Source organism: Rhinichthys klamathensis, unplaced genomic scaffold (genome assembly GCF_029890125.1).
Source record: "Rhinichthys klamathensis goyatoka isolate OS25496 unplaced genomic scaffold, OSU_Roscu_1.1 h1tg000280l_1, whole genome shotgun sequence".
NCBI classification, from domain to species: Eukaryota; Metazoa; Chordata; class Actinopteri; order Cypriniformes; family Leuciscidae; genus Rhinichthys; species Rhinichthys klamathensis.
In genome coordinates, this window is record NW_026606799.1 from 754,935 (window position 1) to 827,023 (window position 72,089).

Consider the following 72,089-nt stretch of genomic DNA (forward strand, 5'->3'; position numbering starts at 1 on the left):
TTACCTTTCTGTCAGTTTTAACCTGATAATATAACAATGATTAAGAATTATACTTGTGTATTGACCAAGCGGCAACCTCCCCGTCTCTCTCGTGAAACCAATACGGAAGTTAATTAAACTGCAATTCATCGACTGGCCGCTTGAGGCTGGGTGCAAAAGTGAGTCAAATCTGTATCTCCCCCATGTTAAAATGCCCAACTTTACAGCAGAATTTTTTTTTACAACTGTAAACATCCGTTTAAATTATTTTAAGGCTTAAAGTTCTGCATAATTAAGGGCGTTTGCCTCATTTCAGGGTTAACATACTCAGAGTTTTCACTTAATAACCTCCTTTCTAAAACAGGCCCCAGAGCAAGTGCCCATAACTATATCCCTCCACCCATTAGATCCATAGAGGTGGAGCTAGATTAGATCGTGAACGTCCAGAGAGGGGGGACTGGACGTCATTTTGCTCTGCAGTGAGAGAACCACTTCGTGGAGACGCTGGTACGCAAGCGGTGCTCCGCCCTCGGTGTCTCACTCAGGTGCGCGACTGTTCGTGTGTCGGAGGAGCATTGCGGAGCTGCAGGGAGAGCAGAGGGGATACAGTCATGTCAGACAGCGGGAATGCACAGTCACAGGACGGAGGATCCCACGGCGAGGATAGTACGAGCCGGGTGACGAGCCCAAGTGTGGGCAACAGAGTGACCGTGGTGCTCGGAGCGCAGTGGGGCGATGAAGGGAAAGGAAAGGTGGTGGACCTGCTGGCTCAGGACGCTGACATGGTCTGCAGATGTCAGGTTAGTTTATGAGCACTACTCAGTAACTTACTCACTCTGAATATGCGAATATATCTCCGGTGGGTTGTGTAGTTGTGATGCGCTGTGTAACTTACATCATCAACAAGCTTGTACGGAAATATTCATGGCATCAGTGAGCAGCCTGTGTAGTAGGGAAATGAATGTTCAGTGCTGTGAGTGTTCGTATAGCATGTGATTATAGGACTTGTTTGCTGGCCAATTCTTGGGAAGCAGTTAGCTGCTGTTTTATTATAGCGGAAATAGAAATTACAGCGCGCTTCCATTGTTATCGACTACGCTGTCTGTCTGCACGCGAGCGGCGTCAAATAAAATGCAGCGCTTCCTGCGTACTGTTTTAGCTACGCTAGCAGTGCACTATGTAGGGTGTTTGCTAATGTCACCTTGACTGAATTACCGGTATGTGATATCGAAGCGCTGTCTGCCCATTGGAGGCCTGAAATCTTAATAGATGTTATTTAGTAGGCTACATATTGGATTATCCGGGGTGTTCTGTACAGATGTAAACACAGACTCTGTTGTTCACATGAGCGCAGGACTCCTTTGAAGTCTATGACGTTCGAATGTGTGGTATTTATGCGTATTACAGTGAAACCATGGTGTTGTAATTGTTAATAATTAAAGTAATGGTTACTCAACATTAACCTCCAGCTATTTGATTTTCTGCCGTTGTCTCGTGTTATAAATGTTTACAGATTCCTGCAGCTCACTAATTCTTCAGACATGATGTTCTACAACTTTACCTGCCTTTAGCAACATTTAGCTATAGCCTACTTTCAATCATTAGAATAGATTTGTGTTTAAAAGTAACAATTAAATTGGGTTTATATACAAAATATAACATCAAACAACCACCTGTAAAACCACCTGTTCTCAGAAGTCAATAGCCTACTTCATATAGCCTACATTAAACAGAAATATTAATGGCATATTATACACATATGAAGGAAACATTTATTTGTGTTTAGAGAGGGAAGAGGTAAAAAATGTAACAGTAGACCTTTGCTTTTATCACTGTACTTTTAGTTTGTAAAAACACTTGACAGTTGTTTTTGGCCATCTGATGGTGTTGTTGACCCATATAACTCAATATACCTCAACTTCTCACTACTCAAGAATCAGTGACCTCTTAATACAAGGTTTCCATGGTCATAAAAAACATGGTGATAGAATTTTAAAATGGTTGTTCCATCAATTAAAAATATCTATTGTTAAGCAGTTGGTTCAGGTAATAAAGTAAAGTTTACATAGCATATTGCTCCATAATGTGTCAACACATCTCCCATTGCACGTCAGAAAGAAACAGGTGTCACTATAATAGCCTTATGAAATTTGGACACTGCTGTGCTCTCACTTAACCAGATATACACACACACACACTCACGTATACATCTGTTCTTTTATTTGATTTGATTTTTTTTTTTTAAATTTACGTACACTAGTTGATTTAAAAAATTTAGATTTGTGAAGAAAGCACTTTTAGGGACAACTGGGCAAATTGTTGTGGTATGCTTGCCCCAGTGGTTGTGTTGTGTTATGCTTGAGAGCACACAACTGCACTTTGGTAGCAGGCCGCTTTACAAATTGTTGTGGCAATTTGTGCCCCCCCCTGCCCCGCCCCACCCCGCCCCGCCCCTGTCGCTATGCTTGGAATTGATAACAGGCTCACATTGCAAGGATTCTCTCCTAAGAAGTTAGTATTCTGCCAAGGTTGTGACTGCATTTAAATAAGACACTCTATGGCGCACCATGCAAACCGTCATGTGTGTGCTGTGCAAACGAATGGAACAGAAATCAGATAGTGTTCGTCTTTTTATAAAAACACTGCACTCAGCAGTATGACTGGTTTTCCTTACGGGCAGATGCAATGGAAGAAAGGCCATCGTGCTGTTCCGTGTCACACCAATTTGGTATGTCGGTCCAGAAACTAGAGGATCAAATATGAAGCAGTCTGAACAGCCATTGCATGCTGTACCTCTTTTTGTGATATCCAGTTTATTTGCAGATTAAACTCTTTTCATGTAAGCCTAATTTGTGTGGTTAAATCTGTTTTAGAAGTACAATATTGGGAAAAACTAACAAATCAAGTTGTTTTTTGTGGCTCTCTTATTTATGGTTTTCCGGGCATGTGGGCTTGTCTTTCATAACTTTTACAGTATAATTAATTACAGATCTATGATGCCGCAACCAGCCGCTATCTTTAGCCCAGCCTGTTATACAGGAATGTACTGAAATCTTTGTGAGCTAGGCCTATAACTGTCTATAGAAGTGTTTATGAATATCCTTTAGTCAAGCTACACTTTTGGTATCACATTTCTTTCTTGATCAGCCACTGTAAGACCAAGTCTGATGAGAATGAACGGACCTCTCTTGCTCTGACAGATAAGATATATATCGATAAGATTTGCTGTATTGACTCTGTAATTGACACAATTTGTTTCAGACAATATATCAGCCACTTATTGTTTTAACTTCAGAGTCTTAAATTATTTTAAACATAAATCACAGGCATGTCTGAATCCTTGGGGTCTGCTCGATAATTCAGTCTCTGTGGAGATCTCTTGACTGCAGTGAGTGTTGTGGTGGTCAAGCATGTTAACTGTGTAATGTGCAGCTGTTTTTATCAGTGAGTCCAAGTATGCTGCCTGCTGATAATTATGCTGCCGATTTAAACCTAGTGTTAATCAATTAGGCCCTAAATACTTTTTTTTTTTACATACTCTAGTCTCTTGCTGATTTTTCTTGTTTGAACTACCAGAAATGAATCGGCTGATAAAAATGTAATCATACAATACTCTCTGTATACTCCCACACAAAACAAACCAAGCCAGATAGAACGCAACATTATAATCTCACCAGAGTCAACATACAAAACAATATTCAATCAAACTAGCCTAGTTTTTGGTTCTGTACTTTTTCAACTGCATTTTTAATGCTGATGGAACGCCTGGTGCACTGTGTCATTGTGGGTGATAAAGTGATAACTCTGCTAGTAATCCCTGTATTACTTACTCAACCCCTTGTTCCTCTTTAAACAGACATTGGAGCAGATCACTCATTCTAGCCACTTTTAGTCTGCTAGGTTTGGAATGGAACACTGGATGTCATCCAACAGCCTAAAAGACAGTCATGAGAGCAAATGTGACAAACATCATATGAAAGTAATTTTCCATGTTACTGACTCTGAGTTTTCTCTGAAAGAGAAACTATACTGTAAGTATTTTCCCTTGGAGCCACATCTTATAATACGGTGTTGTGTGGATACAAATTTGCTTTAAAGTCAACCTGAAATCAGAATTGATCCTATTTATTATCTTTATACAATGTGCACTGGTTTATTGTGCAGAATATTCCAAAGAAAAAAATAAAAATATATTTGCTGAGGTTACCAAACTGTATAGGGATCAGTTTTCACAATTCATTCTCTTCCCAATGGAGTCAAATCCCGGCCTACATGTTCTTTCCTCATTAAATTATATTCCACTTGGAAATTATGAAAACAAAATGGATTGCGAATGTTTGTTCACTCTAATTGCCTAAATAACTGTTAAACCTGTTTATTACACTTTTTACAATATAGAACAGATTAATCCTTTAGTACTATGCTGTGAGTATTTTGCTTACAGAAACACCACATTCCTTACATAAAGTGTCAGCATGCTGCTAATAACAATATGATGTATCGGTTCAATCTGTGCTTAAATCTCCCAGGCTGGGCCCTTTGATTTAAAAGCAAACTTGTAATAGGAGTCCATAATAGTAATGTTAAAGCAAGCAACGCTTTTGGTCACCATGGGTATGAGAACATCGTAAATGGATCTAAAAAAGGAGAGGCATCCACACACATGCACTACTAAACTGGTCAAACGAGACCTGCCCGGAAATAGCTCTGCACTGTTCCTTGCTGGATTAAAGACTGATTTATTGAGCACACTTTGTGGGTACTCCCTCAGACTTGGCATGAGGTCAGAGCTGATTGACGCCATGTTGAAAACCGACACATGTGAGGACTCTTGATGATTCTTAAGGATGGTAACAGCAGTTGGCGTTCCAAGGTTGCTTTGTAATCTATGGTTTCCCTGCTCTTTAGTCATGTGTCAAGTTCAACAAGGACGGAATCTAGTAATGACCATTCAAATGAAACCATTGAAACTCCGCAGAACTGGAATGTGTGTCTTAATTCCTTCTTGTATGTTGTCTAATGGAGCAGTAGAGCTATTCTCACATTAAATCCACACCTGACAACCAAAATCAGTGTTTACATGCTGAAATTTTCCATTCACAACTGCTTGTCTAAGCATGTCTGTACCATACCATAGGAATGCTTGATGTTAGCTATGGATAGTTCAACCAAAAGCTTGCTTTCTTTTGTGGTACAAAATAACTTTGAGGTACCAAAAAAAATATTGAAGTGCATTGATTTCCATTGTATGGACAAAACATTGAGGCATTTCTTAAAATATATTTTATGTTCTACAGAAGAAATAAAGTCATGATTGTGTCCTGGAATGACATGAGGGTTTGATTACAGAACTTAAATTTTAGGGGTGAACTATCCCAAATTTGTATCATTGTTTCTCAAGGATTGAACAGTCTTTGTGTTCTTCTCTCCTGTAGGGGGGCAACAATGCAGGACACACGGTTGTGGTTGATTCAGTGGAATATGATTTCCACCTTCTACCCAGCGGGATTATCAACCCTAAGGTCACTGCCTTCATTGGTGAGTATGTTAAATTACCCCCCTCTTTTTGTGTAGTGTGGCTTGTATGCAACCAGTACAGCATACAGATCTGTATTGGTGGTCCCTACTTTGAGGATGCCACCCTCTCCTGTTAGAGTGTCTGGATGCTGGCCAGCTTATCCAGACTAATATAGCTGAGTGCATTCAATGCAGTTTATTTGCAAAGATCCAATTTTGCTAATGGCCACCATTGTGTTCTGGCCTTCTGATTCATATGTCAGCGCTGTATATTAGTATGATCTATAGGAAATGCTTGATGTTCCTAGTACAAAGCACTTTACCACTTAATGCAAGCATACTCAGCTCGTACAGGTTTAATATTTCTTACCAGTATTCCTTACCTCTTGTTCCAGGTTTTAAGATTTCACACTGTACAATTTTAAAGCCTGCTAATGTTTTATTACATAAATTTTCTATATTATACAGTGTAATAACAAAACCAAGAGAGCAACATTACAACAATAATTGAATTAGGTAACAATTGTAGTGGCTAAAGGCTGAACGTTCATTTTTTAAAACACTAATTCGACACAGCCAGGAGACAGGTAAACTGTTCCACCTTTGTAAGGGTAAATGTTCTTATTTGCATATATACAAAGTTAATAATGTTCATTGGACAATAATTGCATGTCCATCTGTGGAAGTTTTGCCACTGAAACTGAACACAGCATGACACAAGAAACAAGTTTCTGTGCGTGAATATTAATGAGGTAAGTTGTCTGTTGCTTAACAACTCACTGTAACGTTCTTGCACCACATTATTTAACACTCCGGGGTTAAAATTGGCCTTTTTCCCAGGGTAAAGATGCTGTTAACTCAGGGTTAAGTGTAGTGTGAAAGCCCTGATATTGGACCGTGTGACTGACAGCTGGTCATTTGATTACAGGTAATGGTGTAGTCATTCACCTGCCTGGCCTATTCGAGGAGGCTGAGAAGAATTTGCGGAAAGGAAAAGGTTTGTGCTTATCTGTTTGTGCCCTTGTGCTTTATATTTGAGTTTCAGTGAGTACTGACAGGAGTCTAACAGTGATTTTGCCCGCAGGTCTGGAAGGCTGGGAGAAAAGGCTCATCATCTCTGATCGTGCACACATCGGTAGGCTGATGGCTCTCATGATATATTATAAACACTATCAGATCCCTGAATTACATTCAGAGCTACAGGCAAAATGTGGCTTTGTAGGGTTGTAAACAATTTGATTTGATTACAGTGTCATTATTACTAAATAATGTGATCATGCACTTTGGTCAAAATATGATTTGATTATTTTGTATTCATAGTTATTTTTAAATATGTGCTGAATACACTTGCACTACCATTCAAAAGTTTGTTTTTTGAAAGAATTCTCTTGTGTACAAAGCCCCTAAAGGGACATGGTGAGATGGGAGGGGAAAAAATGACAATGCTCTTGCATTCCCCCAAGAAACTTTGGGTCCCCTCACAAAATCTTTTGCTTTTCTCTGGGAAACGCTAACATTTGCGAGAAAACACAAAAGCATTGACTTATTATGCTCCCATCTCATTTCCCCCGCCCCACCACCATGTTCCTTTAGGGGCTCCATACTTATGTTCATTGGCTGCCTTTATTTGCTCAAAATACAGTGAAAACTGTAATATTGTGAAATTGATTGCAATTTAAAATAACGGTTTTCTATTTCAAATGTGCCTCAGTGACATCTTTTGTACCTTTTCTTCTGAGAGTGTACTTTGATGAATAGAAAATATCAATCTGAATGGTAGTGTATGTAAGCCAAATGAATGCGTTTATGGACATGAAGTACATTGGGGGTTTTGGATTTTGACATTTTTTTTACAACAACAAAAACGTTGTACTTGATCAAGAAATTTAAGATTACATTTTGAAAGCCACCATTTATCTCCACATTCAAAGTGTAACTGATGTCCATGAGATTGTCATAATATTTGTCTTCTTTACATATACAAACCATTTATAACACACTTTGCACTGTGCAATATTTCTGGGGGAAAAAAAAAGATGTAATGAAAGCCTAAAGCTAAACCCAAATCTTTAACACCGTTCTTTTGATGCCCTGCAAACACTGGCATTTCCTTCAGGAACTGCAAATCTAGCTAGCTATCTAAAATTCTCGAATTAATGCGTTGAAATTGTATTTGATTCTTCAATACATTTTTGTGTCCTGCTTTTTCTAATGTTTGTTATTTTGTTTTTAGTTTTTGGGATTTGAAGTGGGCAGATACCGCTCTCAAATGTCACATAATCAAAGAGTCCTTTACAACTTAATAGAATAGCATATCCAGTGAAATTAATGGTGTTTGAATTATTATGCCTTTAGTGTATTGTTGTAATTCAAGACTCTCAGCAGGAGCCGTTATAATGAAAGGACACTGGGATCCATTGTAGTCAACACAAGTGTTGTTATGGTGACCTGCTTTGGCATGTTGGGTTCAGAGCTCCGAGAGATGAGTTCCAGCACAGTAGTGCTCTGTCTCACTGTAATTTATACACTCTCCTGCCTCTAGTGTTTGATTTCCATCAAGCTGTGGATGGAGTCCAGGAACAGGAGAGGCAACAGCAAGCTGGCAAAAAGTAAAAACCCTGCTTTATGCACACGCATACAACACGCTAGCAACATGTTATGACAAGAGTTCATAACAAAAGAAAAACTGCTTTGAGATGTAGTAGAGGCTTTTCTAACTTCTCTGGTTGATCTTAGTTGCTGACTGGTTTATCTGTATTTTTGCATTTGTTTTATAATGGACAAATGAGATGTTCTAGACTTGGATAATACAGGCACGTTCCTATCTTAGAGGTTTTTTTTTATGTGAAATAAATGATATATAGTTATAAATAATTATGTCTTGCAAAGTTAAAAGAAAATATTTTTCAATCTTAATACCATCTAATATTTAATATTAAATATAATTTTGGCTAAATTTAAATCAATGTGATTAGTTAATGTGGATTTTCCCTGACAAACACAAGTTAACTTCAATCAAAGCTAAGTAAAGAAGCTGAATATTTCATAGTCCCTCTTACATTAAAACATGTAGACTTAAATTAAAATGTAGTGTAAATGATTATGTACATCAATAATAATTCACTCAGTGTCTTCTAATGCAAGAATCATAAGAAGAAAATATTCTCTTATTCTTACATTCAATTTGTTAACATGAAGAGAACCCTTTAGAAAAACTGTTACCTTTTGAAATAAAAATAAAGTAAAAACAGTAATATTGTGAAATTTTATGAGATTAGTAAGGTATTCCTGTGATGGCAAAGCTGGATTTTCAGCATCATTACTCCTGTTTTCAGTGTCACATGATGCTTCATAAATCACCCTAATATGCTGATTTTCTGCTCAAGAAACATTTCTTCTTATTATCAATGTTGAAAACTTTATCATTAATATATTAAAGTTGTAAAATTTGTGCTTAATATTTTTCTGGAAACCGTGATTGTTTTTTTTTTTTAGGATTATTTGATAAATAGAAAGTTCAAAAGAACATTTATTTGAAATAGAAATTTGTAAAAAAAAAAAAAAAAAAATTGATTTAGAAAACTGTCACTTTTTTTAATCAATTTAATGCATTCTTGTTGAATAAGAATATACATTTCTACCCCGAATATTTGAATTGTAATGTATGTAAATAAAATATACTCACTTTTATAAATATCAGTGTTTCTGTGGGTCCTAAAAAGTCTTAATTTGCCCTTACACAAAGTAAAGATCTTAAATCAGAGCAGAAAGTCTTAAATTCATAAATTTATGGCATTAAATGCTGCATGCATTGCAGAAATGTCATCTTTTCCTGTTTTCCAGTATAAATATTTTAACGTCAAAATGTTTTAAATCAAAATGCATTTACTTGAGATGCAAATGAAAAAGTCTTAAAGTTGAACAAAATTAAGTCATGCTTAAAACAAGAACAAATATCTTTCATTGTGTTGAAAACGAATGAATTTGAATTAAGTTGATTTTTTTTCTCAGCCCACTGGCAGATATTTGTTCTTGTTTTAATCTCAATTTAACATTAACATTAATTAAACTTCATTTCATTTTGATCAGTTTCACAGAAAACAAGACTTCATATTTTATTTAGCATATTAGTCATTTTGCATTTCAAGTAAATGTCTTGATTTAAGACTTTTTTTTTTGTAAAATGAATTAAAAAGAAATCGATATCTGATGGAAGTCGTATTTTCAAACTCTGAAGTGTTGCTAATACACCTCATTGTGTTTCTCCCTAGACACTTATACTTAGAGAACATATTGACGTATTGTGTTCCCTTCAATTTATCCCTTCATTTTTTTTTTTTTTGGTCTTAAAATGTCTTAAATTTACCTTCATAAAACCTGCAGAAACCCTGAATGTAACAGAGTGTCCCTGCTCTGTGTCTCAATCTACTTAGGGGTCCCTGAAAAGGTCGCAGACCCCTGTTTTAAAGCATTCGCATACACCCAACATGGAAAGAGAGTCTTATCTATCTAATGCACATGAATATCACTCATGAGTCTCACCTTGTTTTTGTTTCACCATCTAGTTTGGGAACAACTAAGAAGGGAATCGGCCCCGTGTATTCAGCAAAAGCAGCTCGCAGTGGCCTGAGGATATGTGACCTTCTGGCTGACTTTAAGGATTTCTCAGAGAGGTAAGGGTGTGCTCACCTGTCAACTGAACTTAACTCAACTATTTTACCCATTCATGTCACATTCCATAGATGGTGTTAAACCTCACCCACTGTAAAAACACTTAATCCAGTTCTTAATCCATACCAGAAACCACGCTACTAGCCTATCACAGTGTAAACTGAGCGGTCTCATGTCTCTTTTCACAGATTTAAAAATTTGGCCTCGCAGTATAAGTCTATGTACCCTTCACTGGAGATCGATGTGGATGGGGAACTTGCGAAACTCAAGGTGAGAAGCTTAGATGTCATACCAGTTCACACCAGTTCCATATCGGTTATGGCACTCTTTCTGACATTGACTTTTTTTTCCAGACATATGTAGATAGGATAAAGCACATGGTGAGAGATGGAGTCTTCTTCATGTATGAGGCGCTACATGGACCTCCAAAAAAGATCCTGGTGGAAGGTGCCAATGCTGCCTTGCTGGACATTGACTTTGGTGAGTAATGGATACACCGAAACACACAGCCATGTGTAACGTAAGATTATGCAATTTGCTAACCAGCTGATTCCCTGTTGTAAGATTCACTCCTTGTATTTTATTTTATATTATTTTAATAATTTATTATAATACATTTAACTTTGCTTATATTTATTCTTCACCATGTCAAACATTTTTTATTATAGTTCCTAATGTTTTTATCCTAATGTATGACATGTAGTTGTACAGTTACTTATAGTTAGTAGAATGTCTAAAGTGGACCATCGAAATAAAGTGTTACCCATTTCACTGACACACAGCATTGATGTGATGCTCTTTTTTTTAGGGACATATCCTTTCGTGACTTCCTCAAACTGCACTGTGGGAGGGGTGTGTACGGGTCTGGGCATGCCACCCCAGAACGTGGGTGAAGTCTATGGAGTAGTCAAAGCCTACACCACGAGAGTTGGGATTGGGGCTTTCCCTACTGAACAGAGCAACGTAAGCAGCTCTTTCATTTCTGGCAGTGTTCGGATACTTAATGAGCTCTCACTACTGTTCATATCCCCTTGCATTCAAGTGTTATGAGTGTTTTTCTGACTTTACTCGAGCACGATTCTTGTTTTAAAGTTTTAAACAGGAATAATGAGTCCGGAGGAACAGCAGTCAGTAATCTATAACGCTACATGACAATGAATATATTATGTATGAGAAATTTAGGTAACACTTTAGTTTGGGGACCAATTCTCGCCATTAATTAGTTGCTTATTAGCTTGCGTATTGACTGTTTATTAGTACTTATAAAGCACATATTAATGCATTATTCTGCATGACCATATTCTACTTCTTTTGTACCTACTTCATACCTAAACTTAACCCCTACAACAACTAACTTACTAACTATTAAGCAGTAAATAAGGAGTTCATTTAGGGCAAAAGCCGTAGTTAATAATGAATGTGTTCCCCAAACTAAAGTGTGACTGACATTTATGATATCCTGTTCCTTATTACATTTCATTACAATGACTTAATATGTGCTTATAAATAATAGCAGGGTTCACAAGGTCATGGACAACCCAGAAATATTAAGATTCTACAATGGAAATGAATAAAATCATAAAGCCATGGGATAGACATGGAAAAGTCTAAATGGTCTTGTTTTTAGTTACTTTTTCTCTCTAATTAAATATACGACTTTATATTATGTGTCTTTACTATGCACTTACATTGCAAAAAATTAACTGTTGGGTACAATGTATTTATTTTGCATTGCAAATCACTTTAGCTGCCATTGTGGTGGATTATGGGTGAGGTTAGGGACATGACTGGTGGTATGGTTAGGTTTAAGGGTGGGGTGAACAGTTTTGTAGACTTCATAATTCAAACTGTCAAATAATTCTGTCAATACAGTAGATCAATTTAGCATTTTAACATTTTTATTATTTTTGCATATAGCTTTTTGTGTATTTAGCAGAGACAGTGCACATTAATAAATAGGACTTTAAATACATTTTTCTTCTGTAGTCACTGAAAAGAATGTTACAGGGTCACCCTAAAAACAAAATCTGAAATTGAAATGACAAAATTATTAAAATGGGTAACAGCTTAAAATAAGGTTCCATTTGTTTACATTAGTTAACATAAACTAACATTGAAAGAAAACTTCTATAACATTTACTTAATCTCAGTTATTTTTAATTTCAACATTTACTAATACATTATTAAAATCAAATTTTATCTTTTAACATTATTTAATGGACCTAAGCTAACACGAACTAACAATGAACAGTTGTATTGTTATTAATTAATGCTAACAAAGATAATAAATACTGTAAAAAAAAAAATGTATTGCTCATTGTTAGTTAATATTAGTTAATGCAATAACTAGCGTTAACTAATGGAACCTATAAAAAGCTTGACCGTTTAACTTCTTTATTATACATTTTCAGATATCTGTACAGAGAAATACACAAAATAATTAAATGTTGCACTTTAGTCATACTGTACTTGTTCGTAGGAAACTGGAGAGCTCTTGCAGACGAGAGGCAAGGAAGTGGGCGTGACCACAGGTCGCAAAAGGAGATGTGGTTGGCTGGATCTGGTGCTTATCAAATATGCCCACATGATTAATGGCTTCACAGCGTGAGTGTTCAGTGATGTCTCCTTTGGTTTTTTTTTTTTTATTTGTGTTCTATAAAATATAGTTTTCTTATATGCATCTCTCCATGTGCCCTTCTAGCATAGCTCTCACCAAACTAGACATCTTAGATATGCTTCCTGAGATCAAAGTTTGTGTGGCATACAAATTAGATGGTGAAACCATCCCACATTTCCCAGGTAAGCAGCACATTTTTCACATCACATATAGATTTGATCAAATCTAGTGTAGTTAAATATCATACATTTTCCCCAGCAAACCAAGAAGTGCTACAGAAGGTTGAAGTGCAGTATGAGACTCTGCCAGGCTGGAATACAGACACGTCTGCTGTCCGGACCTTTGATGAGCTTCCAGAAAATGCAAAAAAATACGTCTGCTACATCGAAGATCAGTTGGGTGTGCCTGGTAAGACTTTTACCATCGCTAGGACACATTTCTCAGTACATGAGTCACTTTTTTTTAAACTCTTCACACATTCTCCTTACCAACCTTCAGCTTGGCACTGCAGTTAATTTCACATTCAAAATGCACTAAAACTTCTAAAACACTTGATATACAGTGTCTCAAATCAAGTAATTTTTCCATAACTCTAGCAAAGATTGTCACCCAACGAACACACTCACTGATCTAAGGGGGTTTTCACACCTGGCTCATTCGGAGCATTTGTTTCGGAACATGATGCGTTTTTCGGTTCGTTTAGGCATATTTGAACATAGCAATCGCGCTCGGTCTCAGCATTATTGCAAACGAACTCTGGAGCGGTTCACTTGTGGTGAGAAAGCAATCCGACCCAAAGGACCAACGAACCATAGCCTGGTTAAAACCAGACCATTCTCTTCTCAGTTGTAACTGAGTTATGGTCTGGCAAAGCGTCATAGACAAATCATTTCCAGAGGGGCGTCACCAACGGACGTCGCGGATAGACCTAAAACCAATCAGAGTGATGAAGGAGATGACGTATGCAGAGCGGCGGAGAAACATCTCCAAGTGTTGTTCTTTGGTCGGTTTTTAACAAAAAGGAAACGTTCAAATCGCTTAAAACAGACGCGATAGCTGATTCGAACGAGTGATGTTCGACGGCGGCATCCATCTTTGTAATGTAGGCTACAAAATCTGCTTCAAAATCCCAGCGCTGTCGTCATCGTGTAAAGCCCGCCCCATAGTTTCTGATTGGTCCCTCGATTTCGACGGATTGGAAATGGGTTTGAATGAGCTCTTAGCCAGACTAACTTTCAGAGCAAATCTAAATTTGCCGGAAGTTGTCTGGGTATTCCCAAGGGGGTAATCCATCGACCGGAAGTTGAAGCCGGCCGGGTGCCGCCATGTTGTAGCAGAACTTCACTTGCGTTAGCATTTCCATTGACTCCCATTCATTTTGGCGTCACTTTGACAGCGAATAACTTTACATCTGAGGCGTTTAAAGACTCCATTTGTCCATTATTTATTTCTAAAGAAACACGACAATGTATAAAGGGCTCCATTACCTTCTATGTTACATTATGGCCCCGTAGAAACAGATTTTGTAAAAATAGGCTAACGATTGCGTCATAACCACTCGACTCTCTGTCGCGCTGTACAGAAATTACCGTACAGACAGGAGGAGAAGCTCGCAGGCAATCGGGGGGACGTCCCGTCAAGGGAGAAGCCCATAGATAATGAGTCCATAAAAGCAACGGAATACTTACTCCTGCTCACTCACGCCAAAGAACTCTTTGCTCAAGTTCCCCGTCTCTGCAAGGTTAACGTTGGCAATTTTCACGCACAGCTACTAGAAGATTTGCGTCTGTCAGACAGGTTGCTCACGTCATCAAGCTTAGTTTGAGTCGGTTTGAGTCTGCGCGTCAGGAACGGAAGTGCTCAAAAATCGCTAAAAATGGGCTTCAACTGTCTCAACTGAGTTCCAATGAGATGGCTCTGTCCACTTCTTATACTGTCTATGGGTTTTCCCTGGCTAAACGAACCAGGCCGTATCACAATACATGATGGGATATATGTTGCATGAAAAGCAGCAATGTTTGTTTTTCTAATGCCTCTCAAAATGAATCGTGGGTTAACCTGGAGCAAAGACGATGTGAAATGCCTTATTGAAATTTGGTCGGCGAACATATTTCAGAACAACTGTCCAAAACACATACAAATACAGATGAAGCCTTGATTCTTGCTAAAAATGATAAAGTAATATAATGACAGCTAAAAAGAAAGCCACAGTCAACTGTCGTCTATCCATCCTGACTGATGACCGCTATGAGCCGAATCCTGGAACATAAGTGGGTCAAAGCTGACCAATGAGAGGAGAGTTTACTCGTACTTGACTCGTATTAACTAATTTTTGGTCCATGTTGCCTTGTGAAAGCAAACCGAACCAAGAAGAAATTGTAACAATTTTAATCCTTGTTTCGGAACAAAGTAAATGATCTACAGGTGTGAAAACGCCCTAAAACACTATCAACCAGTCAAGTCACCATTATATATAGTGCTTATACAAAACAGATTGATCAATAAAACAGATATAAAAAATAAAAATAATAATGATCACTGATGCAAATTTGGAATATACTATATTTTAGGATGGTTTTACTATAGAAATGTTGCACATTTTTGTCTTATTCAGTTTTGTATTATGTTAGGTTTTGATCTTTAGTTTAACTGTTTTGAAAAGAGAATGTAAACGTGAAAATTGGACTGTAGTTTTGCTGATGGTTCAATGTAATTGTAAAACAATTCATGTCATTTGAAAGATGTGGTCATTAAAAGCATTTTGTGCCAAAGCAATGATAAATAATCTACAGTTTAGCTCACATAGACTGCTGTTATGCTCTCTGTGTGAAGAATTTTGAAAAAGTCACCGAAGTATTAAAAAAAAGGGTTCTAGAAAAGTTTACACGACAGTTTTCCACTATAAACGACTTTTTTTGTGTGCTTTTTGGCCATTATACGTGGGGCCTGAAAAGGCAAACTTCTGAAAATGTGTTTCAAAGTGCATGTTTTTGAAAACTATACCGTTATCGTGTTCGTGTAAACTACAAAAACGTGAATTTGTGAAAACGATGACGTCACGCGCATGCGTATTACGCGTTCAGTCTATAGGTATGTGTGAGTACTTGACAACCAAAACAACAAAATGGCCTGGCTTGCATAATACAGCGTTTTAGAAGTTTTTGCAATCCGTGTGAACGGGGACCCTTTTGACAGCTTTGTTGTCTGTGTGTGAAACTTTTCAAAAAAGGAAAGGAACATTTTTCCCATTTTTAGCACAGTGTTATCATTTAAAAGTACTGTAAAGTATGAATGTGTACAATGCAATGCGGTTGTTTTACTGCAGTAATCCATATGACTTCCTCCATGTTTTCTTCAGTGAAGTGGATTGGTGTTGGGAAGTCAAGGGAATCAATGATCCAGCTCTTTTAAGAGGCTGCTTGGCCTGCATGTAGCACTGGCTGGATTATGCTCTGGACTCGGGGACTCGGTGCCGGAGACGGGAAGTTGCCTTACAGCCCGTTTAAATCGAATATTTCCCTATATTTTGGTATCATGCAAGATCTTGGCATCATGTAACTGTTTCTCATCTGTTCTCCTCTGGTATTTCGAGCTCTCGTAAGCTCAGTATCTCCATCTTAAGTTCATACGCTGTACATGTGCTACTACTTCAAACAGTCAGGCATCAGAAGTTGTTATATATACATTTTTCACACAGGTAAAACAAGTACTTAAACATATTTAATGTTTTTGCTTCTTTTATCATACAAAAATGGTTATGCGATGTGTATTACCACATTTTGTCCGAACTGTATGATTGACTTGTTCTAGTCAACTTCATTTGAACGTACAGTTTTTAAAAGACAGTTTAAATGTTTCTTTACCAGATGCATAAAAGTGAATCTTTGTGACTCATGTGATTTCACAATTCCGAAATTTGTAGTAGCAGTAGAAGTGAAATGTTTTATTGAGACGTTTTCGAATTTGAATCTGTTTTAATTTGCTCCAAAAATTAGTATATAATAACAAACAATATAATTATAATGTGCCTCAAGATACAGAAACATGCAAGAGTTTAAGCATACTATTATACAGGCTAGGCTCTTGATTCCATTGAATGTATGTAAACGTTTGCACAGTCCTCAGATGTTTATTGTTCAACTGTACAACTTTATGACACAAGCATATTAAAGCCACTTTAATGATCAGTACTGAGATATCGGGATACTGATGCCTTTTATTATGGATGGTCAAATTATAGACATTTAGGTGCATTCAGACGCCACCTCAGGACGTACAATTCTGTTTAGCCAGTAAAACGCACTGATGATTAAACTTCTTCTATGGTCGCTAGCTGCTGCAGGAGGTCATCTGGTTTTCTGACCTCCAGTAGTACATTTATAGAACCTTTAAATGTTAGAGGTGTTCCAAACAGTCGAATGTAAGAGTCACTAGAGCTTGTCTGTTTAAATATGACTGGGTTGTTTCATAAACCCAGATTTGCTTCTTTATTCTGTTTCGTCTCACCTTCAGTACTGCACCTTCCAATAAACAAGTAATATAGGATAAAGTGTGCCTTGTTAATACAGATGAACAATGAAACTTGAAAACTACTCCGATTGAGCTTTTATGGATTTTAATTCACTTCAATATTTTAGCTTTTCGAGGGCATTAGTGTCATTGCCATTTGCCAAAAGTGTACAAGCATCCAAAGAAGTATCTTAATGGATGCTGTGATATAAAGAGCCTTTGTAAATAACCCAGAATGATAACTCTTTCTTTTTCAGATTGATGATGGTTTGATCCTTTGCATTTTCTGTTGCTCACAGCTGCTGAATAAATGATATAACCGGTTTATTGTTCACTAGCGTCTATTTCACATCAGTTATCTTGTATTGTCACATTTCCTCTGAACAACCCAAATCTAGCCGGTGGGAGAATAGGACAGCTGAAACATTCAACAACTGTATGTTTGCAAATAAACATGTTTTTCTGTTTTTGAAACCCTTGAATTCTGTGTTGTATTGCTGCTGATTGGATTCTCATGTATGTATGTATGTATATACAGAACACAAAGCCATATTCTCTTGAATTTACTGTTACTGTACACTTTGCTGTTGATGGATACTGATGGGCGTGCATGTTCATCTAGTGGGATTTGCTCAAAAACTCACTCACTTTGTAATTTATCTTGGCAGACAATTGATGACACTTCAGTTAATAAAGTAATCTAGTCAGAAACATTTTCCTTTTTGTGTTTGCTTATTTTTTAGCGGTATTTTGTAGTATTGTAATCGATAACGAGTCGAGTCACCTTTATTTATATAGCACTTTATACAATAAAGATTGTTTCAAAGCAGCTTTGATAACAGGAAAATGACGCCTTTCAGCTGAGGAAGATATGTTGAGGTAGATTTGTAGGTGTTGCCATTTCCAGTGCCATGGAAATTTAAGGCTCAACGTCTCGCCACTAGAGGGAGACATTTACCTTGAAATAGGCGTTGAAAGGTGACAATTTTAGTCTTGTGCCAATCATCTGATTTTAACGAAAAACAGCTCTGTAATTACGTTTGACAATAACGTGTGATTTATAGAATTACTCTAAGAAGAAAATACTGTGTTCTTAGACTATTTCCTCCCTTTATTTTTTTAAGTGTTAATTGAAGGTGATCATATGCGAGGCCTAGTTGAGATTAAATTTAGCTGTAAGCTGTTTGTTGATTAAAACTTGAATTTAAACGTTTTTAGTAGCACAAAAAATTAGGTTGCACTGCACATTAGATATGGGAAAGTATATTTTTAGGTGCTCGTTTTTAGGTCATTTTATTTTGGTCACCACTTTTCCCTTTTCACCTTTTTAAAAAGGTCAAGCAATTTGTTTTCATAATTATCTCTTCATGTTAGTACTCTTTATTGGCTATTGCTTTAGAAAGGTCTGCTTGAAAAATAAAGCGTGCTGTATGGATAATTAAAGTAGGCTATCTTCAAGTTGTATGCGGAAGATATTGGATCAGAAATGTTTTGCTTTCACATCTAGATCTATATGTTAGAGGTATGTGTGTTGGCTTGTTTGGCTGGTGAAGGTGTCTGGATATAAATGTACACATATGTGCGATGTAGTAGGAGGTGACGACTGTGGTGAGAATTATGAGATCTCGTTCGTACTGTACAGTACACTCTGGAAAATGAAGGAGTCTTCCTGCACTCATTAGATATTCAGTGCACTCATTTCTATTAACCATATCAGCCTAACCGGATTATCGTTTAGATCTTATTTTTGATGCTGATTATTATATATTATGGGTGTTGAGTTTTGATATAATCATTTAAAAAATATTTCGATTTAGTGTTGTATCTTTTAATTTGATCATTATAGTGTTATTGTTAATATTTAGTCACAACGATGTCGCAAAAAATCCAGTATATTATTAAGTTAATATATGCATTATAATGTATTAAAATATTAAATAATGTATACTTTTTTGTATTTTATTTCCTTAAACAAATATGATGTTCAAAGAATGCCAGTGTGTAACAGAAAGAAAGAAAAAAATTCATTTTTTATTTGATTTGACTGATTTATTAACTGGCAACAACAAGAAGGCTTTCACACGAAACAATCTTTAAAAACTATTGTTAATTGTATTAAAAGGTTTTTTGTGTACAGAAAAAAACAGTATTTCTTGTAGTTTGCAGGGTCTTCACGCTAAGAAAATAATTGTTTGGTAACTTTACAATAAGGTTTCATTTGTTAAACATGAAATAACAATGAGGAATACATTTGTTACTGTATTTATTCATCTTTGTTAACGATAGTTAATAAAAAATACAGCCTTTCGTTGTTTATATGTATAAATATAACAAACATAAAAAATACAAGTAAATAAAAATACCTAAATAATTTCAAAACTATACATTGTGAAAAAAAAATATATATGTATATATATATATATATATATAAATCAATAGATAGGCCTATGTGCTATATTGTTTTATACAATATATAAAATATTAAAAATAGATAGATCAGAGAGTCTGTGTGTGTGTGTTTATGTGTGTTTTCATGAATTTAAATGTCTTTGTGGTTCTTCCTCTTGTCACAGCTGACTCATTACACAACACAGCTCTGAACCTTTCACCAAACACCGCACACAAACACACTGTCACACAAAGGGTTCCATTCTGGTCTGATGGTGTGTTGAGTGTGTGAAGAGAAGGTCAGGGGAGGGCCAGATCTGTGTGTGTGTCTGTGTATCAGTGCATTAGTGGCTTTGACACACTCATTAGAGCAGATGTGCTGCTGCTGCAGTGGCGGCTGCCACTTCCTCCTGGCTTGTGAAGACGGGCAGCTGTTGAGCAAAGGGCCAACGTCTGCCTGATCCCTGACCTCAGCTCCACCCCGGCGGGGGCAGGGCCAGGGGACCGCCAGATGGGGGCTGCCTGGCTGTGTGTGCAGGGGGGTGTTTATGAGTTTAGAGTACTGGCTTTTGCTTTTTGGGGGGAAACTTGTGGAGTTTGTGTTTGTATGTGGGGCATAAGGGCTGGGGGTTGGGTTATGGAGGGAGGTTATAGACGCAACACATGGCTCAGAAAAACAGTAGCCCGAGAGGGGTGTCAGAAGTGCTTCGGAAAAGTGGCGTGCAGCCGTTTGTTGACATCGTTTTAGTCAGGAAGTACTTTTTCTATTAGAATTATAGTGCTGTGCGGTTCAATAAAAGTGAACACATGTTTCATTGACAGCACTTGTGGCATAATGGCGATTGCTACAAAAATGATAACATCCTTTTCTTAAAAAAGCAAACAAAAATCTGGGTTTACATTAAAATAAACATTAAAATACTCACGTTTTCAATAGTTTTGTCAGATGACATAAACAATATTTACATTAACATGATTTTAATGTGAAAAAATCACGGTTACACTTTACAATAAGGTTTCATTTGTTAACATTAGTTAATGTATTATCTAACATGAACTAACACATTTGTTACTGTATTTGTTAATGTTAGATAATAAAAATCCAGCTGTTCATTGTTTCTTCATGTTCACATGCATTAACTAATCCTAACAAACACAACGTTTGTTTTTAATAATGTATTAGTAAATGTTGAAATTAGCATGAACTAAGTGCTGTAGAAGTGCAGTTCATTATTAGTTCATGTTAACTAATGTACAGTAGTTAACTAATGTTACTAATGAAACATTATTGTAAAGTTTTACCAGAATTGCTTAAACTGACACAAATAACTTTACAGCTCAAATAATACAGAAGTTTAAATAGAAGAACTAATTTTATAAAAATCATTTGCTTCACATTTCTGCATTCAAATCTTCAAAAAATTTGACCCCATTTAAGTGCCTCACCGTAACCTCAATTTTGCTTCAAAAAAAGAAACTACACTTTATTTGGTAACACTTTATTTGACAGTGTCCTCGTTACATAATACTTACCATAGTAATAACTGTAAATTATGCATAATTACACGCAACTAACCCTCAACCAAATCCTAATCCTACCCTAACCCTATAGTAAGTACATGTAGTTGCTTAATATTACTCAGTACTTTAATATATAATTACACTGTCATAATGGCACCTTAAAATAAAGTGTAACCCTTTATTTTAAGGTGATGTTGTTACAGTGTAATTACACAAATAAGTATCGAGTAATATTAATTAACTACATGTACTTAGTATAGGGTTAAGGTTTGGGTTAGAGCTTGGTTTTATGGTTAGTTACTTGTAATTATGCATAATTTACTGTTACTACTATAGTAAATACATGTAACGTGTAACTACTTTACCTTAAAATAAAGTGTTACAGTCGAAGCTTTTTTTGTAACACTTTTTAAAAGTGTTACAATTGAGCTTGACTCATATTGAACTCTGAATATTCCTTTACATTGTATCCATTGTTAAGGTACAAATGACTGTAACTTAATATTTGTTGGCAGACGAGCCACACATATGCACAATGGTGATCATTGCCGGAAAAGGCATCACTTTGAAGCCTCTTTAAGTTCATCCTCCACCCTGTGGTTGGACAGCAGTGGGAGTCAGTGGCCAGCTCTGCCTGGACATTTGCTTCTCCATGTCTCCAGAGCGGACAGGTGTTGGCGTCAGCAGCGTCCAGACTCGTTTCAGCAGCTGCTGCGCTTGTCCACACACACGCACGCCCTCTCGTACACACCTCCCCCAAATGACAGATGTAGACACACCACCCATCTAGCTTTATGGAGCCAGAGCTGTTTTGACTTTAAATATTTGCCCAGGAGGGATTGCCCTGTTTGGGTAAGGCTGCACGGCTGGGTGTAATAGGACGAGAACAACACGGACTGGCCAACAAAGAGCCTGTACAAACACATAAACCTCCTGGCAGAACTGGAAGTCTGGAGGAGTGTGAAGTCTTTAAGTTACGTTCAGATGTTCACCGATTGTTATACAGTGGCCCCAACATGTATTTGGACACTGTTGGATACATAAGTAGCACTTGAAAATGTCTGATGAATGTTATTGCATTAGAAACACAATAATAAAGCAAGTGGCAACTGCAAACAAATGATTCACTTTAAGATTATCTCTGAGCCATTTTGTAAGTAATGTTAACCAAATGTTGTCAAGGTGATTTTAGAAGTTGTATAAAGTCAGTTCACAGAGGTGTCCTACAGAGTATGAATGTGTCCCACTAACATTTGATAACCACAACATCTATCTATCTGAAAACCTTAGATCTTACAGTATACATGTCTGTCTGTCTGTCCGTCTGTCTGTCCGTCCATCTATCCATCCATCATCTATCATCATATCCATATCCACCATCCATCCATCCATCCATCCATCCATCCTTCCATCCATCATCTATCCATCGACCCATCCATCCATCCATCCATCCATCCATCCATCCATCCATCCATCATCTATCATCATATCCATATCCACCATCCATCCATCCATCCATCATCTATCATCATATCCATTTCCACCATCCATCCATCCATCCATCCATCATCTATCCATCCATCCATCCATCCATCCATCCATCCATCCATCCATCCATCCATCCATCCATCCATCCATCATCTATCCATCGACCCATCCATCCATCCATCCATCCATCCATCCATCCATCATCTATCATCATATCCATATCCACCATCCATCCATCCATCCATCCATCCATCATCTATCCATCCATCCATCCATCATCTATCCATCGACCCATCCATCCATCCTTCCATCCATCATCTATCCATCGACCCATCCATCCATCCATCATCTATCATCATATCCATATCCACCATCCATCCATCCATCCATCATCTATCATCATATCCATTTCCACCATCCATCCATCCATCCATCCATCCATCCATCCATCCATCATCTATCCATCCATCCATTAATCCATCATCTATCCATCGACCCATCCATCCATCCATCATCTATCCATCGACCCATCCATCCATCCATCCATCCATCCATCATCATATCCATATCCACCATCCATCCATCCATCCATCCATCATCTATCATCATATCCATATCCACCATCCATCCATCCATCCATCATCTATCATCATATCCATTTCCACCATCCATCCATCCATCATCTATCCATCCATCCATCCATCATCTATCCATCGACCCATCCATCCATCATCTATCCATCCATCCATCCATCCATCCATCATCTATCCATCGACCCATCCATCCATCCTTCCATCCATCATCTATCCATCGACCCATCCATCCATCCATCATCTATCATCATATCCATATCCACCATCCATCCATCCATCCATCCATCCATCCATCCATCATCTATCATCATATCCATTTCCACCATCCATCCATCCATCCATCATCTATCCATTGACCCATCCATCCATCCATCCATCCATCCATCATCTATCCATCGACCCATCCATCCATCCATCCATCATCTATCATCATATCCATATCCACCATCCATCCATCCATCCATCCATCCATCCATCCATCATCTATCATCATATCCATTTCCACCATCCATCCATCCATCCATCATCTATCCATTGACCCATCCATCCATCCATCCATCCATCCATCATCTATCCATCGACCCATCCATCCATCCATCCATCATCTATCATCATATCCATATCCACCATCCATCCATCCATCCATCCATCCATCATCTATCATCATATCCATTTCCACCATCCATCCATCCATCCATCATCTATCCATCCATCCATCCATCATCTATCCATCGACCCATCCATCCATCCATCCATCCATCATCTATCCATCGACCCATCCATCCATCCATCCATCCATCCATCATCTATCATCATATCCATTTCCACCATCCATCCATCCATCCATCCATCCATCCATCCATCATCTATCCATCCATCCATCCATCCATCCATCATCTATCCATCGACCCATCCATCCATCCATCATCTATCATCATATCCATATCCACCATCCATCCATCCATCATCTATCCATCCATCCATCCATCCATCCATCATCTATCCATCGACCCATCCATCCATCCTTCCATCCATCATCTATCCATCGACCCATCCATCCATCCATCATCTATCATCATATCCATATCCACCATCCATCCATCCATCCATCATCTATCATCATATCCATTTCCACCATTCATCCATCCATCCATCCATCCATCATCTATCCATCCATCCATCCATCCATCCATCATCTATCCATCGACCCATCCATCCATCCATCATCTATCCATCGAACCATCCATCCATCCATCCATCATCATATCCATATCCACCATCCATCCATCCATCCATCCATCATCTATCATCATATCCATATCCACCATCCATCCATCCATCCATCATCTATCATCATATCCATTTCCACCATCCATCCATCCATCATCTATCCATCCATCCATCCATCCATCATCTATCCATCGACCCATCCATCCATCATCTATCCATCCATCCATCCATCCATCCATCATCTATCCATCGACCCATCCATCCATCCTTCCATCCATCATCTATCCATCGACCCATCCATCCATCCATCCATCATCTATCATCATATCCATATCCACCATCCATCCATCCATCCATCCATCCATCATCTATCATCATATCCATTTCCACCATCCATCCATCCATCCATCCATCATCTATCCATTGACCCATCCATCCATCCATCCATCCATCATCTATCCATCGACCCATCCATCCATCCATCCATCCATCATCTATCATCATATCCATATCCACCATCCATCCATCCATCCATCCATCATCTATCATCATATCCATATCCACATCCATCCATCCATCCATCCATCCATCCATCCATCCATCCATCCATCCATCATCTATCCATCGACCCATCCATCCATCCTTCCATCCATCATCTATCCATCGACCCATCCATCCATCATCTATCATCATATCCATATCCACCATCCATCCATCCATCCATCCATCATCTATCATCATATCCATTTCCACCATCCATCCATCCATCCATCATCTATCCATCGACCCATCCATCCATCCATCCATCCATCCATCCATCCATCATCTATCCATCGACCCATCCATCCATCCATCCATCCATCATCTATCATCATATCCATATCCACCATCCATCCATCCATCCATCATCTGTCCATCCATCCATCCATCCATCCATCCATCATCTATCCATCGACCCATCCATCCATCCATCCATCATCTATCCATCGACCCATCCATCCATCCATCCATCCATCCATCCTTCCATCCATCATCTATCCATCGACCCATCCATCCATCCATCATCATATCCATATCCACCATCCATCCATCCATCCATCCATCATCTATCATCATATCCATTTCCACCATCCATCCATCCATCCATCCATCCATCCATCTATCCATCCATCCATCCATCCATCCATCCATTATCTATCCATCGACCCATCCATCCATCCATCCATCATCTATCCATTGACCCATCCATCCATCCATCCATCATCTATCATCATATATCCACCATCCATCCATCCATCCATCATCTATCCATCCATCCATCCATCCATCCATCATCTATCCATCGACCCATCCATCCATCCATCCATCCATCCATCATCTATCCATCGACCCATCCATCCATCGACCCATCCATCATCTATCCATCGACCCATCCATCCATCCATCCATCCATCCATCCATCCATCCATCCATCCATCCATCCATCATCTATCCATCGACCCATCCATAGACCCATCCATCCATCCATCCATCATCCATCCATCCATCCTCTATACATCGACACATCCATCCATCCATCCATCCATCCATCCATCCATCTGTTTTTAATATTTTATATATTATATTAAATAATATAGCACATATCTATTGATTTATAAATATATATTCTCAATATATAGTTTTTAAATTATTTATGTATTTATATTTATTTGTATTTTTTAATATTTTTTTACATTTGCATATAACATTATATAATGTGTGTGTGTATATTATTTTTTATATTTTGATTTGTTTATTATATATAGTTTTTTAAGTATATAGCCTAATATTTGTATGTTTTTTCTTTATATCAAATGTTTCGCCTGTTTGTTTGCATTTGATATTTTATAAAATGCAAATACTTCCATTTTTAAGTGTGATTTAACTAGACACTTTCTGTGGCCACTGAATATGAAAAAGTCCCTCTATCAGTAACGCTACTCACTTTTTGCAACTTTTAACAAGCTGGAAAAAAACTGATATCTAAAAAATGTTAAGAATGCTAAAGGAATGCTGTTCGATTTATTTGATGGCATTTGATAAAACCGAAGTGTGAGAAATTTCAAAGCTTGTGCCGAAAGAGAAAGGTAATCCAGCAAGATGCACCGCCTCAGAAGAAGCCTGGAAGAAAAGCACTTTGTCTCACCATCTGGGTCTGCACTCGCCCATCCCATTAGGACGGCGCATTAAAGAGCAGGTACAGTAATTGCAAGAGCCGGCCGACAGGAGGGCAACCTGCAATACTTTCCCTTGTCCAAAGAGAGAGGGAGGCAGAGGGAAAAACTTTCCTCACACAGCAGATTCATCTCGCAACAGCTTCTAAGGACTGCCAAACAGATGCCAGTACAATTGCTTGTCTTTTTTCCTCTTCCCCTGCAATCTAAGTATGGCGCCCATATGGCTGCAGCTGAAGGGAGTGATTGTTGGTATTGTTCATTTTGTCAGTGATCCTGGGAGATGCGGGAGCACTAATGATAATGCTGTGTGCAGATGTGTGTTGGGCGACTCTTTACTCGTTCACTGTCTGCGGCCCGCTTGATCTCAGGCTGGGACGGGGATGTACGCCACACAGATGCAGCTAATGACGTCGAGAAGAAGAGGCAGATGTTTTTGTTTGTGGGATGCTGTCCACAAATTTACACCAAGAATATGTGGGTAAAACAAAACTAGTCACTAGTCATTCAGAATGAGGAAGTCAAATACAGACATGAAGCTGAAATCAGAACCTTCTGGCTTTGATTTAATGAATTGTTAGTCAGTTCTGGCCCCCAGATTTTTAACCAAGTGGATTTTAATTGCAACATCTAAAAAAAAAGTGTCTTTATTAATTCAGTTGAATGATTATCGCAAGGGTAAAACGTATATAAAACACTGTGGAAGTGTTTTATCGCATGCAACTTTCACAAATAATTTGCTTTAAACGGAATATTCTGTCATTATCATCTCAGTAATGATTGCTTATGTCACCAAACATATGCTAGCAAACAGAAGAATGTTTGCCAGAGGAGGTGACCATATTATGTGGCAATTTTGCCAAGTAAGACATGTTCCTGAATCGACATATTTTGTTGATCCTGGAACAACATTCCTTTCTGAAAATTTAGTCCATAGCTTATCCCTAAAATCAGACACTGATGTAGAAGCACCTAACCCTGGTTGTAAGCCTAAACTTGACATAAACTGTAAACATAAACTCAAATCTGATTGGTTGATTGGAATATTGTTCCAGGATCAACAAACATGTTGATCCAGGAACATGTTGTACTTGATGAAATCACATTCACCGTGATGACAGTATGCCAACTAAAGTGATTTCAATTGCAACTGGCAGGTATATGTTAATAAAACAAAACAAATACTGTCATTATGATAGATATAATACTTCACAAATATATCATAAAACTGGTCTGTTTGTTTCAAAAAGGTTTTAGATCATTTATGCTAATTGTACAAGTGATGGCAAATTACAATTTGTTATGTGTGCAGAGAACTTTGAAAGACTGCGCCCTGAAAAGGACCTTTACATTTCTATTTAATAATTTTGAAGCAGTATTATTTCGTTATTATTAATATGCTATTATAGCATTTTTTTCAATTGGCTTTGTTGATTTCAATTTTAGTTTATATTTTAGTATTTTTTTTTGTGCTTTTGTCATGTTTTTTATATTTATTTAGTTTAGTTTATTTACTTATCTATTTAGCTTTAATTTATTTTTATTTCAGTTTTAGTAATTTTAGTACTTCAACTTAAAATAATTTGGTAACACTTTAGTTTAGGGTCCAATTCTCACTATTAATAACCATGCATATTACTATGATATTGGCTGTTTATTATAAAGCACATATTAATGCCTTATTCTTTATGACCATATTCTACATCCTTTCATCCTACCCAATACCTAAACTTAACAACTACCTTACAAACTGTTAATAAGCAGTAACTGGGAGTTTATTGAGGCAAAAATCATAGTTAATAGTGAGAATTGGACCCTAATCTAAAGTGTGACCATTCATTTGATCTCAGTTGCCCATTTCTAATTTTCATTTAACTTTAAGTTTTTACTTCAGTTTTATTTCAGTTAGCGAAATTTTTAACTACAATAAATGCAGTTTTAGTTCATGATAACAATAGCGTTTAGAAGACCTCTAAAGTTTTCTTTATGTCTTAAGTGAGCCAAAACTTCCACTTATGCCCCCTGCTAGGCGCCTGTAGTGTTTACTTGGTTGTACATTACATCTTGCTTGTCAAAGTTTACATACAGTGTCATCAGCAAGAGATCTGACACTCAGAAGCCATTCAGCAGCCGTGTCTCTCGTCACAAACGCCTCATAACCTGTGAACACAGAAGCAGCTACTGCAAGAACCCATGCTAAATGCAACGAATATAATAAAGAGGCCTTTTTGGAGGACGCATCAATGTTAAAAGTACCAGTATCGCATCCGTCCTCCTTCAGGATTTCTTTTCAGCTCCCTGCCAAGGTTGCTGTGCGGTGGTGGATAATGCAGCATTGTGAGAGGGAATGTGGCACGTTGGCTGTGCCAGGTCCCACAGGCTGAGCCCACGTTCCCTCTCCCTAACCCAGTTCAAGATGTGCGCATTAATCCTGCGAGTCGGCCTCGGGCCACTCTGGGTTGCTGCAGGTTGGTGGAGGCGACAGATGGGACCCGCGCTGCCGGACCTCGCAGTGAGTGGAGAGGTTGGCATCTCCGGCTGAAACGACAATGCTCCTCTTTGTACGCAAACTAGCTTATGATTCGGAAATGATGAGGCTTAAGAGGTTTCTGCACTCTTGATTCGTAATGTTTTATGTTGAACAGTGAGCAAAAGGTATTTCACATCATTTATGTTGGTTGATGTTAATTTACGCACACAATATGTTTCGCTCTAAGTTAATGTCAAAAATGTATTGATGCTAACATATACAACCTTATTGTAAGGTGCGACTGAGTGATTCTGTCTATGAATGTGAGGTCTGTATTGGCATGGCCATATCTGTAAGGTGTTGGAGTGTGATATTCTGCTCTAACAGCGTGTGTGATCTTCACGTGGAGTTCCTGCCACATGTGTAAAGAGTGTGTGAGCCCTGCTGAGTCACACGTTCGGGGCGGACAGGTGTTGGGTCTCTTTAGTGATGACTATTGCAGGCTCTGTGCTGCAGACACCACACACACACACCACTTAAAGCGTCTTTTGTAGAGCATTCATTGACCTTATTAAGGCATCCACACACTACAAGATAATCAGGCTGATTTTTGGGCCCAATTCTCCCCTTCCGACAAGTAAAGTCCTGATTATCTTGATGGTTCTACAGATTATCTTATCAGATTTCCCTGTGGTGTGATGTGTGTTGAGACTGACTGAATCTGCTCGGAAGAACATCAGGTCCGCAGTGATCTCAAAATATTTTCGATCAGAAATCTTGTTGTGTGGGGGGAACCCTGAGGACAAATGTGTACGCACTCTGTAGATTGTCACGTGGAACGAAATGATACCGATTCAGAAAGTGAGCGGACGGAAGACGGAAGCATAACACGACTTCATCCGAACTTTGCGAATTTTCTGTAAAAAGCAGTCCAAACACTATTATCGCAATTTCTTCTTGCCCGTCGTCCGCCATGTTTGTTTACTCTAAAGTCACGTTTGACCACGAGAGATTTTGCGAGATTTGTCGTGTTCACAGTCGAGGCTCTGGTTGTTTCGTGAATTGAATTTGTTAGTGTGTGGTGTGCTGTCTTGGTCACATCACGACACTTCACACATTATAGGAAGAAAACTGTTAAGTCTATGATTTTTTTATCGTCATGTTTGTGATCTCTCCCAAATCTGATAATATTTTTAAAATCTTTTGGCCTGGGCCAGATAAATAGTTCAGCCAAGAAGCTCATGTTCAGGGGTGTGTTTCCCAAAAGGATTGTTAGCCAATATGGTCCCTATTGGTAATGACAGAACTTGCGACCATAGTTGTTTTAAATTTCGGGGAACGCACCCCTGGTTTGGTGGTTTTAATGTAACATCTACAGCCAATCGATTTCACATATCCATTACTACTTCCCTTTATAACTACGACGCATCCAAACGAACACACTAACTCATGCTCACAATGCAAATTCTTATTCTAGCCCTCCACCTCCCCAGCACCACCTGCCTAGATCTGCTATGGGGCGTTTCCCTCTCTCGAGCAGCAGCGGCATGTTTCCATTCATTTTATGTTCTGAGGATTTAGCATAAGCAAGTCATACTTGCTCTGCATCAGCAGCAGAAACCATAGCTCCAGCAGCAGCGTAGCAGACACTATTATAATATTATAACAATTTAAAATAACTGTTGTCTATTTGAATATATTTTAAAATGTACTTATTCCTGTGATGTTAAAGCTGAATTTTCAGCATCATTACTCCAGTTTTCAGTGTCACATGATCCTTCAGAAATGATTTGGTGCTCAAGAAACATTTCTGATTATTTTCAATGTTGAAAACAGTTGAAACCATGATACATTTCTTTCATGATTTTTAAATGTCAACATTTTAAAAGTGTTTACTTTCACTTTTGATCAATTTAATGCAACCTTGCTCAATACAAGCATTCATTTCTTTAAAAAAACTTTTGAACAGCAGTGTATATATATATATATATATACTTTTTTTCCCTGCAAGATATGGACACCTTTGTTATAAACAGATGCATATATGCAGTGCCTATATGACCCCCATAAGGTCACAGCACTGCACCCAGGAAAAGTGCTGACTTGCTGCTGACTAAATCCTGCCAAGAAGCCCTATCAACATCCCACACCCTGCTGCCCACTTATCTACAGTGGGCAGAAGTGTGACCAACAGCTGGTTCAGAGAGAAAGAAACAGCCGACCAAACAAGTCACATTAAAAGGTTTTGCTATTCCTTCAACATAAATAGCAGTAAGACAGGGAAATGCAGGAGTCCTGGCTTATTTTTATATCATTTCTGATTGAAGTGCTAAATTGTATTGGCTAATATATGTTAGGAATAATGTAAAGTCAACCTGTAATTATTGCACAATAAGTCTCAGATGGTGCTGACTGTACAGTTTAGCACCAATTAAATGGACACGAAATATTGATTTGAGTAGAAATTATTATTTTTATTTGAGTAGAAAAAGCGAAAAAACGAAAGTAGAGAGACATGACAGAAACCCAACTATGTAGAAATCTGTGGTTTGGGATAGTGGTCAGTTACACAATGTCATTAGTGGTCACTAATCATAATACTATACCGTAAGTTTTTTTTTTTTTATGATACAAAATCTTTTTTTATTCTGCAAAGAGGCATTAAATTGACCAAAAGTGACAGTAAGGAAATGTATAATGATACAAAAGATATCCATTTTAAATAAATGCTGTTCTTTTGAACATTCTATTTATCAAAGGATCCTGATTTTTTTTTTTTTTTTTTACCATGGTTACCACAAAAATATTAAGCAGCCACTGCTTTCAAAATTGATGATAATAAGAAATATTTCCTGAGCAGCAAAGCAGAATGATTTCTGAAGGATGATCTTTTAAAATGTATTAAAATGGTTATTTTACATTGTAATAATATTTCACAATATTGTTTTTACTGTATTTTTGATCGCAGAAATGCTGCCTTGGTCAGCATAAGAGACTTCTTTTAAAACGGTTATTTGAACGGTAGTATATAATATAATATAATATAATATAATATAATATAATATAATATAATATAATATAATATAATATAATATAATATAATATAATATAATATTTTAGAATAAAGTTTTCAAAAACAATCACTAATTAATTGCAATTAATTGGACTTCTTCCATAGTACAAATATTAAGCAGTGAAGGAGTTGTAGTGTTTTACCAGGAAATTAACATGTCTCCTTCAAATCTTTCAGTGTCAGTTGAATTCTGGATTAGGAAATGTTCATATAAAAACTGCCACCCTTTAAGCTCTAAAATTGTGCACTCAATTCAGACAACCACTCCCTTTGCTATGGAAGAATCACACACAAAAGAGATGTTGTGTTTTATCAGTGCTCAAGAGAGCTCCACAGACCCCCCGAGTGTGCTTGTGAGGATGAAGTGGAGAACCTGGTCTGCGCCGCTCACTCCTCAACAGACAGCACCACAACTTACACACACACACACACACACACACACTGGCATTTAAGTTAGGGTTGCGTCTTCTTTTGTTGGGGGACGCAGGGTGCATGGCGCACCCCTCCCTAAAGCAAAAATATGCCCCCACGCAGACACCTCTCCCCCACCCCTGACAGGCTGTAGCACCACTGCATTGTCTGAAGGGCCAAGACAGGCCGCTTGTTGCTTGCCTTCTGTCTGTGCACAGGACGCTTGACAATGGCTGCCTTTTAAATGAGGCAGACAACTGAAAGAAAGAAGACGTCGTCCCTCCTGCCTGCTTTTCTCACCTTTTATCTGCTGAGCCCTTGTACTTTTTTTCCTCTTTTCCTTTCTCTTTCATGTAGGACTTAATGCTTCTTTCATTCGCTCAAATTCCTTACATCTTAACTGCTGGCCGCCACTGAATTTTCAGCACATTTTGACTCATTGAGAAGTGGAAATGTACCGAATTTTGGGTTATAAAATTATGGTGTGTACAAGCCTAAATGAAATGAAATATGATAATATTTAAGTCAAGAATATTATATATATATTAGTGCTGGGCAGCCTCCAAAATCAAAGTTTTTGTTTACATGATATGTGTGTGTAGTGTGTATAATTATTTTGTATATATAAATACACACACATGCATGTATATATTTAAGAAAAATGTGTTATTAATATATAAAATATTTATATTTACTGTATATATAATATAAATTGTGTATAAATATATATACAGTATATAAATGCAAATATTTCTACATGCATATGTGTGTATTTATATATACAAAATAATTATACTCCCATATTATGTACAGATAATAATAGTCATTTTTAAATGAACCTAATTTTGCCTTCAAATTATTTTAATATTTTCCTCTGGCTTAATCAAAACCTACACTCTTAAAAATAAAGGCTCCAAAAGAAGGTTTTCACATAGAAGAACCTTTCAGTGAACAGTTCTTAAAGAGTCTTTTTCCAATATAAAGAACATTTTGTGCAATGGAAAGATTGTTAAAGGTTCTTCAAAGAACCATTGATGCAAATATGATGCATTATAGAATATACATATTTTGTATAATATATATATATATATATATTTCTTTTTTTTTCTACCACAAAGTATTCATTATAGAAACATATCTGTTTGAGGTCAATTTGACATGAGCACAAAACACATTGTAGGGGAAAAAAAAAGTTTGAGAGAAATCAAAATAACTGGCATCTGTAGAGTATCATAGCATATGAAAATGAATTTCTTTCTTTTTTCCTTTGAGTGTCTAAACATAATGTAACATGTAGGGCAAAAGTGAAAACTCATTAAGAATCAATCTGGATACTTCACTGTTATATTTTTTTAATAAGCTATTAAAATGGCCAAACTGAACACAGGGGTTAATAACGTTCGATAATTTCAATAACTTGTCGAATGCAAACAAACAGAAAGGCCTCTTCCTGTCTGCGCCCCTCTAATGTACATTATATTTGGAGCTGGTCACAGAGAGTGGTGAAGCTCTCAGCAGCTACAGTATCTGCGTGGGCAGAACCAGTCATACCTCAGTGCAACGGCTGCCCTATCGATGCCATGCATGTGCGCCGCTCTCCCCCAGTACACTGGCACGCAGCTCCCTCCAACTTCTGTGCTGGAGCTACATATAGAAGACCCAAGCTGGTAATACACTCGTCACGTCGAGCCCACTACCCTTCGGCACAGCCAAATGTTTCCACAGCTGCCCCTTTGTCTCTGCTCCTTGAGTAAACAAAGGACAGATACAAATTAATGACCTAAATTCATAGTAAAAAAGCAAAGAGAGAAAACCATTATGCCTCGGAGAAGCATCAACTGTCCGTTCCAACCAGATGTTAGGTGCAGATTTGTGTGTGAATGTAGCCACAAATCAAATTTCATCTCTCAGAAAAACTAGTGAGAGTGTGGGCAATATTGTCTAGAAATAACCTTTATACACTGGAAAGAATTAAGAAACCATTAAGAAATTTACATAACATTTACATAAAACTGCATATTTCATTAACTGATATAATGTTATAGCAACTTACTGAAGTACTAAATTCTGTTTTGTACTTTTATAATACACTGACAATCACCAGGTAGTGAAAAATCCACATGATGAATCAAACTCTCTAGTAGCTTTTAATATTTTGAAGTTGCTCAATATACACATAAAACACCGTATCACTGTAATACACGACACTAAAATGTGATTTTAATAGAAATTCATTTTAACAACATTAGATGTGAAATAAAACCCTAATGTACTTAACTAATGAAAACCCAAGAGGGAGCATAGTTATTTTAGTGAAAACCCATCAAATGTGAAGTGTCACAGAGAACTCTGGGAATGTCAATTTAGAGTTTTTCACTGTAAATTATAAGATAACTTGCTCTTTTTCACTTCCAAAAACTGTAACTTTAAGGGAACTTGCCATTAACCAATTAACATGTTTTTACCAAAGCATTTTTACAGTCTTTTACTGTTAAAATGACAATCATTTTTTTAAGTCTACAATTTCATACTTCCACGATAATATGGATAATATGGGATCTTAAATCCAAAACGTGATCAAAAACTAAATCACGTACCAATTAGAAGGAGGTGGCGTGTGTATGAGGAAGGGGGGGCAGAGGCTTACAGCACGGGACCATCTGTGGCAGTGGCCTGTTGAGTAACGCTCGCTGACTTAAAAGTGGTCAGCCTTTAGTGCATCTGTAGGCCAGGTTTGCCGAACAGCGAGACATTAGATAAAGCTGATTTGTTTTCTGGAAAACTGTACTTGAGGAGCTTTGGAAGCAGCCTGTGACTGACTGAGTGTGTGTGTGTGTGAGGCAGGGGGAGGGGATGGTCTTCGTACAAGCTGCTGCACATTTTCCCAGGTCCAACCCACGCCTTCACTGGAGCACCAGCCAGACATTAAAGCAGCATATACACATGAGCCATGTAAGACCACATACACACACACACACACTCGGACAGTATACTCAATCTACAGACCTCACGCACTGGAAAACATGTTTCCACCCACACGAGCATCTACAGTAAATAAGATTATTGAACTGAATGCAAAAACACAAACACCGTCTCACCAATCTGCACATCGTCATTGCACTGGCAATCCCGCCAGAAGTTTCTGACAGAAAAATGGCACGGAGAGGTTAAGGTTCTTATAATTTATTGCAGTTTGCACACAATTTAAAAATTTCACCAACAGCACACCAAAAGTACAAAACTAAACAGCCTCATAATTTACTTCCCTTGAGAAAATGAAACATACTATGATTGTCAAAGCTAAATGTCTAAATCCATAAAAAGAACAATGTCAACATAGCAAAAAATCTCAGAAGGGAAGCAATTACATGTGAAGTCGAATCTTCTTCTTTTTTTTTTTATCCAGACAGCGATTGTCCTTGAATTCAACAGATATTTATTTTTCTTTCCCATTCTCATTAGCCACCAAGTTTGAATTTGACAGAGTTGTTCTTCACACTGGGTTCCCGGGTTTCAAGTAAACTAAAGGGGTGTCCAATTTATGGATATGCTTCATAGGCCATTTCACAGCTTCATTTCCATTGAACAAAAGTCAAAGAAAGACATCCAGTATTCCAGCAACAGTTTCCAGTTTTCAACCTCTGAGTATAAGCTGATAACAGTAGTTTAAGGCGGTCAAGTACAATAGAAGCAAACAAAAAACATAAAGAAAAAGAAAGCATAGAAAACAAATCAACCCCACAGTTGATTTTTTTTTTTTTCGGTCACATTTTAGAGTGCAAAAGGTAAAAGTACCACCGTGCAAAACGCTATGAGGAGCGTGCGCTGTTGGCAAAGCTCAACCTTTTCACTAGCCGTTACACCAGCCAAATATATGGAAGGACCGTTCCTGAGGCCTGCAAAGGCCCGTGTGCCGCACACTCCTGTCCCGCTCGAAACATGTGCGGCGCCCCCGGCCCTCTCTAACTAAAGTAGTTCAAGCATTTCAGCCCTGTGTAAGTGACTGATCTATGTCTACAGCGCTAACCCATATGTTTCTCATTTTTCTTTGCTTTGTATTTCTCTGGATTTGACAATGAAATTGTTTTTTTTGTTAAACAAACCAACCAACAAACAAACTAAATTAACAGAATTTTCACAATCTAAAAAAAAAAGAAACCTTAATATAATTTTGCAAATTAAAAATTGAAAGAAAACAAAATAAACCCTTTTTAGAATAAACATTTTTCAACAAAAAAAAAAAAATCACAAAATGCTGCAAAAGTTAACAATTTAACTTTTTTTAACAATCACAAATGTATAGATCTTTTCTTCAGTGTAACAAAGTCAATTCAATTAGGTTAATAATTAGGTGTATACATTTCATAAAGGCCTCTTTTGCACATCATTCTAATTTCATTAAGCTTCAAAAGGTGCAGCCAACCTTGCCAAACATCTTCAAGTGGCGAAAAAAAAAAGACTTATGCATTGAACACAAACACACGCACACAAACCACTCAGATCAGAGTGTGTCGAGCTTTATGCTGTTTAAAGATCCTTCAGCTTTCTCCAAATAGATGTGCGCTGCTGAGGACACCCATAAAGAAGAGCTGTACCATCAGCCACGCAAATGTGTCTTCATGGCAATCGAATCTGAAGCAAGTGCCAATTGAAAAGATAAATAAATAAATTACAAACAGAGCTGACATGATTCAAATGACAACAGCTAGTAAACAGGACACTGAGACAAACAGCAGTTGAGGACCCAGCACTGGGAAGAGCAGCGCATGAGGAGACGCTAGCAGGAGCAACGCTAGCCTTCTGAACAATAAACGTAGCGATTCAGCTTCTGCTGACACCTGGCCCCTCGTTAACCTCCGAATTCTACAGCGAGCCCAGACCGAATCGCTTCCCATGTGTAGATACTGCAGCCTAACGTCAGTGCATTTCCACAATCTTCACAGCCCAGAATAAACATCTCGCCAAAACCCCCGATTCATTCTCTAATGAGAGGAAAAAAAACTCAAATCTACCAAGGAATCAATGAGTTAATTAAAAAATACACTCTCTGATGCAAAACAACAACAAAACAAAAAAAGTTAAATAAAATTCATGCAATTTCTACAGCGGTAATATTAAAGGTACTTTTTTTTCTCAACAGACAGGTGCCCTGACTGTAATGAATCAGTCAATTACAGTGTACAGCAATACAGCAAGTCACATCTTTTTCAATATACAGGTCAGACATCATGCAACAACAGATTCCGTTTTAAAAACGAAAAGTCTTAATAAAACACTACAGAAATCTCTAGAAATGCAGCCGATGTAAAACCCAACTTCAGTAGCAAACGAGTGATGTAGAGAGACTGCAACTAAAATGTGAAAATGACTTCAAATCATATTAAGAAAAGATAGAGGAAATGCAGCAACTGATATGAAAAAGGAAACTGTACATTGCATGAGTGCCTTGTTTGTCTTCCATCAGTCAAGTTTCCTATAACGAGTCAAAAATGTACAAGAGCTTAAGTAACGCGAGCTTAGAGCTTCCTCGTGGGATTTAAAGGACTGACCTGCTCACACACTACGTGTGTACATGTGCGTATGTGCAAGAATACACATGCGCCGCAACCACAGTCACACATCAGGTATGTTATCTGCAAATTTTAGTAATGCACTATATATATATATATATATATATATATATATATATACATATACATGCAATATATATATATATATATATATATATATATATATATAGAGGCAAGTGTGTACAGGTAAATATATGACCATTGTACCCGTTTAGTGTGTCCTTAGTTTTAAAATCCTCCGTCTATTACCTGAAATCTTCATATGCTTTTCATGGCAGATGTTCCTTGAAATTTAGGAGCGTATACAAATACTGTAAATTATATACAGTTGAAAATCCCAATGAATAAATTTTCTGTCAAAGTTGGTTACTGAGACCAGCACCCATGTTTTATAAAAACCCAAGGAGAACAGGAAAAAAAAGAGACCCTAAACAAACCAGAAAATATAATAAAAGAAAAAAAATCAGTAGTAACATTTTCATGTGCTAGTAAAGTGCAATTCAACAAGATTTGCAATGTACATACAAGAAAAATGACTGATTCGGACCCTTCGGCCGTCACTCTGCCCCACTCTTACCTTCACCACTCTGCCCCAAAAAATGTCACTCAGATCTCTCTCATCAATTTAACAAGCAGTTCAAACAGTCTGCTATCATTTTAGCATTCATTTCCACAGTTCTTGAGAACTATCTTCCAGTGCCCAGTCTCTGACCGTGGGTAGATTGAGCGCCTCGCTCTTGACCGAGAGCGAGTTGACCAGTTCGCAGTGGAACTTGCGGATGTGTCGGTACAGGTCCCCTGACTGCGTGAAGCGCCGCTCGCACCACTTACAGGCGTGTGGCTTCTCGCGTGTGTGCACGACGGCGTGTCGACTCAGGTTGTGCGAGTATTGGAAGCTCTTGCCGCAAGTAGTGCATGTGTAGGGCTTCTCGCCCGAGTGTGTCCGCTCGTGGCGCTTTAACGTGTACATGCAGGAGAAGGTTTTGCCGCAGATGGAGCAGGTGGGGACGTTAACGTCACTGGCCGGCTTGGCCCGTACGCCTTCCTGCTCTCGAAAATGCGTGCTGAGGTGGATCTGCAGGATGTGCGGGCTGGGGAAGACCTTGTTGCATAAGGGGCACATAAAGATCTGAGTATGTGGGGCCCCCAGCATGCTGGAGACGTAAGGCAACAGGGCGCTTTCGACCCCTGCGACCTCCTGAGCTCGCTCACTGTCCCCTCCTAGGACGTCCGTGTCATCTCCTTTGTCGTCCCGCTCCAGCTCGCTGGCCAGTGAGGCCTCACGCAAGGCCGAAAGGTGAGCCTCCAGGCCCAGCCTCCGTTGCGCAACAAGGCTGATGTGAGTCCCGTTGGTGCTAGGCGGCTCCTTCACACCGCTGTGCTCCATCTCGTAGTCGCCGCTCACCAGCTCATCGTCGTCTGAGCCTGTGTCCTTCTCCACCTTGACTTGAACCAGGGCACTCTGAAGGCTGTCTGGGGTGACAGAGCTGCAGAAGTAATGGTTGCCTGACATGGTCTCCCCAGGACCCCCGCCCAGGCTGGACTTCACAGAGAGATCAAGCACACAATCTGTGTCTGCGGAGACTCTCCGAGACGCTGCAGAGCGACGGGACCGGGAGCCGGTGGAGCTGCTGGGGCTGCCGGCAGGGGATTTGCCAGTGTCGGGGCCGTGCGTTTCTGCTTCCCTGGGGCTGGTGGTGGGAGACGTGGTCCGGTCAGAAGGCAGTCTCATCCACATGCTCCCCGGCTCCTGAGGGCTGTCCCGTTTGTTCTCCATGTCCTCGTCATCACTCTGCAGCAGGTCAGCGGTGGCCGGCCGGCCCGTGCTTCCACCTTCCGAGAAGCTCTCCACCTTATCCGAGCAGCTGGATGCATCCTCCTCCCGCTTGGTGCTGTCGGCCTCAGTCGTGGCCTTCTGCTTGAGCTTCTTCTTGCACACCTTGACAATGTCGTACATGTGGAGGTAGCTGGCAGCAGCCAGCACATCCTCCACTGGAAGCGATTTAAACTGGAGCTTTCCCTCGTACATGAACTCAAGCAGGAGAGCGAAGGCCGGGGCCGTGACAATGTCGCTGTTCAGATGAACAATGTCCCTTTTGTCTAGCTGGTCCTTGTAAAAGAGGTGGAAGTACATGCTGCATGAAGCCAGCACTGCACGATGGGCTCGGAACTGGGCATCACCGACCAGCACAGTGGAGTCACAAAGGAATCCCTGATGTCTCTGCTCGCTCAGACACTGTAGCAAATGTCTGCTGTGGTCTGGAAACTCCATGCTGTCTTCATAACCTGCAAAAGACCACAGATGTTAGTGAGGCTCTCTAGAACAACAATTGTTTTGTCTGTACTCTGTGTGGAACTTCTCTTTCCCACCCGCTCCGTCCCTCTCTCTCGCTCCATGCACACAGACATACTCTCACACTCTAATTCTCTCTCCCTCCCTCCTCCCCTGTGGGAACACTGGAAAAATGTTCACCACAGTCTTGACATAAAAGGATTACAAAAAAGCACATGCAAAAAGTATAACATCACATTAAGCTAATTGTATTTTTCTCACTTGTGCACTTTAAAGTAAGCAGTGATGTGTTCACTATTAAACTTCAAACTAACCCCTTTAATTAAATGTTTAAAAGCACAACCTGGGAAATTAACACTAAAATGTAAATAAAATAAAAATGTTTATTGCAAGTTACATTAAAAGGAATATATCCGTGAGCATCCCATCAAAATCATTTGAGTTTAATCAGATGCCGTGATGTAAGAAGCTGAAGTCCTGATTCTACAGATGCCTGCGCGAGAGAATCTTTCCTGTTTTTACTCTCTGCGCTCCTGGAGCAGTTATTTATAATAACCCACTTTGGCCAGGATGCCAAGTATAGGTAACAGGCTTACAGGTACACAAACAGCTCTCCATCATGGGCATACTGCATAAGTATACTAAGTACCATGATCTCAAAGGTTGCGACAACTGAGGTAGCAGAACATCAGTATGACGTGCGTAATCAAAGACGGACATTGTGCAAATAAAATACGATAAAAAACAAGAAATATACACGGTGTTAAAAAATGTTATACACAAACTATTTAAAAATTTAAAAAAGGGCTAATTAAAAAAAAAAACATAAAAATATGAAATCACACCTGTTACCCGCGGAGATCGTTCCCATCTAAAAAAATGCACCAGCGTCATGTTCAACCAGCGGACTTAAATGAACTCATTTGAATCTTCATTTAAATCTGATTGGGATAGCAAGCCAAAGCCCCCCACCCCACCCCAAACAGCGTTCAGACCTTCATTAATGAGGGGCTTATAGGGGGACGGGGGGATAACAAACCTCTCGCCAACCCTCTCCTCCCCTTTTCCCCCTCCCCAAATCTTTGGAGAAATGGAACATCCTCCCCAAAGAGGCGGTCCACAGCAGATTTACAATACAATCACTTTAAGTGCCCCGTAGTCCACATCAATCCTAATCCTTAAGATGGCTAAAAATAAAGATTGCAGGACAGCTCACAAGGTAGCAGCGATCAAATTAGGAGACTGGGAGGACAGAGAGGGACGGAGAAGGAGGCTTATAAACATCTGATCCAGCTGACTGAGACCATATGGCAGCTGCTGCCCAGATAAAGAGATTAAGACTAGGAGGAGTGCGATTACAGCTGTCTAGCCAATTCAGGCAGCTCAAATCTGCAAGTTCTAAATTAGTCCTTACAAACAGAAAAAAAAGATAGAAAGAGATGAGCAAAAGCCTAAAGACGGGACATTTTGAAGAACGCATGTGATTATATAAAGTTGCAGATTTATCTCCCTAAAAGCATTTATGTCTTTTCGGTCGCTTTAGCGGATTATGAATTTTGCTCAATTGGACTGAAAATCTCGTTATTTAAAAGAAAAACAGATTTTGACAGATTAACAGCATATAAACACATAAGAGTCTCTTGTTTTAATTCAATAATACTATAATAAACTAACCTACCACTGTATGCCGTCACAACAGAGCAACAATTTGCCATTGAGAACAAAGTGGCTGAAAAGAAGACCTGTAAACAAACAGAATAATGAAACGCTTGCCTGGAAACCTCTTCATGGCAACAAAAAGTGTCACTTGTCCCCAGCCTGGTTACGCTACACCAGCTCAAAATCCTTTACTTCCCATTTCCCACACTCTGATAGCTGATGGCAGACGCGCAAAGAAAGACTTAACGAGAGCACCCTATTCAAAACACATCCCTGTTGCCCGGACCCCCCGGTACAGTACCTGCAGTACGCATCAACTTGATTAAGTCCACTGTTGTGGTAGCGCCGGCTGTAACTCCCTCCGCCGAATCAATGAAAGGGTAGAGACGCGAGAGAAAGAGAGAGAAAATCAAACTGTGAGGGACAGATGCAAAGTGGAGGAGATGTTGGAGGGGAATGCGATGCCTCCTCCTGCACACAGATCCGCACACACACTAACTCCCAGTCTGTGCGTTAGAAGAAAAGACTGGGGGATGGCAGCCTGTCAGCTGCTCTGACATCATGTTCAGATGGAAATGCTACCTCCAGCTGTGCTCCTTTTAGTGCCATATGCTACTCCTCTACACTCTTGCCACCAGCCTCTCCTTTATACAACTTTGTTTCTCTTTCCCCCCTTTAAAAACGGGAGGAAGGGAAGTGTTGTGAGGTGATTCTGTAGAAAACTAGCCAATTCCCCCCTTTAGTTGTAATCTCTCAGCAAAGAAGAACTTGGAACTGGGTCCGTCTGAAAGCTGACACTTTTTTCTAACCTAGTTTCCTGCACTGAGAATTTAAATACCCTCAAGTTTTTTTCCCCCTCTCCTCCCAGTAACCATAAACAAAGGCCAGCACAGCACATTTGCAACTGACAGATCCACGCAGCTGATATTGTTTTCGACTTCTTTATGGTTCACTGGCTGCGCCATTACCGTCATTCATTTTACTAACCCTTTGGACAACTGACAGAGGAGGGGGGGGGGAGAAATAAGAAACAATGGGAACAATCATACAGGCTTTATAAGTACGGTTCAAACAAAAGACACTGTATTCTGCATTAGGTTGTAGTACATACCTCCTTTCTTCTGAAGTATCTCACTTATAATTGTGTTAATTTTCAGAAACTTCTTTGGTACAAGCCAAACAACAGTTTCCTGTTTACCACTAAAATCAGCTAAACAAAGATACCAAACTACAATCTGAAGGTCTCTTCTGAAGGATGTCACACTCATGAATATGAACAGAATAGTTAGGGTTTTTTTAAAAACTCATTGACATGCAACAATATTTTTAAATGCATAAAACAGCACAAGAATGAAGAGTTTGCTGCATCTGTCACGAACATTACACTTGATCTCAGGGGCTTTTAAACAACTAATAGGAGCTTTTAATTCCATGGAAAATACGTACGATTAGCCTTGCTTATGAATAATGTTATTTTGGTTTACAAAGCAACTGGTCAGCATGAAGGGAAAAGAAAAAAACTAAGCCAACACACTGTTTTATGCTGTGCTATTTCAAAGTAAACTTGTTTTCAAACCTGGCAAGTTCTCCAGAAAGACGGAATTGTGCCAAGTTAGCCCTTCTTGAACTTAAAAGCTACGCTACAAAATAAATACACACTGAAATAAAATAAACTACGAGTCCACCTAGGTAGGAAATGGTATTATAGCAGGCTACTCCTACACAAACACACACAGCACTGCCGACGGTCTTTCTCTGGATCCTGACCCCGTACGTTCAGGAAAAGCTAGCTAGTGTGGCTAACAAATAAAAAGTAAGCATTCAACCTGCAGTGTTACAGTTTAGCGACAGGCCCCGATGCCACGCGCTCGAGCAACTCGTTCTACGCGTAAAGACCAACAGTCGCGTGAAAAAGATCGTTACTTTTCCCCATAACAATCCAGCCCGTGCCTCCAACCCCCCTTTCATCTCCTTAAAGAGCACCTAGTATCACAGGCACTTACAGACAACCAGGTCCAACGTCTTCCTGCTTCCTCCGTCTAATCCTCTCAGCGAGAAAAACAACTCGATTGACTTTCAACAGCTTTCCATAACAACCTGCAGTGGCAGGAAAGACAGAGCAGGCGAGCGGAGCGACGAGAGCTGCGGCAGCCAGATGTTTCCGAGCTGTTGCTACTCAACTCTCCTGTAAAGAGGAAGCGCTTGACTGGCAGCGCGCAAGCCAATGGAAGAGGCGAAAAGAAAAGCGAAGGCAAATTGGAAGCTGCCGCTGAGGGGGGAAGAGGGAGGGATGTTTCTTTCTCGGCGTAGGTTGACACCAGGCAACAGTGAGAAAGCAGAAAAAAAAGGCCGAGCGAGCGAGCGAACGGACGGACTGGTTCCTCGAGCAGACTGGCGCAGCGCGCGGATCGAGGGACATTGCGCAATGTTACGTGGGAACTGTAGTCACTGGCCGAGCAGCGGTGAAGAACAGGTGCACTGCAACTTCCTCCAGCGCTGCGGAGAAACGGCGAGAGAGAAAGAGAGAGAGAGTCACAGGGTTAGTGGACATTATAATATGGCCACTTAAAAATCTAGTGAGCTTAGAGTCTGATGAAACGCTAAAATTATTATATACAATAAAATGAAAAGTAACAGGTCCAAAATGTATCCATTACATTTGAGAAGGGCTTCCAAATATTTAGCGTACAAAATCGTTTTTCAAACGGATGAAGAAATATTAATGCTATTGTGATTATACTGTTATTATTGGTCAATGGTCATTATTATTAGTGTTATTATTATTTATTATTATTATTATTATTGGTGTTGTTGTCATCATCATCTGAAATACTACCAAGGGGTTTCCTTTGGTGGCAGCTTTAATTCCGAGATTAGTTTTTATAATAAATGTATTCATATTTCATCCGGAATTAGCTACACTATTGAAGTTACGAGAGCAATGGGACCATTCTAAAATCATATTTATTTATTCAATTACATGAATTTGGGTTAAATTAATGCAATATGCAGTATATACATACAGAAATTGTGCTGTCGTTATGATGATAACATTTTGTCCACAAACTGCAATTTCTTTCTTCGGTTGAATGAATGGGAACTGTTTAAATGGATTAGTTGATAAGTAATTACACTAAATAAAAACAAAGTTAGCAGTATAAAATTGTATAAAATGTGAAGAAAAGAAAATTACTCTATATTCAGCAATTAACTGAAAGGGATAGCTCACCAAAAAAATGAAAATTTTGTCACTACTTACCCGCAAGATGTTCCAAACCTGTATGAGTTTCTTTCTTCTGTTGAACACAAAAGAAGATATTTTGAAGAATGTTGGTAACCAGACAGTTGATGGAACCCGTTGACTTCCATAGTAGGAAAAAAAAAAAAGGCTACTATGGAAGTCAACGGGTGCTGTCAACTGCCTGGATACCAACGTTCTTTAAAATATCTTCTTTTGTGTTCAACAGAAGAAAGAAACTCATACAGGTTTGGAACAACATGATGATGAGTAAATGATGACAAAATTTTCCCTTTTTGGGTGAACCATCCCTTGAAGGCTAGAGATTCCTGTGCTTACACTCCATACAGGTAGGCCACAGTTTATGAGTGAGATCGTCAACAGGTAAACGTTTGCAATGCTAAGTACTGCATGTGCAATGGTCCACAGATGCGCTAAGTTCACTCAGGACCTTGTGAACACAGTCACGTGTTTGTCATATTTGGCTGCTGAACGCACCCGCCCATAATCATCCACGCTCCCACACTCATGCGTCCCAGTAAACTAATTGCCGTTACTAATACATTTCAAAACAAACCACTGTCCTACTGGTACTGGAATCTTGACATAATAACATTATAATGTAATGCAAATAATGGCCTCATTAAGCTGATGTGGCAAATGAGTCCAGGCATGTGATGTGTTGGTGTTTTCCATGCCGTCACCCAACAATCTATTCCTTGTTCTGTACAAGAGTGGATTATTATCATTCACAACAGATCACATCAATAATATGAAATATGAAATAAAAGGAAATGTTTTGCTTCCAAGTTTTCATTTCACTGAACTTTTCATTCATTTATGGTTCGGTCACTAAAAACACAAGTGTAATTTAGTTTTAGATTTTAAGTATTTAGTCAATATACTAATGTTTCAGTTTAGAACAAAAGATAACATTTGACCAAACAATCCCCACAATCCCCAAACTGTTTTTACACCAAAAAAAAAGTGTGCTTCACGTATAGTTCCAACTATTAGCATAACTGCTGTTAGTTCTCTGCTCCAGTATGATAATCAACAAGCCTTTTTGATCCTAAATGTTTTTTTGGAGATGACAGTCCCTTGAATACGGCTGTGCCATCAGCAAAGCACGGCTGATGTTTGAAATGATATTTACTGGAGTTCTCTCCATCTGTTCAGACTGAAGTCAAAGATGTGAGGCCTCGCTTCTGTGCAACTAAGAGCAATGTTCAGAAGAGAGATAGAGGACTAGTAAAAGTCATTTTATTTTACTATTACTATTAGAGTTATAGTTTTATCAATGAGTATTGTTACATGGATCTTTTACAGTAGTTGATGGTTTAAATTTGGCATAGCTCCCTCCAGATAAAGAAGGTTTTTTTTTTTGCCATACAACAGTTCTATGAAAACACAAAAGCAGAATTTGCAAGAGGTCTTTACTGTGTTTGTGTATTCTTATGCTTGAAAATTCAATGCATGCTTAACAAGAAAAAGTGCATAAACAAAATAAAACTATGTTCTGTAATCCTGTATATACAGGCTATAATGCTGGTAGAACCACTGAATACACATATGACAGTTTATTCTAATCAGGTACTTCTGCATTCCCACCTCTTGAGGTCACTGTGGAATCCATGTTTGTGGATGGCTAATGGATTCACTCAACTTGCACCAACATAACTAGCTAACGTTTCTTATGCATTCTTACATGCACAAGATTATAGATACAGTACTTCACACATTACGAGTATATGATATGTGTTAATCGTAAGTCAAATTGGAATATAAATAAGTCACATGCTCATCCAAATTATGAGGAATTTCATGTTGACATGAGCTATTAGACAGACATAAGCAGATGTTTATACAGTACTCTGACCTTTTTGATAGGATTAAACATGCAACAAAGCCTATGAACAATGTACAGCCACAAACGCAAATGCAAGCATTGAGTTAAGTCACCTCTCACAGCAGTTAAATTATGCATTGGATGATGGGACACAGTAATGTCATCCAAACCGTGAACCCATATGAATTCAATTTAAAGTAGAAGACAATGAAGCAATGAATGATAGACATCTTTATAATGTCACACACTTATAAAGGTCCTAGATCACATAATTTTCACAACTCACAACTTTTAAAACTCTTTTTTAAACTCTTTTGTCAACTGAAAGACATTTCATCAGCTGAACTATCAGTATGTTTAAACGTCTACAATCCATTGAACAGACTGTATTCTATCCCTCACAGCCTCGTTTTTATTCCTGTCAACAAATCAAATATGTCCCTGGCCCCTTACTAATACTGCTGGTTTTCTATCCTGACCTTAAACAAATGTATTGTCTTTGACACGTAGACGGCAAAAGTCTGGCTTCTGGTACTTAACATCTGGACTGGAGCACTTTCTCTGTTTCAAAGTACTTTATTGGGATGATTGTTTTATATATAATATTGTAAAGCATCAACACATTGGCTACACAAACACTGATGCCATGCTAAAATAAATATTAACAATATACAATTAAATATTTAACTAAATATTTGTAGTTTAACATTTCAATTTTTTTATAAGTAGGCCTATTGTTTTTACATTACATTTTACATTTACCATAATCTAAAATTATCTTTCATCTTTAAAGAATAATAATGAATCTATTTTTCATATTGTACATTATAATGTTGTGATGCCTAAATTTGTGTCACTTAAAATAACTGCATTAAGTTTTTTTAATGTTTTATTTTTATTTAGACTTTTTATATTCAAAATATTTAGAATTTTATTTTTATATAAGCCCAACAAATTATTCCTTGTTCTGCAAAAGAGTTATCCAGGACTATTATCATTCACAACAGATCACATCAATATAATATGAAATAAAATGAAATGTTTTGCTTCCAAGTTTTCATTTGACTGAACTTTTCTTTAAAGTATTTTGTTGTTACAGCACTAAAAAGTTGTTACAGAACTGTAAATAAACCATGCATAATTGAAATTTAAGTTATGTGAACTTGACAATTCCACATATTTCCTTATTTTTTAAATTATGCTTGAATTAAGTTCTAAGTTAAGTCAACAGATCACTTTTTACCGTTGCTGTGCATTCAGAGGGAGTTTTTCTCACGCAGTTACTAATTTCTCTTCTCAGAATGTACCCATGATAATAGCAGATGTTCGAGAGAGGCTTACGATGATAAAGAGCTGGACAGCAACAGCATCATTTGATCCATACCTAAGTACTATTCACAACAACACTTCATAGGTGTCCGACCTAGACTGGTAGAAGGTATGGTGATATGATAAAACCAGAGAAAGCGCCCAACTATCAACTGAGGACTTCTTTGATGACCTTCATCAAACTCAATCAAGAGAGGCCAACTTTAAAATAACTGCAAAATATGGGGGTCTTGTATCACAGTAAACCAATTCTAAGCACCAGATTCATAGAAACAAGTATGTACAAAATCAGAAAAGACAAGAAACCCGCTGAATCAACACAGCAACCAAATAACAGTAAGCATAATACAGGCAAGAACAGCATATATTATCTGAGGCAGTACAGAGTCTAAGAAAATGTTTCTTACAAATCGAGGTTTGGAAAGAGCAGAGTATAAATATACATACAAATATAAATATGAAATCTGCAGTGCTGACACAATGAAACATCAGCAGGGCAATGTCACCCTTACTTCACACCCAGCACAGACAGGCAACAGAGAGACAGGCTCCCAGGAGAGAGGACGAGCTGGAGAGATGCGGCCATATCATCAGATGGGCGATCACACAGTCTCGGGAGAACAGTAGGATTGTTTATCTGGATCTCAGTCTATTTCCTCCTCTCGGGACACTGCAGCAGCACGTCACCCAGTGCACACAGCAGCCTCACAATTATTATACCTCATAATAATTAGCATTTAATGAAGCACCCAGCCATATGGAGGAATCTGACTTTAACTGGTGAAGGCATGCTGATAAATGAAGGTTAATGCTGGGTGATAAATAACACAGCTGGAAAAATGACTAAATGGATTTGTGCTGAAATACATACGTATGTGGGGCAAAATTTATTATAATTTATAATGTATTTGTTATATCAGTCAACAATATATTATATAAATATATTATTATATTAATATATTAAAACAACACTTTTTTAAGCAACATGACACAAGGAAGGAAAGAAATTCATAAATACACAAACAATGTTTTAAGGACAAGCAAAATACTGTACTCATACACCCAATAATGATGTTGTATAAAAAGGTTTTTTTTTATATTAATGATTGTATTATTTATTTAACAAAAGCTTTATATCATATAAGCTTTGAAGTAAGAAAATTAGCAAATTACCAATTTTATCCTCAGAAATTGCAACAACATTCTGTATTAGTATCCATATCAGCAATATTGACATTCATAGTGGTGGCATCACCCACCCCTTGTAAAACATATGAAAACAAAAGCAATCATAATTCAGTATAATAATTGTAAGAAAAAATACCAATCCAGTATGCAAATATGACAATGACATCATGACAGCATTTTGAATTCGGAATATTTTGTGAGTCAATTAAAGATATTCCAAACATACAAACAAAATTTCTTAAATTATTAAGTTTACAACAACACTTTAGCGTGCCTAAGACTAACAATGTCTTGAAAACACAGTTTGAATGTTGACGGTTCAGGCTAAATAAAAAAAAAAAATCTAAATTAGTAAATTTGTATTAGCTTTGTGGCATCGATACATTATTGTCCTCTTAAAAATGTAAAAAATTGAACAGATTAAAAGTTTAGCAGATTACACATTTAAAATGTACAGTCTTTCAGTCTTTTCTCAAAAGCAGATAGCTTTTGAACTAAACCGATATCTGTCCAATCAAATGCAGGTATAGCAAATCATGTTCATGGTTGTGTCATACTAAGGCTCACTGGCTATTTAAAAAATATATATATTATGAATTAAAAAGAGAAGAAAACATGGTGAGATGAACCCTTCGATATAACTTCACATTTACATTTATGCATTTGCGAATGACTTATATCCAAAGTAATTCACATTACAGCAAAGATATCTTTCAATCAGTTTTAATAGGAAACAAGTCAATACTGCACTTGTCAAGAGAATTTATGTCTTCACATCGTATGATTAAGTCTAGTGAACATACCCTAAAAATCACTTCCTGCAGATCAGAGGACATGGTGACATTTTTAACAGAAGCTAAAAACAATAACATTTCAAGTAAATAATTCATGACCTACCTGTCTTACTTGCAGACCTCTTATTAGGCAAGATAACAGATGTTCCTTCCCTGAGCACACCCAAAGCCTCTGGAGGTGCTGCATCTGTTTGGGGGGAGGGCACATCCTCTAGGGTTCAGGCGTCAGGGGAAACTGCTGTGTGTTTAACTTGTTTATCCACAGATGGTGAAGATCAGGCCCAAAAAAAGAGGAAGCTTTAGTTTAATTTCACAATGCTTCTTCTTCTTCTTCTGTCTGTCAAGCAATTACATGAATTACATACACAAGTTGTGATTGTAATGCTCTTTGAATGGATCATTTGTGAAATCAGTGTTCCAAATATTACTGTAGGTCCAGGATATTAATGTGTTGTGTTATGATTTCAAGGTCTAATACACATTCACATCTGCTTGCCTAATCACATCTGCCTATAATTGAATCTGGAGCAGTGTGGGGTGCGATGTGCCATTGGTACTCCAGCACTTCCAACAACCCTGAAAAACTGTTATAATTCAAATGTTCAGTATAGCTGACTAACTACATTGTTATATTATAATGGTGACACCTTGCTGTAAGGCTTCGTCAACATTAGCTGATCCATAAGGTAACATGAGCAATATGTTTTTACAGTATTTTTCAACCTTTGTTACTGTAATAAAAAAAATCTTGTTATTCAACTTTAAATTCTAAAAATGTATTAATAGATGTAGAAATTAACAATTAAAAAGATGAATAAATGCTATAAGTATTGTTGTTGTTATTTTGATGTTAACTAATGTAGTTATGTGATAATAAATAATGATTACAACCGAAACCTTTATTGAAAAATGTATTGTATGTGCTGCACATTCCTGCTGATATTCAGAACAATAGCATGATTGCGAGTGTTATATTACTTTTATTCAACATTTAAATAAATTAGAAGTTGATACTGAGTTACTTACATTTAGTTTTGTAAGTTACTTTAAGTAGCTTTAGCCACCGAAAATAGTTCCAAAAAAGCCACAATAATGACTCAGCTTTTTTGAACAAATCGATTAAGCAAATGATTCAGTGACTCACTTTTTTTTGGACCTTAATAGGAAATTGGGACTTTTGAACAAATCGGTTGAATGAACGATTCAATTCTTGTCACTACCTACTGGTGTAACAATGTAACCTACTGGTGTAACAATGTAACCTGCAGAAGAAGTCACTGCAAAAAAAAAAAAAAAACACACAACTTACAGTATAATATATATATATATATATACACACAAAACAAGTGCTGCAATTCTTTTAACTTTATAGCATACGCAGTGGTCTTAAACCCCACATCATGACATGTTGCCCACCACACAGAGACCTGGTTTGGACTAAGCACTATTCCTATCTCCTTTTCCAGTCTTTCCTCAGGCCTGTAGGGGGATGTTTTCCTGGGGTAGGTGGAACACAGATGCGCGGCAGTCCTTGCATCGCTGGGAGAGGAGATGGCTGACTACCTTTTGGCTTGGAGGCACCATTAACCAATTTGCTATCCAGATGTCCATCAGTGAGCAGTGGCCAGCTTTGTGCCAGTATGAGCAGTCCAGACACATACATCTGGGCAAGACCATTCTATTCACAGTCTCAGACTCAACCCCCACACACAATCTGTTATTTTTCGTCTGTAAATCCAAAAGCATGCCTGGGTATGACTGAGGGATTTTTTTTTTTGCATGTGTATAAGTGTTGTATATAGTGTGAAATGTGTTTTTTATTTTAATTTCTTTGCTTTAGAAGTGTAGCAATCTACATAGAATGGAGAATCTTTGTAGCATATTTTTTGGTCTAAACAGAACATCTTTCCCAACCATATACTGTTTTCATATAAACGTTTTTGTTCCGTTCTTCGATTCTGATTGGCTGAGCAGCATTCCAGGAGCGCTTAAGGGGCAGTTACACTGCATCTTTCATTTCATTCGTACAAATGCAGAGGCTGTCTCAGTCGCATAATCCTTCCAGTGCCCTGGACATTGCTCCCTACAACAAAAAAGAAAATCCAGCGCAAAAAAAAGGAAGCATTGATAATACGTCACATTTGCTATTGCAGCTTTGCTGTTGTTGATAACCTTTTGTAACGTGAGTATGCGGTCATGGTGCCAGAAATGGAGTCATCAATGTGTAGTGAGCCAGGGTTCTTACCAGTGCCCGAATTCGTCATGATATGCAGGCTAACTATGTAGGGAGCCAACTTTCTTCATGACGGGAATCACTGAATCATTCACTCAACCAATTTGTTCAAAAAAAGTGACCGCATTTATTCAATCATTGAATCATTTATTTACCAAATTGTTAAAAAAAACTGTGATTCATTCAGGAACATAACCTCACTACTTTGTATGGCTCAGAGACATGCACTGGTTTATTTAGCTGTGGCTTTGTTTGGAACTATTTTCATTGCCGGAGCGTAAAATTGACAGTATTGTGTTTGTAAAGCAGTTAAGTCACTCAATATCAAATTCTTGTTTATTGAACTGTAAGCTAAGTCTTTTAGCTTCTTTAAATACAACAATTGATTATACATAGATTTACCCTGTTAATTGGTTTACTATAAATAGATTGGATGAAATAAATCACATCAACAGAAGCAAAGATGAACAATTTTCATATTGTCATTCAGACCCACAGTCCGCCTGATTGATGATACCTGTACGAACACTGTGTGTATGTCCCACAACCACAACCTCTGCCAGTGCGAACATTTGCCTTGTGGCACCAATTCCCAGGAATGCCTAACCTGTGCCAGCTGTTGGAGACAAGCTACCTGTGCCAACGGTGGCGGGAGCTGCCCACCACATCATCTGTTCCAGCGTTTCCATCTGTAGCATTTGTACGGATCCTCCTCTCTCTGCATCTGGACCCTCTAAAGAAAGCTTTCCAATAGTGCTGGCCTTGACTATGACTGCCAACCAGGCCAGATGTTCGAGCTGTAAGCCCCGGGCTAAATCAATGTAGCTCTCCGCTCATTATTCCGGGCCTGATGAATTGCAAGTGGCTGATTTTTTTTCAGCATACACTACAACAAACCATCCATCAGAGAGTGCGAGATGTGAAGAGATGCAGTGGTGAGGCTGTAAGGAGGGGCTTGCAGATGTGTCTTTCAAGACATTTGGCAGATTATGGGATAGCTTTTTGAAAAGATAGCCTCTTTAAACAGTCAAATAGACCACAAAACAGTTGACATGGATGTCTATTTTTTACTTGAATAAAAAATATGTACTGTATGCATTATGCTAGTTATCTAGCAAGCCACCTGAGCTGAACCGGATCAGTTTCATTCATAATCAAATCATTCAGAATTGTGAAATGAAGCAAATGATTCCCTGAAAATATCCGACTCAAGAAAACTTAAAAACAACAACGATTTGTTCCATAATCAGACATTGTTATTTCTCTCATAAACAAGGACATAAAAGCTCATTTGTAGCATTCATTTTGTTTCATAGGTTAGCCTACATAAGGGGTGTCAAACCAAAGTCCCTTATGATTTTGGGTGTAAATAACAACCATAAGAATACTCATAGAGAAATCTTGGCCAAAATAATTAATCTATTTTGTGGTAGACTGTGTTTTTTAGGTTTTAGGTTCAAAATTTGATTTGATTTGACTTTGATGAATCCTTGGTTTTAGGCAGTGAAATATAACCCAGTTTAAAAGTTAAATTTGCTCCCTTAATCATGGCTAATCAATATGAAAACATATATTCATACTGCACACGTAAGTACAATGAGCAAATACACACACACACACACACACACACACACACACACACACACACACACACACACACACACACACACACACACACACACACACACACACACACACACACACACACACACACCCTTTAATGACATACTCTGTAGATGCAGAGACATAAACAAATATGTTTGACTGAAGATCTGGAGAGACACTTGTTCATGTAACATTATTAACATTTTAAATGCGCTACACTCTACAGCTTACGCACTAGTGACTTATGCAGTTATCATTAAAATTAAAAAAACACTAAGTATTCTGTGGTGCATTAAAGAGTTAAAGATCTTACAGAAACTCTGATGCTAATTTGCAATTTTTTCTCTGTGAAAAATGCATTGCATTACAGTTGGCTGAGTTATGGAACATTTGCCACAATCACAATGCTAAACAAATATTTAAATATTTCGTTATACTGTGAGAAAGCATAACAACCTGTGATTAACTTCCTATGTGAAAATGCACTTGATAACTCACCAAGATTCAGCTGAAGAATTTTTGCAGAGAAGATTCTCTGCATCCTGGGAGGTTCCATGCGATTATCCCTGTGCCTTGAAGGTGAGCCAAAACAAACATTCTTCAAGATGTGAAGAAAAGAAAAGAGGGAAGCTATGTCATCCAGTTGTTGTTATGCAAATACAGTCTGCGGTTCCAGATGTGTATTTTTCAGCCCCTTGTCCCCTGTGAATCGTGTTGGGCCCTCAGGGAATGTAAAAACCAATATAATCGCTAAACTTAGTTGAGTCCAGCTGTTCCCAGTTGTGCTCATCCTGAGGAAGAACTTAGCACAGTGAGTAAAACAAATTTAATATGACAAACAGTCCATGCAAGAGAGATAGCATCACTATTTAAAGATTTGTTATAACATCGAACAAATACTCTTTTGAATCACTGTATTAAATATACTTGTATTAAAATTAAAAGAGTCTCCATTTTCATTTTGCAGAGTACACCTTTAATATGGTCTATGCAGAATCATGAAGAACTTCAAGTTCCATTAAAGTACTATTAAACAAAAAATATTTGAAAGTCAGTAATATAACAAAGAAATACAATTACACTGCCAAAATCTGAGAGAATTTTGATAAATACATTTTGAACAACAACCAGTAACCAGTGTTGGCTAAGTTACTCTAAACAAGTAATTGGATCTTGAGGAGCTATATTCTCAGCCTCAGTCGTCACACCCACAGTCCGTTGGCTGAATGTCTGTCTGATACATATGGCTCACAAATTTGGAATCACTTCAGGAGTTGCAAAGTCAAAATCTGATTGGATGAATTCAGGATTTCCCAGAGAGGACGTACAATATAGTTCTCTCTCATACAGATATGACCTTGACATATGGCTTGGCTGCCAGTCTGAGAGCCTTGGCTGTGAGGTGGTGAGGTTGGATGGCACACTGTGGTACACTAGCATGCATCTGGAAAAGTAGGATGTGCAGGGGGTGTGGCATGGATGTAGTGTGTGGCACCTAGGGGTGTTTAGGGCACCGCTGGCATCATGACTATTTATCAAGCCCAGATGTCACACCCAAGTAACAGCTGCACTGGCTGGGGGCAGTGAGAGACTGCCTTCCTCATCCAGCAGACCTGCCAGAGGCCGCCACATCCAACACAGTGCACAGCAGAGAGTCTTCAGAAGAGCCACTGCTTAACAAAATAAACACATTTAAAGCTCTGTTAGAAAAATGAACGAGTCCTCCAGCAGTTGATATGTGCAGACATGGCTCTGTCATACACAGGTAACTGGCTCCCATAAAAAATCAATCAACACAAAAATACCAACCAATCAATCAATCAGTCAGTCAGTCAATCAATCAATCAATCAATCAATAATTGACAGAAGGAAAAGCCAGATGATTATAAGCTAAATTTTATTAAAGCCAAAATGATATTTAGCATCCCATTCGGGATTTAGCATCCCATTCCCATCCCATTGGGATTTAGCAACCCATTCATTCATTCATTCATAGCCTGCCTTGTCTTGTCTTTAAAGTGGTGTACATATAATCATTTGAAGCGTATTGTATGTTTTATACACAGCGAAAATAGCCTGTATTTGACCGAAATTCAAGCAAGCTGACTATAGTGTGGTGAATGTTTGATTGTCAATCAATTGGATGCTAAATATCATTTTGGCTTTAATAAGATTTTCTCAATAAATAGGCAAGAATAAACCTGGTTTCCTCCATGATTCCTTTTTTTCTGACAAGAAAGAGCACTTGAATGCAATGAGCTCCTAAATTGGGTACATTTCCGATAGCACGTGAAGGCAGGATTGGTTCCCGTGCGCCTTGGTTGCTCTTCTGTGTGCTTATTTGTTTCCATAACAACCCATTGTGGTCACCTGTGTCTTGTTTAGCTCCATGTTTGGTCTATTTAAACCCTCAGTTCAGTTCTTTGTCTGGAGTCTTTAATGTTTAAGGTTGGTTGTGTTAGTTCTCCTGCGGGTTTCTTCTGCTTACAGTGCCTGTTTGTATTGTTTTTAGTTTTTATTTGTCTAATAAAGACTGACTGCTGCACATAGATCTTTCACTTGCCTTTATTGGAACCAACCCATGACAACTTTGTTATTCACTATGGCATATACACTGGAATTTATCTTGGCCACATTTGAAATCTGCTCAGTGTGCATAAATTATACAGTTACGATAAATACAATTATATAGCCTATCACATACAATATAGCCTTCACTTTACAATATACAATCCACTATTTAAAATTAATTATTTGCTATTTTCCCATCACTATAGGACTCAATCATAACGTTTCTCTTCTAGATGCTTTAATTTAAATGTTTGTGCATTGTAATGAAAATACTGTATGTAAAGGACAATTAGGAGCATTGACCTCAAGGTCAGTGGTCCTCTACTGCCTAGTTTATTTTACATAAGATTCAAAGGGCCTATCTTTTTATTTTTTTCCTAAGAAATAATTGTTCCTCCCCACAGACTCTCAAAGATGCCCCGGGATAAGGGCTAAGACTGACCATTAATCGTTCTTTCACAGGATTAACATCTGAGAACATAATAAATGTTTTACGACATACATATAAACACAAATGTCCCATATGGCTCCACCTGATCAGAGGAAGGTAATATGGGGATTTCATATGCAATCCTCTTTTCTCACAAGCACTGATACACATTCGCATTCACCCCTTTCCAGACGGGCAGCACAGACGTACATCCCCTCCCCCGTCCTGAGGTATAAGACCTCCGACAGCACTTTTACCTCACCTAATCGCTCCCCCTTCCCAGGCCCACTCAGTCTCCACCTCACACTGACCCTTCCCAATGGACGAGAGGGCACTTTGCCAGCTGAACCCTGAGAAGATTTTAGGACGGCAGAGAAGCTCAGGAGATTTGTCCATAGCCACTTTCATGTGTGTCCACGTCAGTGGTCGCTGGAGCCCCTCGTATGTGAGCCTGGATGGAGTGAGAGGCAGCTGTAGGCAGAGATGACACATGAGATCAGGCAGAGCAGCTGTAGCCACAGTCAAAGGTGTGCAGGACAGCTTTATCTGTTTCAGATGGGTAAACATACGGCCAGAAATGTCCATTCTGGTTCACCTAACAGCATTCAAGTGACTAATTTGGTCCCAGATTGATGGATGACAAGAAAAGCAGGACACACCTACATTAAAGTGTTGACCTACAAACGGTTCTCTATCAATCTATCTATCTATCAATCTATCTATCTATCTATCTATCTATCTATCTATCTATCTATCTATCTATCTATCTATCTATCTATCTATCTATCTATCTATCTATCTATCTATCTATCTATCTATCTATCTATCTATCTATATCTATCTATCTATCTCTATCTATCTATCTATCTATCTATCTATCTATCTATCTATCTATCTATCTATCTATCTATCTTTATCAGAATGTGAAATAATAATACTTCAAGAATTAAATATGACAAAAGAGTAAAGGAATGTTTATGAGCATTTTCAGGCATGCTGACACAGTGACACGAAATGTTTATCATTAAATATCAGCTTCTCTTTGTAACTTCACAAGTTTCTCACCTAGTTTCTTGGTGTAACAGACTTTTTCAAGCAAACCCATGTGTATGCAGTGTCCCAAGTGTAAAGTGTGGAAACTATGGTCTCCCTCTGTAAGCATGGACAGCTGATGGAGGGACGGGGAGGGGGTGACTGCCAGGCCTGCTTTCCTGTGGGTTTAAACAGGCCTTTCCCCACCTGTGTCACAGCACAGGACTGTGGCCTTACCTCTGCTGTACCTCCGTCCACCATCTGGAACAGTCATCGTGGGCAGGGGGCTGAACTGAGGCCAGAGCCTAGGGCCGACGACTCACAAAACAGCTTTATACGGAAATGCTGTGCACTTTGTCCAGTGGGATCAAGAAATAGTCCATTTCAGCGATGCCCAGGTGATACCTGGCCAAACACTGTGGGCCACAGCTGTGGTTAACATGTTATGCTTTAAAAAGTGCAGAGTTCTAATGTGAGAATTACCCTGGGTCCTTATGCATTTAATGAAGAGAAAAGGAAATGAGATGGAAAACCTAAATTTAAGATTTTTGTTTTTACAGTTTTTTTTTATTCGCTTTGGCACTATTTTCACTTTCAAAACTCTTAGTGGTGATATCACAACAGATCATCAAAAGTGCACTTTTTTCAAACATTTGAGCATATTTTCAATTGTGTTAGTGCAATACATAAAATCACAAAGTATCCTTTTCACAACACAAAATAAGTGTTTAATCTACATAATGTATCATTCACAGTAACTGCCTTCCATAAAGCTCTCACTATCAAACTTTTTGTTCAGTTTACTGTAATACATTTGTCTATTATTTACGTAATCCAACTGATCTGAATGGTTAATCAATGAATCATTTAGTACACCAATATATTTCTATAGATATTGATTCTATAGATAGTTTCTATAGAACTTGTTTGCACTTTCCGATATGTATAACCAAATTTTATAAAAAATGTTTACATAAGTGATTTATAGATAATAACCACTATGTTCAAAGTTGCAATTTGTGAACGTAAAGCAGTACAAAGGAGAGGAAACAGTCAATGACCTTATAACATCAGATTGATCAGAGATGCATCAGAAGGGAGACAGATGGCATCAAACACAACATTTTACACAGTATGTATGCTATGTTATACTGTAAACAGATTACCATGGTTAGAGACTGCCACATTACGGTAAGGTCAACTACTACAGTATAGATTCAGTCATATGGTATACAGTGAGAACATTTACTGTATTGCCAGCAAACTCTGTTCTAGCACAAAACCTCATGGCATAACACACAAGATACTATTACAAACAAGTGTGATCAGTTTGGATTTTTGTACTAAGAGTTTTGAAAATGTATACATACACCTTACTTGTGAAAATAGTACCAAAGCGATTTTTTTTTTTAAATAAGAGAATCATGCATATGCTATTTGACAGATATTTACATGATTTCCACTCACTTTATCCTTAAGGGCAGAACTAAATAATAATAATACAAATAAAATATATTAAATATACTATACAGTATTGGGGATTACTAAGCACCTATAAAATCGTGTACTGTCATTTAGTGTTATGAATTTTCACTTTATTTTCTCTGAGCTATCTTTTACAAACATGTAAGGAGAATAAATAAATAAGATTAGAAACTTGTCCTCATAGCAACAAATTATTTCAATCTTCTCAGTTTATGAGTTGCAGTTCCAACTCTGACCACAAGGCCGTAGTGGGAAGTGTTTTGTGTAAAAGGGACATTTGTTTCAATAGGTCCAGAAGACACATGCAACTCTATCAGATTTTAGCTCTACTTGTTTCAGTACAATAATAAAAGGCAGTTTATAGTTCTTGAATAGTTATTGAAATAACTATTATAATTTTCCTTGGTATCAGATTTATGGCTCACCCTGTTCACAAAAATAGCATAAAATACAAAAACATAAGTACTGGTTTGTCAATACAATTCATAGTCAACAGGATCTTTTTTATGCACCATTAAAATCTTAGCATTAGAACTTAGATATCATTTTAATTTAGACTGATTTCCTAATAAATCATTCATTACGTTTCCTTGCACATGGACCTCTTAAGATCTTTATTCAGATCAGTGTTATTTTAGTATTATATATAGCCTATTATATTATTTGTCATGTAACATTTTGGATTTTCTTTTTTTTTTCTTTTTTTTCAGTTTAGGTTTTTAGCAATTATATTACTAAAACTTTTGTAATTAGTTTTATCTAATATTTCTATTTAGCTTTACATCTATATTTATATATAGGCCTATTTTACTTTTAGTAAATTATTTTATTTCAGGTAGCTGCCAAGGCAACATTTATAATTTTATTTTTCATTTGATTCAGCTTTATTTCAATAAACGAAACTATTTGTATTAGTTTTAGTTTCCTTGACAATAACATCGATAATATATCTGCACAAGTTCAGTATATAGCTCATTAATTAAATAGGCTATTTGACATATTTAAGCATATCTAGAAATGTATATTCAGAAAAACCCTTTATTTTATTATCTGATTGCTTGCATTAATTCTCACGATTTTTACCAGATAAATTCCTGTTATTTCCTGGTTTCCCCTGACAGTGGGAATCTTGTTAATTCCAAAAGAATTCCCCTCCGCGCAGAGCGCTACAGAAGAGGCGCATCTCCTGTAAACACAGCGGCTCTCGCGAGATTTCCTCGCGCCGCGCATCACACGCAGGAGCGTCTATGGAGCAGTGAGAGCGGGCGGGAGACGGACCAACCGAACCTGGCGCGGACTGTAGCAGGAGACACGGGGTGAGAGAGGGTAACCTGCCTGTGTCGTCTTTGCGGTGTGTCTGAGCGCGGTCCCCGGGGTAAGGAACTATCGCAGCCTGTCCATCATACAACCCCTCCTTTCGAGACAACTCTAGTAGTGACCACTTGAGTCTGTGCTCTCTCTGTAGGCGTGCTTCTCCGATTATCCCATCCATCCATCCATGCTCCATTCGAGCATTTAAGGAGGACGCGCACGTACTCAGGGAGGGGAGGGAAGCCCACTGGTCTCCCTACAGACTCCAGCGCCAGGTAAAAAACCCGCTATGACTGTAATACGAATGTTAAATGCCACATTTAACGGAGCGCGTGGCTGCCTGTGACGCAGCGTCGGTTCATTACAGTCTGGGAACATTCAGTTCATAAACTGTTGATGCTGCGGTGTGGAGGCTGTGAAGCAGGGGAATGAGCTCTGCTTTTGGCCTAGCGTGTTTTATGCAAAATTCCCACTTTTATCTACCGAGACAATCACACATTCCATTGGCAAATTAATTTTAGTAACTGAAAAAGACTCGGCATAACAGAATCTCTGTACAAGTCACGATTGACGAGCACTGTTATTCTTTTTAGCCAGCTTATTCATTGCTTTTGAGGTAACAGATTCGCAACTGACAGATCAAGACACTGACAATTGGCCAGAAGGTTGTAGCTGAGGTCGTGGGTATTACACGAACTTCCACGAAGTGGAAATCCAATTTCCCTCATTGGCTTTAATGCTGATGTTTGTAGGCTAGACGTCACGCCCTCTTGTTTACATTACATTGACACCTCCCTCAGACTCCAGCATATCTGTGAAGGACCATTTGAATGTGGGATTGTGCTGCTGATGCTTAACATTACTGATTATTCCAAACACATTTAAGCAAGTCTTGCACTGCGTCATACTGCTAATTTACTCATTAAGATTACCTGTATTTTATTATTGGTTTTGTGGCCGACCTGTCTGTCTCGGTTAGATTTTTGGTTTCAGTCTTTTGTCACAATAGTGTCATTTGGCCTTATTTATCCTATTTAGGTGTACATTAATGCCCCATCATATGTCATTTAGATCTGAAACGTTCATGAACAGATGAAATCTCTGTCGGTTCAAGTTGAGATGAAATTACTGGTTTACAAACACAGCTTGGCGGCAACACTTCCGGATTCTTCAGACACCCTGAAAAGAGCTGTTTTAGATTAGTGCTTCACTCAGATTGAGTTTAAAATGAACAAGAGTGCTGCGTGTGGTGTCGCATATTGCACATCTGCTGGCTGTTTTTATCTTTCACTTTTATATGAAACATTTTTCAGGTTTTAAAAGAGTTGTGTTACACATTTAAGGGTGTGTATTCAACAACCTGTTACATATCCGACATATTCAAATGCTGAATAAAGTGAAAACTGATCATATTTCTTTACTTTAACCACAAGTATCACTTTATAATTTGCTTTATAATTTAATTCCGAACAGGTATTTAGAAAGTTTGCTTGTCTGAAGAACCCAAAAGCATTGCTTGTTGTGCGGCATAACATTTCCATTTATACGTGCGTTGACTGAATCTTTGAATGTCCTGTAAGCTTTATTAATGGAAGAATTATTTTTAAGAAAGTCTTTAAGTAGGCCTAGATTATATAAAACAAGAGCAAAAGACATTATTAAATTGACCTCACATTAAGTGCTCTCCAGCTCTATGGAGAGAACGAGTAAAAGCACTCCTGAATAATGGCTGCAGCAGATTAGCAAAGGTCCTCAGAGTCCTCAGACATCCACATCCGCCAGTATTCATTCACAAATGTCTCGTTTCCTCTTCTTAGGTTTTAGATAGACCACAGCGTCTTCTCAGTTTCTGTTACAGTGTTTGCGGCTGCAGCATTGGTGTGTGTGACTGCAGAGAAATCTTTCATTATTCATGTCTCTCTCGTGGCAACATACAACGCTTTCATTTTGCATACAAAGAATCCTTAACAGCAGTGATATACAGTCCTGTCCACATCAATGTGATAATATTCCTGTGAATGTGGCGGCATGCTGCTAGTTTTAAATACACGTTCAGATTAGGATATTTGCCGTGCTTGATAATTCTTGTGGTCCATCACAATCTTTGCACGTTAAAGTGCTGATGGTGCAAACCAAAGCCACATTACGAATTTGCTCTTTACTTGCAGCCAAAAGAAGATTCAGGAAAAATAATATTAGAAGGGCTTGTAAACAACTTATTTTGAACGACACTTTTGTTGGGGACTTGTGATGGGAGCTCACAGATTTCCTTTGCTTCAGGGTAACATTAGCACCGATTACTGAAATTGAAAGTGTTGGCTGGATTTCACCTTCAGCGGTTCTTCTCTGATTACTTGAAGAGAAAATATCCATCAGTTGCAAACTCTTTCAGGGGACGTTAGAAACTTTGGAGGGTGTCAGTTTGTGTTCCAAGTAGATATCTATCTTTTCACCAGAATAATTTAAAGACGCAGTGCCTGGAGTTTTCTTGCACCTTTTCATAACATCATGAAATGCAGTTTGTCATCTGTAAGCTTTTTTCAAAAACGTTTTAAAAATTTCTGCTCACCAAGGCTGAATTTATTTGATCAAAAATACAGTAAAACAGTAATATTGTGAAATATTAGTACAATTTCAAATAACTTTTCTGTTTTATTATAATTTCTTCTTTTGATGACAAAAAGTAATTTTCAGCAGCCATTACTCCAGTCTTCGGTGTCACATGATCCTTCAGAAATCATTCTAATATGCTGATTTAATGCTCAAGAAACATTTCTTATTATTTCCAATGTTGTAAACAGTTGTGCTGCTTAATATTTTTGTGAAAACTGACATATTTTTTCATGATTCTTTGGTTAAAGTAAAAGTTGAAAGGAACAGCATTTATTTGAAATAAAAGTATATGTGTAACATTTGTCATGTCTTTACTGTCACTTTTGATCAATTTAATGCGTCCTTGCTGAGTGAATGTATTAAATTCTCATATTAAATGTATTAAATTCTATATATATATATATAAATATATTTCACCACAGGAGTCCATCTGTTACCATAAGCAGTCACATTGTTCTTTTTCTAACAATTTAGGATGATTCTACCATGAAAATGTGGGATTATTTTCCTTTTCCATTTGGTTCATTAAACTAATGGGTGTTGTGACAATGCACTCGAGAATAGTTCGATGTAAATAAATGTAGATTCTGCATTGAAGGCTTGTGGCGGATGTTTAGATGTTGCTCCGTGGCACGCTGAGAATGATTGATGCTGCGTGTCTGAGTTTGTCTGGGCTCACCAGGAGAGCCCCTCCTTCCCAGGCCTGCTCAGGAATTAAATGATTATCTCAAGGGTGCTCCCCTCATTTGTATGGAAAAATTGTATTTGGTGTGGCAGCTTCGGGACATCCCCAGATATTGCTGCGGCGATAGGCTTGCAGATGCTTGGCTGCGACAGTGACGCAGTGGAATTGTGTGTCCTGTCACTCAAAGGGAGCAAAAGGAAAAGAGAGTTTGTGCTGCTGCCAGAATAAACGATGTTGAGGATTGGTTTGTAAAGTAGAATATCCCAAGTACAGACCCATTGAAAATGACAATGGTCCTCACGCTTGGTGTCTTTTTCTGTATCTGGACATTTTATAGCCTCTGAGGCAACTTGGTGCAGACTTGTAGATTAAGTTTGTGGATGGTTCTGTATTTCCCACATGTATTTTATTTTTCAGGTTAAAGTGTTAGTTCACCCTAAAATGAAAATGCTGTGATTAATTACCCTCATGTCGTTCCAAACCCGTAAGACTTTAGTTCATCTTCGGAACATGCATGTAGATATTTTTAATAAAACCTGAGCCAGTTCTTTACTCTCCATTGACAGCTACACAACTACCACTTTGACGCTTCAAAGTTCATAAAGAGTTTGTATAACTAATCCATATGAATTGATTGGTTTAGTCCAGATTTTCTAAAGAGACATGATCGTATAATGAACAGATTGACTTTAGCCTTTTATTCACATAAACATTACTCAGTGAACGTCGTGAACAGAAGCTCAACCGAACTTGCTTGACGCTGTGGTGGAAATTTTAAACTATATATTAAACTAACCATGTTAGACTAACATCTAACCTTATTTAACATCTAACATTTGAACATAATGTACTGTTCGAAAACTGTGTGTATAAATAACAAATATGGGAAATGAAACTAGACTAAGTCTAAACTCGTTGTCAACATAACTCATTGGAAATCCAAAAAAACTTCCACACCTGCGACTTCAATGAAAGAGGAGGGGGTTCAAGTTCTGTCAATGGGTCTCCTGCATCTGCAGTTGCCATGCTATCTTTTGAATGGCTGTAGCTAAGTTAGAGGAGGTTGACCATAGACTCGCAGCACTTCAACACGCGTGTTTTTTTTCCGCTTGGGACGCCGACCGGACGTGACATGGGGGCGTGGCAGCATCGACGATTAATTAGAAGTTCAAGATTGTGAACTAATTTCGGTCGATTTCGATTTAAAATCGTTATTTTCAGGTGTCAGGGACACCAGGTTCAACCTGAGTCAGGTGCGTAGGGGAAAAATCTACCACAACGCGCAAGAACAAACCTCTTGTGGAAGCTCAAACGTGCTGTTAAACACGAGAATGAACCTCATTGGGTCTCGCATGTCAAGCGAACATGCTTGAGTTTCCATTTATCATAACTGATGTGTGCACACTGCGTTGATGAATGATTATGTGAATAAAAGCCTAAATTAAATTGTTCAGCGTATTAAGCGATTGTGTCTCTTCAGAAAATTTGGACTAAACCGCTCAAATCATATGTATTAGTTTTAGGATCTTTAAGAACTCTTTTTAAGCGTCAAAAGTGGTTGCGTAGCTGTCAATGGAGGGGAAGAAATTGTTCATATTTTATTACAAATATCTTAATTTGTGTTCTGAAGATGAATGAAAGTCTTACGGGTTTTGGAATGACATGAGGTTGAGTAAATGAGGACATACTTACTCTTTAAATGGGCATCACTGCATTCTATATCAGACCTTTTATATATCTCTTAAAATCTTATATTGATATATTTTGCCAGAAATGATTATGTGAATATATAAATGAATATTGAATAATGAATATTATAACTCCAATGAAGGCTGCATAACATACATTTCCTGTATCAAACAGATACTGTCTACTCCACAATAACAGCAGAACTGGTTCTTGAAGTCTCATTTACCTCAGTGCTTATTGGGAAGGGGTTGGAAGGGATTGCTGATATATGAGTGAGGATGCTCGACTAGGGAGTTTAATAATTTTTAGTGGTGGTTTTTAAATGGAGAAACAATTGTTAAATTATTGAGAGATTTGTGTTGTACTTTAACAACAACACACTCATTATCTCATTTAGTCTCTTAATTAGTTTGATTTACAGCACCACCACTACAATCATCAAGGATGTGCTTGCTTGTGTACATATTCACCACCTTCAAAAGTATATTCTAAGACATTTGCTGTCTCACTTCAGGTTGCCTGCTGTTAGCAGTGTTTCCGTTGTTATGCATAACCCACAGGTTTATTGGTAAGGTATGACTGAGGTGAGATTAAAGTCAGTGACTGGTTCTTTATGGTTTGGTTCTCACTCGAGTGTCTTGTAGGAAAACTAATCAGACAGATGACTGCAAAATAGTTGCAGTGGAAAAAGACTCAAACTGCAGAACGCCATGAACTAAATATTGTGATTGTTATTAAAGTTGTAGTCGTAATGACACTGACTCAGGGCTTCTACAGTAGTATATCATTGCCTAATCTTCTCTGATCTCAAGGTAGGTTTGATGGAAAGGTTTAAACATTAACGTTAAAAAATCTATTTCTCTAAAGAGAAAATGAATGGGATTTTTACTTACGAAGTTGTAATGTTGTGGCATGTGGTGTCTTCCAGGGTTGTGTGACTCACGTACAGGGTTTCACTGATATCTCTTTGGACATTGAATCACGTACTCTCCTTACAATGCTAACAGATAAGCATTTAGCTAGCAGCTAAATGCACACAACCAGAATTATCAGTTGGTACTGTGAATACTCTGGCCTCAATAGGCCAAATATTCCTAAATATTCTATAATTATAATATAAAAATGTAAAATATTCCTTGCCTGGCCCACATTTCTTTTGCTGTAAAGTATTTATATTATAAGTTAGCCCTGCAGGCGCTGTCTTTTGTTGGCCCTGTGACATTAAGGACACTGCGTGGTCTCCATATCTTTAGGGGCTGCAGTGTATCTAGTAGCTGTGATGCCCTCTGTCATTATATCCAAAAGTCTGGGACAAAACATGATTTGTTAATTATATCCAAAGGGAAAATAAGAGCCTTTGTGTCATTTGTCTTTCTGTTAGAGGACACAACACATGCATCCCAATTGTGCATTCAGATTTCTGTTTATCACGCTTCACACTCAGTGGTGACAAACGTGTTCAGTAATTTCTTTCTGTTTTCTTAGTTAGAGGATGGTTGTCATGTGTTTCCCCAGTTTCTGAGTTCAGTTAAAGGCTCATGGTTTTCCTCTTTGACTCACTCTGTCTGAGCTCATCTGTTTAGCTGTTGGAGGTTTACTCTTGTTTGTTCTCCTAAAAGGTTGACTTCCCTTTTCTCTACTCGCACACATTTGAATGCTTGGATTTGACGCGTATGATTGCTTCTGAAAAATCAAAACATTTTGATTAACTAACTAATGTACCTTTAGCATTTTAAATATTTCCTTGTAAGGAAATATAGACAAATATCTCCTCAGAAATCCCATATTTCATGCAGTAGATTTATTTGATTGACTTCTCACTCTGTCAGAGGGACATATTTTGCTTGGTTGTATTTTTTTGTGTTTTTTATGTGTTTGAGACTGTTAGGACATATTAGGACTAATTTGGGGTATTCACATTATAAGTGTAGTTAATTTGTTCCTTCTGTTTTAAACAGAAAATGCATCTATGGATGTGTCCTCATCTTGGATGATTGTAAGTGTTGGCATTCTGCCACATTTATCAGTCGCGTATTTTGAAGTCTTTTTCCTCATTCTAAAAATCATTAAGCTATCACGTTTTTTTCAATCTGATATCAGATCTGATATAAATTTCAGTTGTACCTCATTAGCAACTTCTTAACTCTTTCCCTGCCAGCGTATTTTTTACATTTTCACAAAATTTCATTGCCCCCAGAATATTTTGTTGTATCTGAACATGCAATGCATCAATTATTTTATATTATTTATATATTCTTTAAAAAATTTTTTTTTGCATAATGCATCATACATTCTTTTTTTTTAATCAACACCTGAATGTGGGTAAGTTTCATAACAAAAGCAACATTTTGAACAAAAGGTTGAGAAAATCAATTCTGCTTCTTTTTCTGTACTCTTTCAGAGTTGCATAATAGTACCCTATACCACAGGGGTGGGGAACGTCCGGCCCCCGGGCCGTAACCGGCCCGCAAAACAGTTTGATGCGGCCCGCGAGTCAAATCCTCCAAAAAAAAAAAAAAAGAACTTCAGAACCAAAAATCTCAGCCATTACCTTTCCTGTGACAGAAAACACAAAATAGGCAAAGCGGCAAGCAGGGCGAGGCCAGTACCGCGAGTCACACCTGCGCACCGGTTTCAGTTTCTCACGGATGAGCTTCGGGGGCGCGCGCGCCGCACCGGTTTCAAGTTTCTCACCGCGCCCCGCACCGGTTTCAAGTTTCTCACTGATCAGCTTCGGGGCGCGTAAAAGGATCGGAACGAAGACAGCGGAGGACCAGGCATGGACTTTACTTTATGTGTGTGTGGTCGTCGTCCACGAGGAGCTACTGCTTTTACTTTCGTTTTGTCATTTGCGTATTAATGTATTCAAGTGGTTTAAACGTTTGCCGGTTCCCGGTTTGTGTGCTTTTATCCACCTCTAAATAGCTATAAATTAAGCTTATGTCGTTTTAGTTTCATATTGTTAATTATTAGTTTCATAGGTTGTTAAACCTAAGACGAACTCTTCATATTGCGCTGCATTACTGTCAGTGTTGTTGACTATTACTGACGGTTGAGCTGTTGACGCTCGCGCAGCCTCTCGAGCAGAAATCTACACTAAGCGCACACACACACTCAGTTAACAACATACTGCCTATAAAAAATCTAAATGTGGAGTTTTTATATTTTTAACATATGTTAAGCAACCTCAATTATTTTTCCTGAACACCATCACGATTGAAAATGTGACATTAATTTCCAACAACAGTTCAATAAACAGTTAAAATTAAGTCACTTACATTTTAGATGCAATATTGGCTGTTTTTGTTCTGTTTCAGCAGAGAAAATAGTTACAAACAAAAATCACAGCAGAACCACGGCGCATCTCACAGGAACACTCACTGTTTTCATTACTGAATGATTCAGCGTTTTGAACGAATCGATTGAGTCAAAGATTCAATGACCCATTCATAAACATCTGTCTCAATCTTGAATGAATCAGCCGTTTGAACAAATCGTTTGAATCATGAATGAATCAATGACTCACTCATTAAGACGGTCGCCTGCCGCCACCTACTGGCGGTTTGTGTTATGTTTAAAAGTAGATCATTCTTTCCAACGTTTCTAATTTGTAAATTTAAATCTATTTCATAACATTATTTTATGCAATTGTAATTTTTCAGTGTAAATGATTTAATTTGATCAGCCCTATAGTGTCTTATTATTCGAAATAATTTAATTTATTGATCAAATTTAGGAATTTAAAATGAAAGATGAAGCATACATTTAATAATATTGGGGGAGGGGATGCCCTTTAAAGGTGCAGATATTACAATATGCCGATTTAAATATCAAAGCTGATTGAACACTGATGAGAATATTGTTTCAGAATAAAAGTAAAATTTTTTTTAAAAAATTCGGACGAGAAACTTTTTTGACAAGCGTATGAAAGGCTTAATCTCGAGCCCTGCCTATAGCAATGTCATCAGGATACACATACACCGGCGGTAGGCAGTGGCCCACCTTACCTGGTGACCATGTCGTGGTCCACCAGAATTTATAGTTTACCCACCTCTTTTTTTACCACTAAACCTCTGAATAAAACGTACGAGTCCCAGTCACGCCGAACCTCTCTTCTTCCTTCCAAACACTGAAGACTGAACCTCATTACAATGGCCCTTAAAGAATGTTTAAAAATTGTAAATGGCCCTTGATAGGAAAAAGGTTCCCCATCCCTGCTCTACCATATAACGGTGAAATCACGAAAAAGCCAGAAAATTCCGTCAATGGTGGAGAAAGATTTGTCATGTTAGGTGAAAACAAAAACAATGAAAATAATACCTTTTTTTTTTTTTTTTTTTTTTTTGGTGGGGCCAGTTAAGCCAGAGTTTACTTGGCAGGGCAAGTAAAAATATGCACCACTGGCCCAACCGAGACAGTTAAAGAAGTCCTCAGTGTTGAGCCCTGTATTTGATAAATGAATCCGCACACTTGTCTTTCATAGTGCTTAATTCACTCCTTGGCAGCCACTGCATTTACCATGGGACTTCCTGTTTGCTTATTTATTCTCACAGTCGTCCTCATCAGACTTTGTTGCAAGTGACTGTGTTGCTGGTAAGTGTTAAACAGTTGTGCATGTCGAGAGTGAGAATGAGAGAGAAAAACAGACAGACAGGGAAATCAGAGAGGCAACAGGGGGCTTGTACGTCTGCTTTTACAATGACTGTCTGTCAGATTGTGTAAGAAGAGGGGAGTTAGGAGGAAGAGAAGAGTGAAAAATCCACACGCTTCTTTTTTTATGTTTCTTCCAGGCTGAGTCACTATCGAGGAGTGGGAAGATCTAGAGAGACAGAGGGAGACGGCATCACGGAGAGCACAAGAGAGAAAAGCAACGGAAGGAGGGGAAAACCGCTACACAACGCCTTTGAGAGCGAAGCGAGAGAGAGAGGCAGCCAACGAGAACGACGTAAAGAGAGAGACAGAGCGCAGCAGTGAGGGAGGGAGAGAGACGCTGAGGCTGGGAGAGCTGACCCCCCTCCCTTCTCCTCTCCTCTCCTGTCCTCTCCTCTCCTCCTTCCCCCCCCTCCTCACTCCTTCAGGAGCTGGTGTGTAGGAGCGGCGAGTACAGTGTGACTGAGGCAACATGAGCGATGTCACCATCGTTAAGGAAGGCTGGGTCCAGAAGAGAGGTAAGTAGCTTGTCTCTGCCTGCGTCTTGGTCAACTAGCCGGGTCGAGAAAGACCTTGCGTACGCGTGTGCCTCCATGGACGGCTCCCTCCGTCATGGGCGGGCCACGGCGTGGCTTTAGTCTGTGTCTGTGGAAGCCGGCGTGTGGGTGTGCCTCTTTGCGCGCGTGTTCGAGAGCTGTGTTTAGTGCTAGTGTGGCGCTTCAGAGAACGTGCATGCGTGTTTGAGTGTGTCTGCCGGAGGAGCAACTGCATTCAGACTGGTATCCATCATTTCTCACTGCACTGCTCTGACGTGTCGGGCTGCTACGTTTGACGGGTTTTCTACAAATGCTTGCACTCATTCTGATGCATAATGCTCTGTTTTGATTAGATTATGGTTTGATGATTTTATTTGATCATTATGTCTGGAAAACAAGTTATCTTTTAGCCTTTTTTGGTTAGTATGGACTGCAAGGGCTGTTGTGTACAATTAAGCGCACTCAAAGTTATTATAAGTCAAAGTTATTTGACATCCATATGGGAAGCCGCTCTAGGTGTCATCATGGGACGTAGTGACTAGGGTACTTCATTCAGGTTGTCTTGCTTTTCCTTTCTGTATCATTGTTGCTTGTTGAGGCATTCAAGTGCCTCTATGCTTGTACCTTCCCTATATGTGTATCCATAAGT

The 72,089-nt window shown here is 38.3% G+C and overlaps 2 protein-coding genes and 1 long non-coding RNA gene across 5 annotated transcripts in view; 2 read left to right on the forward strand and 1 right to left on the reverse strand.

The window, feature by feature from the left end:
• The first annotated feature begins 461 nt into the window (after positions 1 to 461).
• Positions 462 to 16,563, forward strand: adss2 (adenylosuccinate synthase 2). Its single transcript, XM_056268998.1, has 13 exons — positions 462 to 779; positions 5,415 to 5,517; positions 6,425 to 6,493; positions 6,581 to 6,631; positions 8,039 to 8,105; positions 10,062 to 10,169; positions 10,356 to 10,437; positions 10,521 to 10,647; positions 10,976 to 11,130; positions 12,647 to 12,771; positions 12,869 to 12,966; positions 13,043 to 13,192; positions 16,143 to 16,563. Exons 1-13 carry the CDS (start codon positions 591 to 593, stop codon positions 16,193 to 16,195), a joined length of 1,377 nt encoding a protein of 458 aa, XP_056124973.1. The 5' UTR covers positions 462 to 590; the 3' UTR covers positions 16,196 to 16,563.
• Positions 16,564 to 37,789: 21,226 nt separating this feature from the next.
• zbtb18 (zinc finger and BTB domain containing 18) lies at positions 37,790 to 44,358 on the reverse strand. Of its 3 annotated transcripts, none has more exons than XM_056268992.1 (2): positions 44,206 to 44,358; positions 37,790 to 40,536 (listed from the first exon to the last, which is right to left on the reverse strand). In XM_056268992.1, exon 2 carries the CDS (start codon positions 40,520 to 40,522, stop codon positions 38,915 to 38,917), a length of 1,608 nt encoding a protein of 535 aa, XP_056124967.1. In that variant the 5' UTR covers positions 40,523 to 40,536; positions 44,206 to 44,358; the 3' UTR covers positions 37,790 to 38,914. The 3 variants fall into 3 exon arrangements, with proteins under 3 accessions (XP_056124967.1, XP_056124966.1, XP_056124965.1); XM_056268991.1 differs by lacking the exon at positions 44,206 to 44,358 and adding an exon at positions 42,504 to 43,024; XM_056268990.1 differs by lacking the exon at positions 44,206 to 44,358 and adding an exon at positions 41,389 to 41,972.
• Positions 44,359 to 61,162: 16,804 nt separating this feature from the next.
• LOC130102888 (uncharacterized) overlaps positions 61,163 to 72,089 on the forward strand; it is an 11,040-nt gene continuing 113 nt past the window's right edge. Inside the window, exons 1-3 of the long non-coding RNA XR_008809299.1 lie at positions 61,163 to 61,331; positions 61,422 to 61,542; positions 71,045 to 72,089. The exon at positions 71,045 to 72,089 is cut by the window's right edge and continues 113 nt beyond it. This is a non-coding gene — a long non-coding RNA (uncharacterized LOC130102888). The remainder of the gene's footprint in view (positions 61,332 to 61,421; positions 61,543 to 71,044) is intronic.

Coding starts and splice junctions, on each gene's coding strand:
- adss2 (XM_056268998.1), top strand. CDS start 591: ATGTCAGACAGCGGGAATGCACAGTCACAGGACGGAGGATCCCACGGC. Junction 6,494..6,580: donor GAATTTGCGGAAAGGAAAAG/GTTTGTGCTTAT, acceptor TTTTGCCCGCAG/GTCTGGAAGGCTGGGAGAAA. Junction 13,193..16,142: donor AGATCAGTTGGGTGTGCCTG/GTAAGACTTTTA, acceptor TGTTTTCTTCAG/TGAAGTGGATTGGTGTTGGG.
- zbtb18 (XM_056268990.1), bottom strand. CDS start 41,437: ATGACGCTGGTGCATTTTTTTAGATGGGAACGATCTCCGCGGGTAACA. Junction 40,537..41,388: donor ACGATCTCCGCGGGTAACAG/GTGTGATTTCAT, acceptor GGTCTTTTGCAG/GTTATGAAGACAGCATGGAG.